This window comes from Calonectris borealis, chromosome 9 (assembly GCF_964195595.1).
Source record: "Calonectris borealis chromosome 9, bCalBor7.hap1.2, whole genome shotgun sequence".
In the NCBI taxonomy this organism is placed as follows: domain Eukaryota; kingdom Metazoa; phylum Chordata; class Aves; order Procellariiformes; family Procellariidae; genus Calonectris; species Calonectris borealis.
Window position 1 is genome coordinate 15860767 of NC_134320.1, and position 70731 is coordinate 15931497.

Sequence of the window (70731 nt, forward strand, 5' to 3'; positions counted from 1 at the left end):
CCAGCGCAGCAAAGCCGGGAGGCAGAGAAAGGCACGTCTTACATAAGCCAGAGATTTAAGGGCTTTACACGTGAGGGTGGATTTTCCTCCCTCTGCTGGGAGCCTAATAAGAAGCGTGTGCCCTGTGAGGCTTTCAAAGGCAGCAGACAGGACCATGGTGAGAGCGGACTTTAACACTGGCCTGAGTTCAAGTCAGTAACTGCGTTCAACGTTGCTTGACCCACCGACAGGGACATCCAGGACTGAAAACAGTGTGGTCAGATGGAGGAAAAGCCTTGGAAGGATCATTGTGTGCTCCTCAACAAGGATGAAGAAAATGAGCTGGTAAGGAGTGGGGGACCGCGCTGGGTTTTGGTTTCCTTGTGCGCCTCTTTTCCCACATGCCCATTTTGGATAGGCCTCTGCTGCTTCTTCACCTTCGCTCCCCATTCGGGCACCGTCTCTTCAACATAGCCTTGGTGAAGGCAAAACCCTGGATCGGTCCTTGCTGACTTTGAGACTGATTTTTGCAAAGTAAGGGCTAAGTGAGGAACATACTACTTCAGTCCAGAAGCACGGAACATGGAGGAGACCTCTTTGCCCGCCAGAAGCCATCTGGCCAGGGAGCAGTGTCCCTTTCCCCACTGTCTGTTCCACTGTCTTTTCCATCTTAATTGTGAGGATCTCTACTAATGGGTACACTTTCCCTTACTGGGTCATCATGTATCAGAAAGCAAGTCATAGGGAAAGTGCTTAGAAATGAGTTTTAACCTGGACAATTTTCTGAAGTAGTGAGTAAATCACTTCTCCTGAAATGCAAGGGTCTTTGCTGCTTAGCATGTCTAGGAAGATTGGGCAGATGACCAGAGCCTGCCGCGGTTCTCATGGCAGGAATCCCTTGTTTCTCAGTCTTTTACAGCAGCTTTTATGGAGCTGCTCTGTCCTTACAAGGGTTTTTTATTAACGTTAATTGAATCCACTTTCTGATTTTGATTGTGATTGATTATTGATTATGTGCAGCAGCCTGGAAGGGTTGCACTAAGTGAGTGCTTTGCAAACACAATGACTTGGAAACTCTTCCTCTACCTGCTAACACGGAGTAATTACACAGAGTCTGGTGAGGGTGGGAGTAAGACTTTCTCCTCCAGCTTTGTGTGCAAGGAACCACTGGAATCCAGATATTTCCAGTGCGCAGAGTGGGCACAGAAGTAGATGCCTCTGCACAGGTGTAAAATATAGTCCTGCGACTCCTGTATTTGCTAGAGATATATATGCACTGCATGCACTGGAAGCACAGCAACATGCTCCCCCAGGACAGGAGTCTCTGTCCTCTGCAAGCAGAGGCTGCTAGCAGGTACTTCCCAGCACCTCCGTGTCACTCTTTGCCCAGCCTTGGGGACTGAGAAAAATGCCTCCGTCATGGGGATGCAGGTGCTTAGGGCATGCACAGGTGGGAAAGATCCCGCCCTGCAGAGCACACCTGCACCTCTGTATCGGGATTGCTTGCAGGGCTACTAATAGCAGTGGGGCTTCAGCTTCTCTGGTTGCCTTCAGTAAATATCTGCTGGGATTTGACTGCTGCTCATGAGAGCTTGTTTTAGGCTAGGGAGCTCAGGCCAGTTGCAGCAGTCTGGATCTAGCTCAAAATGAAAAATCTGCTGTGGGAGACAGGTAAGGAGTCAGCTAGGGATCATCTGTGTCATACTGATTGCTACAGACAGTGTTCTTCAGGGGGTCATTAGCTGGCATGTGGATATGGCCCTCAATGCCTGCCTCTACTCGCATGGGAAGCAATGGGGATGCCAACTCCCTGATGAAGATGGAGGGCCAGAATGGATGGATGGGGGGAGTCAGGCTGTTGTCACAAGCAGCCTTTTAACTGGGAGCCTGTGCACCCTAGATGAGCTGCACCCACTTCCAGGAGACACCTCCCTTGCCCCTCCAGCCTGTGGCCGCAACCCTGCTGGCAGAGAAGCGCCCTGGCTCTGCCCCGGATGCTGCTGACACAGCCTTGTGCAAGGTGTTGGCATCAGGCTCAGCGGTGCTTTTCATAATACATCTTCCTGTGGTCCTGTTTGCTGGAGCAGCCTTGCTTCCAGGTACTGCACTTCTTGGAAAACTCTTCTTACTGCAGCCAGGCTCAGCAAATCAGCCGTGAACGTGGGTTCCCTCAGCTCTGGCCTTCGGTGCTTCCTCCTACGTACTGTGCGAACGCCCGGTGTGAATTCTCTGGGGACAGACTGTGCACTAGCACAGGCTGCCTTGGTACCTCGCCTGTGCAGAACGATCCCGTGGATCGGCCATGTGTTGCAGTGTACGGGGACTGACTGCACCAGCCGAGGCCGTCTCTCTGGCCCGGCAGACTGGGGCTCCCGCCTGGCCCCGTGCTGGCCCAGCGGTGAGGACCTGGCATGACCCAGCTGTGCTGGGGTCCTGCAGCCTGCGGGAAGGGGCACCTCCCCAGCACCCTGGATGTCAAGAGCTCACAGCACCACTCCACTTATTTAAACCAGCCCTTTTAGACATGTACAGTGTACTTCTATTGATTATTTTCCATCATGTCTAATGCATTTTTGGGTTCTGCAGTTGCTGTGCTTAGCATATAGCTGTGCGCTAGAGCCCCACTTTCTGGCAACAGCCCATGTTTGGCTCATGCTAGAAATCCCCAAATGCTCTCACTGGGCGACCCCCGGCCCCGCACTCACCCAGCCCTAACGCCATAGCTCTTCCCCAGCCGCCCCTTTGCCTTTGGCTGCAGATTTGATCCTCTAACATCCCTGTGGGGTGATGGATGAGTTGTGGTCCCACACACCTCCTGTCATTCCAGCCAGCCCCATAACAGGCTCCTTGTTTTCCAGGCCTGCATTTGGAATGTATTTATAAAATTCCTGCTATGAAAAGGCAAGCAAGTGAAAATCTCCTTGAGTTTCCTTAGTTGTGGACACTGGTTTGTCCTCCCACTCTGAAAACACCATTTGTAGTTATTGATTTAAACTTCCGTGGCCTCTGAAGGAATAATATTTTCTATACAGCAGGGCTGCACATCTAAAAGCTATGGAGCTGGTTTGAAATGGATTTTGCTAACCTGGTATAAGGGCTGCATGATTATCTTTATTTCAGTTGAACTGCATTGATTTCAGCTTAGTTTATGTTGATTATGATCAGAGTTCAGATAAATCAAGTTAATTGCTCTCTTAAACCTAAATAGGTGCTTACTCCACTGCCTTTAAATCACTTGAAAATTATATTTGAAGTTGAACCAGTACAATTGTTTGTACAAGCTGTCTCCGAGGAGCTCTGCTTTGTTGCAAACTTTATCCTGTAAAGCACCAGTCATCTTTCTGGCATTTCTCTGGCATATATTTCAGATGTGGGACTTTCTCATTTTTATTCTTTTTTTTTATAATTTAAAACACCATTTCTTCCCCCTCCTCTCAACCCATTGACATAAGCCATGTCAATAGGTTACACTATGCCACCACATTGCGTACTTTAGTTGGCAAGCTATTCTGGAAAAACATTCAGTGTAGTCACAAGAAGACGTACAAAAACCATTTCCTTTTACTTACTACCTCTGCCTACGTCTGCAGGGTCGCTTGATACCTCCTCAGGGGCAGGTGCCTCACGCACCCGCTGCCCGGTGGGTGGGTGGGTAATTATCTGTGGTCTGAGGTTTGAGGTTATCTGTTTTCTGAGGTTAGGTAATCTCACCTTGGTGATGGCACAGGATTGCTCCTGCAGCTCCTTGCACGGGCCTGTCCTGCAGCACCCACAGGCAGCGGGCAGCTGCCAGCATCTGTGCTGGTGCCAGAGCGATGGGCCAGGCACGGGCGGGGCAGCACCGCAGCTGCTCCCCTGCGATGCTGCTGCTTCCTCTGCTTGCTTCTGAGCATGGGTGCTCTCCTGCCCTTGCCATCAGCTCTAGGGTGAAGTTGCAGGGATTGCCTGGAGCTGGGCTTTTTGGACTACGGAAGAAAGCTGGAAAGTGCCCAGGAAGTGCCCTATATAGTGAAACAAATGGATCACTGCAGCAGGAGACACCTGATGGAAAGCAATAGATTTTCTTTTTTTTTTCAGCAGTGCGTGCAACACAACAAATTAAATCTTTTTCTAGGTTTTCATCTCAGCCTTAAACCAAAATTCTGTTCCCAATTAAACTTTTATACAATCTACCATAGCATGGGGTGGCACAAAGCGAGCCCCATCATGGGGGCTGCCTGGGTTCCTGCCGTGGTGCCTGTGGGGGAGCAGAAAGGGACAGACACAAAGCTGCTGAGGGGGTGGATGTAGGGCTGCAGGGCCAGGCTGGCACCTACCAAGGCTGCTGTCTCACTGTGAGAGCTATGACCAGGCTGGATGTGGGTGACGTGTCCAAAGGGCGCTGTGAGCTACCTGCTGTGGATGGAGCATCTCCCCCCTTCCCTCATGCCCTGCAGGGCACTGAGAGGGCTGGGAAAGCACCCAGCTTGTAGAGAAGGATCCAGTTATGCTACAGGCATTAAAGTAATTGTTAGCCCCATGGGCGGGTTTAAAGCAAACCAAAGGGTACAAAAATCCAAAGCTCTTCTCAAGAGGAAAAACTAAAGCTATGGACTTAACAATCTCCTTCACAGACAATGGAGCATCACTGAATAGATGACTATTGGGCTATCAAAATGAAAGGGAAAGTAGGGAAGATTACAGATGCCCTGCGGAATAAGTTGGAGGAAGTGAGTGCACAGAGCAAAAAGAGCCCTTCCATGTTTGTTTTCAAGATAAGGTGTATGTGGTGGAAGATAACACACCAGTAGATATGGTACCTGGTACCTGAGAGGAGTTGCTCAGGGCTTGGCAGTTTTCTTTCCCTGAGGCAGATGCTGTGCCTCTGCTGCAAGGTAGATTTCAGCAGTCAGCACTAAGTTTGCATGGACACATCCTCCTCGGTGGCAGGCAGGGCTGTTTGGTGCTAGCACTGCAGATAGAGAAGTATTACCATGATGGGTCAGCTGCAGTCGTGATGGTAAAAGCTCCAGACTGGAGTTAATTCTTCATTAATCTTGGGAGAGCTGATGTGAGAACGCTCCTCTGCCGGCAGCAGCCCAGCAGTGTCCTCCTTTCAGCAGCTCTGCTGTATTCTTAACTATGTTGTATCAATCAGCAAACTCTCATTTCCAAAAATGACTTCGAGCAGGGAGGGCTTCAGTCACCAGCCTTTCTTTTCAATACGCTTGGGCTTACTGATGAACAAATGCCAAGGTCAAACTTGTTAACAAAGAATGCTTTCTCTTTGCTGTACAGGAGATATTTGGCTACAAAACCCAAGGCTGGCGGAGGGGCTTGTGCACTGCTGGATACATCTTGTCCTGTGGGGCTCTGCTGCTGCTGTTTTACTGGAAGCCCGAGTGGGATGTGTGGGCAAACTGCATCCGCTGCAGCTTGGAAGAAGCAGACATTGTTCTGCTCAGAACAACAGTAGGTGAACCCTCCTAGCTCATTGTTATTTGCAGAACCTATTGTTTCCACAGAGAAGGCAGCCTGTCTCTCTTTGCATGATGTAGCAGGTTAATAACACTTTCCACTTTTGGAAGTGGAGCAGCAGGGATGAGTCAAACTTCAGAGGACCAACCATTTTTATTTGCAGAGTTTGAAATACTGCATAAAAGACCACGTTTATGCTAACAAGAGTGCAGCTACTCTGCCTGAAGGCTGGGCACAGAGCCTACTTCAGGCATTGCTGCTGCCCATCCATGGGCTCCAGCAGCTGCCCTCTGCCAATAACATGTTCTGTAAAAGGGCTCTGCTTCTTCCCTTCCTTTATGTGCATGGGGTGCAGCCAACTGGCTTCAGCAGAGGGATCATCTTCAGAAGTTATGGCTGTTAGTAGCCTTTCTGCTTTAAAGTTATTGGAGAATGCTGAGGAGATGGGTTTTGGAGAGCTAGATTTCAGGTATTGGTTATATTCTAAGACTCCATGACTGTAAATTAAAAACCTAACCCAGTTCTAGTAGAGCAAATGCTTAAGACACTTAACGCTCAACATTGCAATGATATTCCCAAAATAAATGCACTCAAACCTCTAAATGAGTAATCTGTTGCTCATTGTAACTAGTTACATTAGACTTAACTGATTAAAGGACAATTCAATCTGACAAATGCATGTATAGCAATAAAGCTGAGCTGTTTTTTGGTTATGGATGTATAGCAAGTAACACAGCATTATAGGAGTTTTGTAGAGCAAAGAAGCTGGTGCTGAGAACTCAATGTCCACACCAGAAGTATTTCAGAAAGCTTTTACTTCCAACTAGCTCTAGTCTGATCCCATAGTCTGAATATCCATCCAGTAGCTATTGAAGCACATCTTCTGGTTTAATTTCATCTTCTCTGAAATTGCTCTGCAGCATGAATGAAAGCAAATGGAGACGATTGCGAGATTGACTTCGAAGTGCTTTACTGATTGGTACTAAAACACTGATACCAACATCCCTGTTACTATGGACTTATATTTGCTATGATTGCAATGATGCCACAGTACTTTAGTTCTCTGGGAATCTCATATATACTTCCCAGAGTCAGGAAACATTATCACAGGCAACATTTTGGACTTGTCACTGAACTGTGCTCTATTTCTCTAGGATGAGTTTCAGAGATACACCCGGAAGAAGGTGACATGGATTGATTTGTCCACATTGGCACTACCTGTCAGTAGTAATTCAGATGGTCCTCTTGTAGCTGATAAAGACTCTGTCATAAACAGAGCTGTAATGAAGCCACAGTTAAAGGTAAGTCCTCTATTAAATGGAGAAGAAAGATGGCAGGGAGGAGGTGGGTGAAAATAGGAGTCAAGGCACCTGGAGACTCCGAAGGGTGCTCTGTCAGCATCTTCCTGCAAATCCTGTTTACATAAGCTCGAGTTTTCTCCTAAAACGGGAAGCATTTCTGTAACAGTGAGATGGTTTTCCCTTGGATGGCAAAAGGAATTTTTGCTATTTGGTCTTGCAGATGAGATGTATCCAGGTGCAGAAAATCCGTTATATTTGGGACTTCTCTGTAAAAGAATTCAAGAAAGTTGGGTGAGTGTCAACAGCCTGTTACAAAACCCTTTGTGGTAGGGGAGTCCCTTGTCTGAACTTTCTCCTGTTGTCCTAGATCATTAGAAGACAGCAACACATGTCACAGCATACACCACAAGTTTGGAGCTGGCCTCACACGGGAAGAACAGAAGATCAGGTACGGTCTACAATGAGTAGACATATGAGCTAATTGTGACAGCGTGACCTATCAATTCTTCCTTTCAAATTCATGTGAGTTTCTTGCTACTCACCTTAGTAGTAAGGCAGTGCAAACTGCTTGGGTGACACTTGGAGAGGTGCAAAATCATTATTCCTTACACTCTATTGAGCTCGTTATCTTCTCAGTGATGCCAGGATAAGTCTGGGGAAAACTGCACCGGTTCCACGTGGGGTTCAGGGCACAGCAAGGTGTGACTGGCTTCCTTTGCCATCATCTCCTTAAAAGGCCTCTGGAAAGCTCATCACAGGGTTTAGCAGCAAACTGACGATCTTTGCAAGCAAGGAAACAGTAAAATTCTGCCTCTGTATAATTCTGCCTCAGATACAATAGCTTCCTGACAGGTTTATTTGTCCTGCTCAGGCATATGGTACCCCCAGGACTTACTTTTTTTAGGTAAGTGTTAATGTTATTTGGGCGCACAGTTTTCCACATGAAGTCTTACCCTGTGTGACTAAGCTATAACATGAGGAACTCTTCTCTACCTTCCTACAGGCAGCTGGTGTGTGGGCCTAATGCCATTGAAGTTGAAATTCGTCCTATTTGGAAGTTACTTTTTAAAGAGGTCAGTAAATTAGACTAGCGCTTGGTGGGACAGGTTTGAAGTGTTTGGAAGACTTTACCTGGGCACACTGGGATGGGGTAATTTATGCTTCATAGGCATAAGCCACGGAGGACAGTTGGATGAACCTCCGTTATGGCTAGTAGCACGTATTCCTGGCAGAAGGTTACAGGGAAGTATATAAAGCTAAGAGGATGCTTGGTGCTGCATACTTATAACAGCTAAGTGTTTCCCTTACGATGACCGTGTCCCTTCTTGGAGAGCAGTAGTGGAGGGGGCTGATGTCCTCCTTCTCTGCTGTAGGCCCTTATTCCTGACTGAACGTCTCCCACGAGCTGGGACATCTTGCCTCGTGACTGAGCAGTGCCGTGCACCTGGAGTGCTCGTGCTTTCTGCAACTGCTAGGACTGACCATAGCCACATCAGTAACTCTGTCCTTTCATGTAAGCTCTTGATAATGATCTGCACTGAAAATTTTATTGGTACAACTAAGGCATACTTGTTCCTCTTTACTAGCCTTGTTTTAGTAGTCCAAAGGTAGTACAAAGCATCGTACAAGCTTGCTTGTGGCCTCAATAGCTGTGTAAATCGGGAGCATGCTTTAGAATGGGGGAAAACATTTGCAAAATTCCTATTTTATAATTGCCTTGTTCACCTAGTAACTTCCTTTTCTCCTATGACATAGATGCAAGACAATTTTTTTCCTGCATAAATAAGGACACACAGCAAGACTGTTTTTCCTCTACAGAGGACAAAACAAACACATCTTGTAGATAAGGAGAGACATGTATGGATGGCTACTTGCTGAGTTTGCATATAGAAATGCTGGACATATATCTTTGCCGACCTGTAGGCAGAGGCTTTGCATACAGGATATTTTGCATACACAGATGTCATCTGTGTTCACTTAAGTGGATTATGGATGCTACATGAATGTCTTTAAAATGGAAAAGAGCTATGAATGCTGGGACTCCAAGCTAGCATGTGTCTGAACTTTAAGTGGAGTTTGTTTGAAACCCTACAAAATACAAGAAAAGCTCCAGGGCTCCTGAAATTCATTGAATTTGATGTTACCAACCTTTCAGTGCCCCCTGGAGATGGTTTTGAAGAGAACTCCAGTGTAGCACTCTAAAAAGTTTATTTAATTTGAACTTTGCACTTCCATCCAAGGCTGAAGCTTCATGTTTGAAATATTAATGGTTGTGCCTGGAGGCAGACTGGTCCTCATAAGCTTGTGGTATTTCAGTCCAGATACAGCTTCAGTGGCCAAAGACTGGCATCCTGATTTAGTGTCTGTCTCTTTGTCCTACTGAATGTCAAAGAAAGTATTAAATTTTCATTGAGGGACCAAATTTGTCAGATGAATAATTCATTTCAGTTCCAATCTTTATGCAGAAAGCTCTTTCAGTGGCTATTTTAGTTATACCAGGTCTACAGAAAAGTCTGTCACTCCTTCAGACAAGCCAAGCAGTGGGAAAATCTCTGTAAAACTTCATTGAATTCTTTTGTTGTTAGCTAGATACCACAATAGCCAAAATTATATTCCCTGACTTCAGTGGGGCTTCTTGCCTGTTTTAGCATAACACATCAAAGTGAGTGATGACTGGTATTGTAAGACTGACGCAATGTAGAGTAGTCAAAAGTATGGAAGTAGAAGGAAATCAAGCTTTCATTTTAGCTGTAATCTAAGACTACTTACTGATGGCCCCACAGACCCTGAAGTTCTTCTTTACCATTTTTCTTTTTCCAAATAAATATCGTATTCATAGCGACTTTCTTAATTCACAAGTATTAAAGACATTTACTGTAATTTGGTTTTTTTTTTTCACATTTGGGTAGTATCTCCTGTATAGCAATTACTTAATATCAGAAATGTTAAGGCCACCTTGTTAGATGGTTACAGTGGGAAAACAACTGACTTACAGTCCCTTAAGTCTGACTTAGTTGCCAGCATAGATGCTGCTGCATAGTAACTGGTTAGCAACAGGTTTTAATTACAAACACCACAAACTACATGTAAGCTGGTAAGTTTGGAGCTGGAGGCTATTAACACTCTAAAACAGCCATGAAAGAAAGCTGCCTTGGCATGGCAAAACAGCCCTTCAAATTGGTGTTTAAGACTCCTGGACACTGTAATGAAATGTTATCACCTCTTCCCACACTTGATCTCTCCTGACGTGTGTTATTCCCATCCCCTGTTACATTTGTGTTTGCAGATTTTAAACCCCTTCTACGTGTTCCAAGCCTTCACCCTCACGCTGTGGCTGAGCCAAGGCTACACTGAATATTCAGTGGCCATCATAATCCTGTCGATCATTTCTGTTGGCTTAACCGTGTACGACCTCAGACAGGTGAGTCTGCTGCGCAGCTTGCCAGCTCCCCATCCTGCAGTCTGCTAGCAATTTCATCTACCACAGACACAAGTAGCTGTTTATATGCTCTTTCTGGTTATTTTTTACTGCCGTGGATTCTGCTGTATTACTACGGATTTATTTCTATAGAAGAGTTAAAATGGTCATACCTGGGGTCTTGAACTTCCCAAGAATTAAAGAACATTGAAGTCTGATACCTGGTCTTTGTAAGACTTTATGAAAGTGGACTATATCCACGAGTCTGGTTCCCACTGTGATTTCAGGAGGATTCACTTCTCTTAAGGTTTGCTAAATAGCAGATCTTAACAGCAAAAAGAAGCGTGACTTTTTATTTCTCAAATCTGTTCAACACTTCTGTCATGGACACAGTTGCTTGGAAGCATTTTCTAATAGTCTCGGCTCATTCACTTTTTGACCTAAAGCATTCACCTGTGATAAACCTGAAACCTTCAGTCTCTATGGCAAAGGCAAACAGATCAAGCTGAGCCTTACACAACGTTTGCCTGCCACTGAGTATCCTCATGCAGCCAGATGAGCTTCCTGGTGCTTCCTGCTGGGAACGCAGAACACTCTCACTGGGAGTTGGGAGAACATTTCTTTGATTTCTGAGCCCACTTTAAATACACAGGGAAGGCAAAAATCACATGGAGAAGGGGTATAATAGGGGAAAAAAGAGAAACTATGTGAATAAAAGTACAGATGGGAAAGAGCGATAAGAACAGGAGTCTGGCAGGCAATGTTTTAGTCTCTCAGGTCTGGATTTTTAGGTATCACATTCCTCTGCATCGTCAAGACTTAAAAACAAAAACGAAGTGGAGATTCCTGTGTTCTGGTAAACGTCTTGTTAATTTTCAGGAAAAATATAAGAGTTAGAGGACAGCATTGAGAATTGCAGTTCCTGCAGACAGCGTGATGTGATTAGAGGTGGTGGCAGGGTGAAGGACGGCAGCTCTGGGGTGCACTGACCTGACTCTCATGCTCCTATTCTGCTTCAAAGCCAGGCACAGCTCACATTGCCTCCAAATTCACTGCTAAAATCATTGTTCCTGCACTGAAATACTGGCGAAGGGCAAGATCTGGCCCTTAGAAAGGTTCCTGGAGAAGGTGGTATAGCAAACTGCTCTGTGAAGTGCTGCCCAGGAGGAGGCAATAATTTGCCCTTCCAGGAGCTGGCTTTTGTTGGAATCAACTCTGCTTTTCCCTGGGCTGGTAGAGGCACACAGCACGTTCCCTGCATAGTTCCCAGGTCCCCGGGCTCGCGGGGCTTTGGGCAGTTTGTGCTCACCGGTGCGCTGTGCGGACGGGGCGCTCCTGTGCACCCTCCGCCCTGCCAAGGACATGCTTTTATCATGCCTCACGCTGATCTCAGCGAGGGCTTTGTGAATACTGGGCTTTTGCCAGCACAGGTGTGTTGGCTGTGCATCACATTTTTGTCTCTCTGACTAATATCTGGAGGATGACTAGCACGCCCATGTTGAATAAGCACTCGCATCTCTTTGAGCGCACCTTTGTACTTAAAGTGTTGGTGTCGCGTCCTGGTATTGCAGAGCATGACGAACAGATAAAGTCCGTTCAGCTTTCTTTGGCAAGGCCAGTTTTATTGTGTGACTCATAATTTTGGCAGGAAGAATTACAATGTTTGGGGCCTCTGGATATTCTTCAAACTGGCTTGACATCTTCACATGAACAATGCTAATGAAGAAATCCACACTCGGGGATCAGTTTTTTGCAATTGCAACTTTTAAATCAAGATAAGGCATTCTCTCTAATGGCTTTGCAATGACAGCTGACGTCATCATTATCTCAGGATATGTAATTGTCTGAATTAGATTGCAAAAACTGGCAAAGCACAGACACCCAGCTAAATTAGAATTTCTGTTTTTCTTCTTGCAACGTCAGTTTTGTAACGATAGTCTTTACAACCTGGTCGTCCTGTTGATAGCCTCCTAGCAAGGATAAAACTATTCAGCACAAAGAAACCCTCTACGAAGGGACTGCAGATAGCAACGTTGCAGCTAAGGAGACTTACTCTGGCACGAAGCAGGAATAGCCCCTTGAAGGTCGAGGGAGATAGAGCTGCATGAACTGGAAGCAAACAGAAAATTAGGTCCATGTTCCCACAGCAGCTTGTTCTAGGTTAACTCGATGAATTCACATCCTGACTTCTAACAAGCGATGGGAAACCTCCCCGGATAACAGCAGAGTTCAGTTTCTCTGATGTTAGCATGATCACTGAATTGTAACCTACTGCTTCACTTGAGTATTGGTGTTTCAACACTGCAATTGCTTTCTCATCAACAGCAGTCTATTAAGCTGCACGACCTCGTTGAGGAGCATAACAAAGTCCAGGTTACAGTCTGCATGAAGAGTGAAGGTGAGTCATCTGCGTCTTGTTTACCTCACCAGCCTATATAATTAACTAACATGTTGAAATGTTTCAGCCGCAGAAATCAACAGGAGCTGTGCAATTCCAGAGACGTGAAGGGCGAGCTGCAGGGAGAATGGGGCAGGGGGAGGTGAGCCGGGCAGGGCAGTGAGAAGTGTGGGCACAGCCTATGCGGTGCGGTAATGATGCATCTGTATCATTACAGATGCTGCAGATACAGATGGTAATGATACAGGTGAACCTAGTAATTTGTGTTAAGAGTTGAGAATGGCTTGGAAAATTTAATTTCACCAACAAGCAACTAGATAACAACTCTGGCCTTCTGAGACCTGCTTCCCTACACTGCTATAGGCTACTTTCACAATCTTGTCAAGTGGCTGGTGAGTGATTTTCAAGGAGTCTAGATATATGGCTCCCACCAAGGTATACGCTTTCTTTCCTGCGTCTCAGTTCCTTGCCTGTAAAATAGGGGGTATAGCTATTTTTGCCTCCCAAAGATGTTGAGATGGGCAATTGCTAGGGTGATGGGAGATGTAAAGGCCTTGGATAGGTTTTCTTGGGCAGTGTGTTTTATGGACACTAAGCAAATAAAACTGAAGACAACTACTTGGAGGGAGATGTTTAGACAAGGGCCAATCTTTGTGCTGTTTCTTTTCGGTCAGTATTATTTCTAAGAAGCGTTGGCCTTAAATCATGCAGTGTAGAAGTTTAGTGATGATGTGTGTGCCTTGAGACTTTTTTAATTGCCCAGAACTTATGCACAAGTAAAGTTCATTTTTGCATTGTTCTACAGGTTGCAAAGAGCTGGAGTCTTGCTACTTAGTCCCTGGAGACATGTTTCTTTTAGATGGAAAAAAGTTCTCTCTCCCATGTGATGCTGTCCTGATTGATGGAAGCTGCATTGTGAATGAAGGGATGCTCACAGGTGCAGCCTTGGAGTTTGAAATGCTAACACCCTGTGCAGATTGTCTGTCAGGGAGATGTCTCTATCTGTTCTGACAGCAAATTGTTTACTATTTATTAGAATAGTTTGCAGCAGGAGGTGGAAAAACTGTGGCTTGAATAATTCACAGTTGTCTTGGGCATTGGAACACTGCCATTGTGTAATATGCATTTCTTATCCACATTAAAAACAAGTAGGATTAATATACTGTCAGGAGTAGAAAGTGAAAATACTCATACACTGAGTATGTATTTTTTGAGATTTTGGATTCTGATCGTGCAGCAGTTCTGTTCAAGCAGGCAATGTATGAGCACAGGGGTCAGTGTTACACCCAAACATTGAGCCACTACAGGCATGAACCTGGGTCAGGGGCAAAATTTGGCCCAAGCCCATTGAAAGAAATGCTCAGAGAAGCCATCTGATGTACTCTGAAACTAGAACTATAATGGTTGTCACCATAATCCACATGTGTAAGTACATAAGCAACTTAATTAGTCAGGCAAGCTTGAGCACCTAAAGGATGCTGTCACTTTCTAATATGCAGAGTCTGACAGATTTTTAAATCCCCTTTAAGTGAAGCTGCACACTGTTGTTCTTAGGTGAAAGCATTCCAGTTACTAAAACCCCCTTGCCCCTCGCGGAGAGTCTGATGCCCTGGAAAACCCACAGCATGGAAGACTATCGGAGACACGTCCTCTTTTGCGGGACAGAAGTCATACAGACAAAGCCGACGGGCAGAGGGCCAGCGAGAGCCGTCGTGCTGCAAACCGGTATTTCATTTATCGTTTGCTAATCCCAGAGGGAAAGCGGCAGCCCCCGAGGCTGGTAGGAGAGCTGGTTTCATTTTGTGGTTCAAGTCCAGCACAGGTCTGCTGTCCCTGAGAAGTGCTTGTTGTCACCTGATGATTAAGGCTTGTGCAATGTTACCCGTTTTTGAACAGCACCAACGCGGTACACCGCCGCTATGTCACGTACGCAATGTATGGCACATGTCTTCACACAGGGTTCAATACAGCTAAAGGTGACCTGGTGAGATCCATCCTCTACCCCAAGCCAGTGAACGTCAAACTCTACAGAGATGCCTTCAAGTTCATTGTAGGCCTCTCTGTCATCGGCGTGTTCGGACTCATCTACACCGTGTGTGTGTTCGTGTCCCACAAGGTAGGTATGAGGGATGCCTCCGCGCTGCAGGTGCCAGTTCTGAGCCCTCTGTCACTCAAGATCCTTGGAATATTGTTCACTTCTCTAATTCAGTTTTCAGATGCCAGAAATGGGGGGGAGTAGGGGGAGATGGACAGAACAAAGTGGAAAATCTGTCATCCCCAGGGCAGAGCTTGGGGTGCGTTGCTCCTGGGCAGGAGGGTCAGACCCCACCGCTGTTCCTACTCCACCGCCCCCCTCTTGCTCTCACTGTTCGCAGAAGCCACTGGCAGACGTGGTGGCTATGGCCCTCCTCCTCCTCACCGTGGCTGTGCCTCCTGCTATCCCTGCTGCCCTGACAACAGGCACTGTTTATGCCCAAAGGAGGCTGAAAAAAAAGAAGATTTTCTGCATCAGCCCACAGAGGATTAATATCTGTGGGCAGATCAACCTTGTTTGCTTTGACAAAGTAAGGCGCTTCCTGGGGCACTAAAAGATGCTGGGGACTGCTAGGAACATGGGATACTTTTTTTTCCCACCCCATCTGCCCTGATCTAACCCCAGGGAGAAATCCTCTACAGGTGCCCATGCAGCAGGGTCATGCTGCCGGCAGGAGGCTTTCCTTACCCTGCCCGGGAGCCGGGCAAGGATCTCTGGGGACGTGGCAGGAGGATGGGGTGGGCAATAGCAGGGTAACTCAATATTTATTTAAATTTAGACAGGCACGCTGACAGAAGATGGACTGGACCTGTGGGGCGTCATCCCTTCCGAGGGAAGCCGGTAAGGAAGGATTTCATTTAGCAAGAACTAATCTCCAGTCCGAATGTAGTTAGGAGGGAGGCAGTTGCTCAGGGTACGGAGAGACAGCAAATAGCATGCAGCAAGAGATGTTCCGGGTGCATTTGGGGAGGCAGAGTGCAATGGGTGGCCCTGCTCCCTACTCGGCTCCTTCCCTCCGAGGAGGGCATCTGGGCGCTGCTGTGGCAGGCGTAGCCGTAAAGGTCGCTGCTAATTCAAGGCAAACAGAAATCAGCAGCAGCATGAGTGCTTTTAATGACCCTGAGGGGATTTGGAGAATATGCACAGAGCTTTTCAATTATGTCATTCTCAGCACAGTTCAATAAATATTCTTAATCTAGTCAATAAACCTTTCATCATTTAAATGTTAGGATAATGCTCCTTCTGTTGAAATTAAGTGTTGCCAACTTTGGTGCCTGTCAAATCTCACCTACCTTCTGTAAATACCATGAAAAAAAATCCATGAGACCACAGACCTGCAAAGCTCAGGTGTCCTTAGGAACTCCCTCAAATCCATGGCAAGCTCCATCTCAATTCCAAGCCCAAAGACCATTGAAATCCTCAAGAAATAACCACTATGTAAACATTACACTTGACTATACCCAGAATTACACTATTTAATTCATATTATTGTAATACAATAACAGACTTCAGCTCTGCAGTGCATGTTATGCCAAACTCAAAATACTAATCTTTTGCAGTGGCCAGGACAAATCACACACCTCATATCAACTCCCAGGTTTCATTAGCAGTTGTTAATATATCAGATACTTCAACACCACAGAGATAATCATGCCATAATGAATGAAAGGATGAATTCATTGCGAGAGGAGGAAAAATCTCATTCCCAATACTTCTTCAAAGGACAGAGAGAAAATTACGATCCAATCCAAATTAATGAGAAGAGATTAATAAGTGTCAACCAATAAAATACTCTTCCAGTGGGACCAAACCGCAGGCACACAGGACAGTCTCTTCTTGGCCCCCCGCCAGCGCCCCAGGCAGGCTACACTGAATAGGTGCATGTTGAACAGGCTTGGAGCCCACCAAAGGCAGACGGCTCATGGTAGGGCCAGAGTGATTTCCATCAAGGTAGCCTTTGCAGGTAGTGTATGCTCACGTGAGCAGCAGAACAAAACTGGATCTATGTATCGGAATAAATTCACATAATACAAAAAAACAACCTCTGCAAGGTAAAAACATAAGGCTGTCTTCGCAGCCATGTCCCATCTGCACCCAGCTGGGAACCAGTGCTGGTGGCTTGCCAAAATGCAAGGAGGAGCTATTGCGGTCTGCATTGATCTCATTAGCCTATTTGCATAATTGCTCTTTCTTAAATGTTCAGATTTTTAAACATGTTATAAGACTAGCTGTCAGCTAAGCTGAATACTGTGAGGCAATGACAGTAAAGGAATTTCATTCAACTTGCAAAATATCCTATTGTATGTTTAATAAGATATAAATGTTTGCTGGGTTTATGTGGTGTTTAGCAGTTTCACGGTGTCTCTCAAGTATTAATTAATTAATAAGCCAATTATGACCAGGCTGAGAACAAGGTATAATTTGCTGGAAACAGAACAGACTTGGATGGCCCAGAGGGACAACAGGTCCCGGATTCATTGTTCCTTTTAACACAGCTGCGCGCTGTCATGTTGCTCGCTTCCAGATGCATTTCACTGTGCCTGTTAGTAACAGGGGATGCTAGTGGTGATCAAAAGTAAATAAAATCTATTTAAATTTCTCCTTAATGTGCCAGTGTAAATGGTAGCGGGCTGTGTTCTGGTCTGGCAAACACAGCTTGTCAGCCAGCCCATTTCTTAGGGGGAGAAAACAGTAGTCTGAGAAACAACTTCCATGATGAAATTATAGAGCCTTCACCCAGCCCAGCTTCACACATGTTTGGTCAGTACTGCAGGGCCAAGGAGGGAAAAAACCTCAAGGCTTTCCACAGAAAGAAATCAGGGCGTGAATCTTTGACAGCGTGCCTCGGTGTAACTCAATAGGAGTCAACCAACATACCCATTTTTAAAACCAAGGTGTGAGGGACAAGCATTTGGTGCCTGTGGATATGCAGATGTAAAATCTACAGCTGGAAGTGAAGGTCAGGCTCCTCGTGGCTCTCCCACGTAACTCCCGGGGATGCGGAGTGTGGGCTGCTGGTGCTTGTCCACCCCGGTGGGTGCGGAGCACCAGCCCGAGCAGATGCATCCCCCTTCCATACTGCAGCTTCACAAATCTTCTCCTAGAGCACTTTGCCAAACTTCTTTGAGATCCCTGCTGCAAGTTGTTTCCTCTCCGATAGTGTCTTCTCTGCTTTGTCTGATACCAAACAGCAATTGCCAGGCAGGACTCCTGTGCCTGTGGCAGCCTCTCTGAGTGTTTTACTGTCTCAGTTACTTTGTTGCCAATTAATTACTGGGTACTTTTTGGCCTCCTGAATGCATCTGACTTGTTATCAGAAGGATGGGTAGGACAGTGTGTTGCTTGCTGTTATTGGGCTCAGCTCCACTCAGTGCAGCAGAGCAGCCCCTCTATGCACCGGCTGAGGACTTGTGTCTCTGCATCCCTCTTGTAAGCAGTCCCACTAACCCTCTGCTTTTAACCAGGTTTCAGACAATCCATAAGTTCCCATCCAGCACTCCTCTGCCCTGGGGACCTGTGTGCGGAGCCATGGCGAGCTGTCATTCACTGGTTGTTTTGGACAACAAGATTCAAGGAGATCCACTGGACTTGAAAATGTTTGAGGGCACACACTGGGTAATGTGACTTGCATCCTCTACATACATCCAAAGGATGGACACCCCCAACCCAGCCCATGGGGGTATACTCACAAGTCAAGCTCAAATACATGCCTGTAGGGGAAACTCCTTTTCAGTCCTGGTCATAAAGCTGGAATTTGCTCTGTTATTTCTACTAACCGCATGGCAGATTTGCAGCACTGCAGCTGATTCTTGATAGTCCAGCAATCATTTTCCTTGGGGCTGCCTGCATTTGCTCTCTTAATTTGATTTGGAAACACTGGAGTGTAAGGAAGCAGATGGGGAGCCCGGTTGCTGTTTGCTGGAAGCAGGGGATCAGACCACGCTGTTGGCCATGTGGTGCACAGACCACAAGTCAACCAAGGAAACGCGCAGGCAGGTTTTTTCGCTCTTGTGCTGAAGGCTGTTATCTCTGATTAGCAAAGGGACATCCCTATGGAGAAACCAAGGCTGGAGCCTCCAGCTGAGTGAACAGCAAGTCTCAGAGAGACCTGGGGAGGAGGCGAGAAATTGCACCTTGGGGCTCATCTGTGGGGATGAAGAGTTGCTTGGGTGGGAACAGAATGAGAGGAGGCACGAGAAGGAAAAGGGCTGCTCTTCTCCCTGCCACATCCTAGCCTGGAGGGGTTCTGGGTCTCTGCAGTTAACTGCCTCGTCATCTTTTCTCCATCTTGACCTTTTGCTCAAGAGAGATTAATCAATAAGTAAACCAGATGGCAGCTCTTTCAGCAGCACTGCGGGGAGGCATCAGGCTGGTGCTCGCTCCTGTGGAAGAGCAGGCAGCAGCAGAGCCACATGACAGAAGGGGACTATAAGGGTGAATGAGCCTTGGCAGCACATAAAGTAACAGAGCTGGAGAGCTAAAAGCATCCTACACTGAACATTACCACCCTGTGTCTGCATAGAACATCAGTGAGAGTCTTTTAAAAGCAGGAGATTGGAAGATAAAACTAGCTAGATACGGATAATTATTTCTCTTTCCCTTCCTCATTGATATGGCATTAAATTTATGTGGAACTTGAGTTTAGAGAAACCACAAAATTTGACACAGGGTTTTATTCTCATCAAGTCAGAAGACACAGGGCTGTGTAGGCTTCTGCTAAGGCTGTCACTGGCGGTGGATAGGAAGACCTATTAGATCATAACATAGGTGCCAGCAGTAAGGGGGAAACACGATCCCACGTGCTGCTGCCCCTGCTTTAACAGACAGATATGAAGCCAGAAAAAAAAAGTATCAGAAATAACTCTTTTCCTTGTACAGGAGATAGATGACTCCAGCACAGCTCAAGATGGGGCTGGTGCTCTCGACACCTGCGTCGTTAGACCCGGGCCGAAGGCCAGCAGTGTAAGTCCAGTCCTTTCTGAGAATGAATATTCCGTGTTTTCAACCTGCAGCATGTGCAAAGTCCTAGCACATGCACTTTTTATTTACCTGGGCTAGCGGTTGCAAAATGCTTTTCAACCACTCTTGGTACTGTGTTGCATCTTCCCCCAAAAGACCCTGGAAGCATAGGACCAGAAAAGCAAATTCTGATTGAAGTGGAGATGCTGCTCTGAAGTGGCACCTAAAGCACTCCACGTGCCTTAAAAGCCCCTCATTTCCAACTCCACTATTTGTGCTAATAAAAGATACAGACTTCTCTGAGTCCTCACCCTGTAAAGCTGCTGGCAAAATGAAACTACACAATCAGTTTAAGTGGAAACTAATGCAGAGAAACCGTGTAAACAGAATAAATGTCTAAAGCATGAGTTCATCTGCAGGAGGAGGCAATGTGAGTAAGAACAAGGCATTACAGCTAGAAACATGGACGTGGGTCCATGAGTCCTGCTGGTAATGGTCGTGCAACCCCACTAGCAGATTTATCAGCATCACCCCAAAGCACAGTGTTGTTTGCTTCACTCTTCTCTTAAAAGTACACTTAGGAAGCTCCAAGTTTTGACAATTGAAAATTGTTATGTTTCCAGTCCAAATGTTGAACCAGCCAGCATCTTCCCGGTGGAAGGAGTATGATTTCTGCTAGCAATACCGGGAAGACAGTGCTGTGGCAACAAGGAAATCAATCTTGTTTCTAGGATTGCTCTGTTCCCATGGTAATGTCCCTGTAACACATCAAATTTCAGTTCCCAGGACTGTAAATGCAGGAATATTATATTAATATGTGGTTATTAAGAGAAAGAATGGGACAAAGCCTGGAAAACCAGTTAAATATAAAGAAAAACATTGAGGTTCCTGGAAATTACACTGGGAAGACAGAGTTGTTGAAACTGTGGTTCCTAAACTTGTAGTCAGTGACCTGATCCCATAGCCAGAAGGCAGCAAAAGTGAAATAATCTCCTATTAATAATAAATCACCTTAGCAAGAAAGCCTCAAATGAGCTGAAGTTCAGAAAGGATTTGCTTTGTGTAATCAATTACTCAAATAACATCTCACTTTCCTGACCTCTCCAGGCTCCCGTGGAAGGAATAGCAATCCTACACCAATTCCCATTTTCTTCTGGGCTACAGAGGATGTCTGTTGTTTCACAGAAGATTGGAGAGGAACAGTACGACCTGTACATGAAAGGAGCACCAGAAATAGTGTCCAGCTTTTGTAGACAAGAAACTGGTACAGAATTGGGAAAGGACAACTTTACAGTGTTTATTTGGACTTAATCCAAACCAGAGCTTATGTTGAGGCTCTAATTCTAAAAGGTTTTCAGCGCTCACTCTTCCCACTGGCCACACTGCAACTGCGTGTGTATGACTCTTCCCACAAGCCAGCCTTGGGCTTGTTAAATGTCATTAGTTAGTACTACAAAGAAGTTTTTATTGCTTGTTTGTAAGTTAAAGATGCACACAGCCCAACAGCTAGTGAGATGCACAGCCTGAGGTTCAGTCCCTATACATCCCTGAGCTGACTTGCATCAGCTGAAGATATAGCGCATAAACAATGTCGATATGTCAAGATACCCAGAGCAGACGTAAGATCGTGGTAATTGCGTGTGTCACAGCAAGAGTGTTGTGCTGTACAAGTTCTTAAATTTCCTGCTAATTTATTGCCCTGTAAATTCAGCATTGAATTACTGACCCAGCTTGCAAAGTCTTTAAATCTCGGCGATGGGAAACTTGCTGTGGACATGCAAATTACTGTTCTTAAGGATAACTGGTGTTAACACTCAAGCCAAAACTTCTGTCCTCTCTCTGCAAGTAAACATAGGTTTTTCTTTTTTGTATGTGAACAATAGTATAGGCTTATACTCAAATTGGTCTGCAAACCTGAAACTCGGGTCACATTCACTGAATACTTCAAAAGGATGCCAAGCAAACACAGTACCAACGGTCTGTGGCTTTGTGGTTTGTTATTTCAGATGGCACTGACCTGAAAAGAGGTGAAAATGGTTTTGAGGGACAATGGAAAGATTTAGTCTAGAACCACCTAAGATCTAATGACACAAACCTCCAAACAAGTCAACATTAGCAAGAAAAATGTCTTCAAAATTATGTTCCACTTTCTCAGGTTTCTAAATAGCTCCTCTTATCCTGTCTATAATTGTTTCTATACTGATTACAGCTTAATGAATAATTAGATACTGCACTGTAAAGCTGTGATTGCAGTACAAAATACTGCAGAGTTAAAAAGAACTCTTTCCTTTTAGAGTTATGGGAATGATCAGAGAATTGAAAATTTAGATTTGGGGAGAATTCTCACATTAAGGCATAAACATAAAAACAATTTCCTCAGTCACTCAGCATGTATGCAGTAAACCTCAGGACAGAATTACAAAGTCAGTCAATTGTCCTCTGCCCAGTAATTCATCTTATCTACCTGCACCTTAACATGCATTTAAAAGGTATAAAACAGATGCATAGATCACTTATTCAGTCAGTTACACAGCCTTGGTACAAAACAACCGACTTCTATGAGAGGCCACAGTGCTGTAACTAAAGCTATAAAGTGGTTTAAAGGACATGTGTTTAACCCTAGAAAACCAACCAGCAAGGATGGAATTTTCTAACCAAGAAACTTTTTTTCCTGTAAACAGTCCCAGCTAATTTCTTAAAGGAGCTTAAGATGTACACAAGCCAAGGCTTCAGAGTCATTGCCCTGGCCCATAAAGTGCTAAACCTAGGAAAGGATGTAGACGTGAGCAACCTAGAGAGGTAAGGCGTGCTGATGAGCCGCTGGTATCACTGTGGGGTTGCTTTCCTATCTACTTGTAATGACCTGCCCTGACCCAAACCTTCCCCTCCTCTCCTGCCAAGGGAAGCCTATTGGGAAGCTGTACCATATAACACCTTCCTCTCAGCAGATGCTGATTACACTGTTAATTGCCTGCTTTACTACTGTTCTTGCAAGGCTCCCTGAGCTGAATTTCAGAATCTGTTATCAAAGGGTAATGAAAGCTGGTTATTGTGCTTCTATATGGCAATGTATTGGGACTGCAATAGAAATTCTGTATGCCATAATCTGTGGGTTTCAGCCAGCCAGTTCCTGCAGATCCCTGTCCCTCTCTCTGCACATGCATCTCTGCTGCATTGCTCCTTCCTAGAAACAGCAACATAGCAGATCAGCAGCTTGGCTGAAGCTGCAGAAATGTTGGTTCTTGTTGAGCACTGCTTGTCTTGAACTCGTAGCAGTTGTGTTTTCCTGCAGAGCAAGCTTGTTTTTCACCGAGCACAGCTTTCCCGTTGAACAAAAGCGGCAGGGAGAGTCTTGCTCTCTGAGCCGTCCACGGGAAACAGCACGTGTGTTTCTGTCCTTGCTCCAAGAGAGGAGGCAGAGTCTGGGCTGGCGTTCCTGGGCCTCCTGGTGATGGAGAACCGCCTGAAGCAGGAGACGAAGCCCGTGCTAGGAGAGCTGGCTGCCGCCCGCATCAGGAGCGTCATGGTCACAGGTAAATCCCCCCAGGCTCCTCCTGTGGCCGTGCTGGCTGCCGCAGGGCACACAGCAGAGATTCACTCCTCCAGCATCCTCCATTACATGTCCATGGTCTCTACCTGGGCTGTGGCAGATGTGAGGAGACTGCCTCTCCGCTACCCTTGCAGGGGACAACCTGCAGACAGCTGTCACGGTGGCCAGGGACGCGGGTATGATTCACGCGGGCAGCAAAGTCATCCTTGTCGAAGCAAACGAACCGGAGGGCTCCGCTCCAGCTTCCATTGCCTGGCGATTGGCAGAAGACAGCAAAGCAAGCACAGCTGCTCCCTGTGTAAGCACAGCCAGGGATGGTTGCTTTTGGGTGCCAGGGGGAATTAACGAAGCTTTTAATGTCTAATTAATGTCTAATGCCCAGGCTCTTAGGCTGGACTCCTTACTAAGGATTTGGAAGTAGCTCTGAGGAATAGAGGAAACCCGGGGGCTAGTTTGTATCTACCCCAGGGTATATGGAAGTGTGGTATGGACCAGGCACCTATTAGGGAGAAATAATTAATACAGTGGCTCTTTGCTCAGGGCAACATGCAAAATAACTACACGAATAACTGGCAAGGCTCTGCAGATGCAGTGGCCACTTCAATCACACTTGAAGTGTGCAGAATTAATGCAATTATACATACTGGTCTGTGTGATATTTGCTGGACCAAACTTCAGTGCCTAAACTAGCAGCCTGTGGCTAACAGGGATTAGTTATGCATAGAAGCACAGCTAGAAAATCAAGTACTGCCAGGTGTAAAGTTTTACAAAAGGATGCTGCAGAAGGCTGTGTCCCTGGTTGCCTGGTGGGAGGCTGACGAGGTGGAAGTGAAATGGCATGTTATGATATGACCTCAGTCTGAGAATAAATGCTGTCTTATTTCTAGGAGGTATGTGCTAATACTGAGGGAAAGATCACCTTGGAAGGAGAAACCTGCAACTACCATTTTGCAATGAATGGAAAGTCCTATCAGGTTATTATAAAGCACTTCTACAACTTGCTGCCAAAAGTAAGTTCAAAGGAAACAAAGCACTTACTTGCCCTCCCTGTTTTATTAAGTGGCAGCAGTGTTCCAGCTGGAGAAAGGTGTTTTTCTGTTGGTAGCTGTAGCGTTGTCACTTCACACTTTGACAGCTCCTGGCAGCCTCCCCCCATGCCTCAGGTTTACCCCAAACAGCTTGCTTTCAGCATCTTCTAAGACCTCAAATGACAGGGGTGACTACGGTGCTGCGAGCAGCTGCACAGTGGAGTTACTCCATGGTCACCTTCCCAATTTCAGTTTAATTAAAAACGTCAATCCCATTCCCGTGTACCACTACCATAGCTGGCAATGGCCTCTGCTCAGCAGGGGCATCAGGAACACAAAATACCCACATCTAGCAGCAGAAATCTTCAACTCCTGTCACCCAGTCCATAAAATAGCTGGTGCTGGGACAGATTTTTGGATTTTATACTGTCTGGCCAGATTTTCAGGTAGGAGAAATCTCAGGCCGAGCAGTGTTATTGCTGCTGCCATCAGCCATCTGTTCTGCACTTGGGAAACACTTATAACGTCTTGCTTCTCTAAAGGCTGCCGCAGAGCACGTGGTGATCGCTGGCTTCCCAGCACCTCCTGCAGAGCCGGCAAGGCAGAAAACAGAGCAGGATAAATCTCATGTTAGAGGAAACCCGAACCTTAAGGGTAGCAAAACCGTGGTAGGGTTTGGCAGACAGGATTAGAGGATTTTACAAGCGTCAGGCACCCATCAGGGAGGCCTGATCCTGCCTTGGTGGAGCGATGGAGACACAAATGCCTGCCCAAGGCAGCCCGTTTTTCTTTCTTGCAGATACTGGTGAACGCGACTGTTTTTGCTAGGATGTCTCCTGGCCAGAAGTCCAGCCTTGTTGAAGAGTTTCAGAAACTCAAGTAAGGTTCTCTTTTGTTTTCTTCTTGAACCAAACCAATAACATGTTTTCTTGGAATTGTGATCGTCCCAGCTAGTACTGCTCCAGGCCCATCCTTCCGACCCTCCCTTCCTCCACATGTGACTGTTTGCATCCTTTGTGGCCGTCTTCCTCGAGTTCCCCTTCAGGGATCCCTCTGCATCAGGAGTACCTGCACCCCTCGCCCAGACTTAGCCACTGCTTCTCGCTAGTGCAGTACAGAAGGCAGCATTAAATGAGGCTGAGACAAAAATACAGAGGCAGACCCCCACATATACAAATAGCCCCCACCCCCAGCAACTCCCGCGCGGCTGCTGGTGCTGTCCTGGCTGCAGCTTTAGCAAAGCTGAAAACAACCTGATGCAGTTGGGAGTTTGACCCCAAAGATGCTCCTTCAGGTCCCCCAAAGGAATGTTTCCTCCCCGAAACAGGACTCATGCTAACTATGGACATTGCTTGCTAAGTATAAACAAGATGTGATACCTTTCTGAAAAAGAAACAGTTAATTATTGGTTATGAGGTCCTTCCTCTGGGGATGAAGTTCCCTGTTCTCTCAGAGGGACCTCACGTGTGGTGGTTTGGGAGCTGCTGTATTATTTCAGCAATTCCTGTGTCCTTTGGTCTACAAAAAACAGTCGAGGAGAAAATGCCAGTAAAAGCCAAGCTGCAGCTGCAGGAGCTGCTGCAAACGTGCACACCCTGCTCCCTTTCCATGGCCCCTGGTACCAAGGGGAAAACACTGTCTGGAATAAAGTGGCAGCGTTCCCTTTCCCATTACAGCCTCTTAATCCTAATTTTGCTCTGTGCACTCTGCCCCAACCTCTCCCCATATACAACTTGTCCTCTGGAAAGAGCCACTGCCTTCTCCAGGGCCAACACGAGGCCCCTGCTCTGATGTACCCACAAGTGCTAAGCCAGCTGGTGCTCCACCACGGGATCAAACACCTACGTGCAAGGTTTATGTGTTTTCCTTCTTCTTCCTCCATCAGTTACTACGTGGGTATGTGTGGTGACGGCGCCAACGACTGCGGGGTACGTAGGAGCTCACCTCCCGTTCTTGTTAAATTTCATCTCTTTCAACCTAAGGAGTGCTGTGACAAGAGGCTGCCCGACATCACTTGTCACTAGCATTTCCCAAGCTAGCCCATGGGTACACTTGGTCAGTGCGTCACTGTAAAATACTATCTACACACTTCTTTTTTTATACTAACATACATGATAATAGAGGATTACTGTTTTGATCTCCCCCCCCCCCTCCTTGAAATAGGGGCAAGAGACTTTTTCTTACACATTTGTTCAAATTTACAATTGTCAATTTGAGGGTCTTAGCCATAAAAATAATTATTATATTATCTCTTATATTATTATAATAAACGTTATCATAATGTAATTTTATAATAATGCATTAGCTTGCTTTGTAAAAGTTGTCCATAGCCTACACCTGAGCACTAAACCAGAGGTGACAAGACCAGGTGATAGGGAGCTCATAAGACAGCAATAAAAGAAATATGAACAGGAGATTGAAAGGAATAGAAAGCAGATAAAATGGTAATTTAAATATTTTAGGAGACTGTTTAGCAGGAGAGGTATGCACGAACTCCAGTGTGGGAAACAGCATATAGGGTAGTTGAAAGGATTGTAAATGGGTATAATGGGATTAAATCAACAAAAGAAATATTTAAGCTCCAGGGAAGGGAAGATATCTGGAAAATGAGATCAGCTGGGCCACAGCATAGAGGAAGATCAATTACAATGGACACTTGAAGCAAAACTTGTAAAGCACCAGTAAACATGCGCAGGGGGGAGGGGTGGATGGATGTCTCTCCATCTTCTTATTCCTGTGGTTTTCAGGCTTTGAAAATGGCCCATGCAGGGATATCACTGTCAGAGCAGGAGGCATCCGTGGCCTCGCCTTTCACCTCTCAAATCCCCAACATCCAGTGTGTGCCGGAGCTGATCAGGTGAGTTTGCTGGGTGCTGCCCTGGTGCAGTCTCCGGGTGCTGCTGCCTGCTCTGAGCTCAGTGTGTGAGGTCGCGAATGGGTGTGCACTACCCTCAAAGATGGTGCTAAGCCAAACCTAATTCCTCACTAACTGTATAAAATACAGCAGAATTGTTGAATTGTTTTGATCCTCAAATACCAGTGCTGGGAGCTTTTTTGTGGTTTTAAGAGAGCATTGCTCATGGTGGCTGATATTTTTGGACAGGTACAGCAGGAGAGTCACATGAAAGGGCAGGTATAACGGTGACCACAGAATAGATTTACTTGTCATTACTTTAAAATATTGATATTCATATGCTGCACACAGCCATGGTGCAGCCAGTAGTAATGCCATTTAACCAAATGTATGCAAAGACAATTACCTGTTTGTGTAGAAATGTGCTTGATTCCCAGAACTGTTGAGCAAATTAATAATGACAAAGCAACAGCAGCTTAATCCAGGTATTAAAATTGTGGCTGCAGAATGAAAACAAAGAAACAAAGCACTGCAGATGAAGGGTAGTTAAGTGACTCTGCAACATCTCTAGACCAAAATATTTGTATATGGAATTTGAACTGTTTTCTGTTCTTAGAGATGCTAAACAAAAGGAGTTACCCTCCTTAGAAGCAGAAATCATCTGTAGCACTAAAAGCACAGTACTGTAGCTGGAAGTGGGGTTTTTAGCTTTGTTTCGTGTTTTGAGCAGGGAAGGTAGAGCTGCTTTGGTTGCTTCCTTCGCTGTGGTTAAATACCTGACCCTTTATGGCCTGATTCAGTTCGTTGGTACTGCTCTGCTGTTTTGGGTAAGTGTTTCATACCCATCTTTTACCAGTACACTGTCCTCACTGTAGGTTTTTATCTTTAGTGGTATTACTTGGTAGGGAAGAAAAGGCATACAGGGCTTCAAGGAATAACAAAGATGTGAAAAGCTGGATAATTCCTGGCAGGGGGTAGATTGGTTGTAGGGACCTGCAGAATCAGGGAAAAAGCCCAGTGATAAAATTTCATCTCTTCCAAAAGAAGAAAGGGAAATAGAAGGGGGGTGAGTCCTGCCTCAGTCCTGCTGAGGAGCAGGACTTGCTGTAAAACGGGGGCTTTGGGAGCGCAGCTGCCTCTCTCAGCTTGAAAAAAAGCTTTAAAAAGAAGTGAGTGTCTCAGGCAGATGAAGGAGGGTAGTTAAGGAAGAATTATCATTGCGTATCACCAGTATGTGATGAATCCTCTAAAATTTTAATCCATGAAAAGAAAAACAGTGAAGGAAATTCCTGTATGGATTTACTGTGGGCACCTCTCTTGCCTCAGTTCATGCACATCTTCTGTGCACAGTCCCACAGAGGGTGAAGGGCAGAAAGCAAGTGAGCTGCTGCAAATCTGCAAGGTATGGCCGAGGCTTGATGGCAAACAGGGAGCGATGGTGGGTCACCACATGGGGACAGCTTCCCCAGCCACTAGTTTGGGCACGCGAACTTTGTCCACGTCCCCACTACCCAAAGACATTTCAAACCTGGCACAAACTGAAACTCTGGCTGTCATTGCTGTTACTGTGGGGCACTAGTATCTGGTGGGAAAACATTCAAATGCCACTGGGTCGCCCACACGTGCTATGAATTAGCAAGGGGTTCAGTGGGACCCAGCTGACAGCCTTCAAGCTGGGCTTGCTAGTCTTCATGGGGGTGCATCAGGGCCCTGAGGCTGCTGTTGCTGGCGCAACATTGCTCTGAAATAGCATTGGATGCTACAGTTTGTTTCATCAAAGTTGTCATAGGTTCTCAGGTGGTGCTGCCTTTGTTTTTGTTCCAGCAACTGCAAATCTTTGGGAATCACCAGTATTTGATACAAGACATCATCATTACCCTTCTGGTTTGCCTAACGAGTAAGCAGCTCGGGGAAGCCAGCTGTGTCTGTTTGAAAGCCTGAGTGTAAATAGTTGACTTCATTTCCCAATAAAAATTAAAATGAGGAGCCAAGTTCTGCTGTCAGCAACATCATAACCATTGATGCTAGAGCAATTCCCAGGGCCCAGAATGTGGGATTTGGCTCACTCAGCTGCAGAACTCTGTACATAACCAAAGGGGTTTGGATGTGAGACTCGACTGGAAGAGGAGCAGTTGCTCTTCTGACTCTTAGTGGGGCTCGGACAGTGTAAATTCAGCCCCTGCTCTCCTGTGTGTTTCTGGCATGAGACCCAGTACGGCTCTTAGACTCCACTGGAGATCCCCGCCTGCAAGTGGGGATGATACTCCCCATCTTCTCTGTGTGTTCTCCTGAGGGGGGGGATTCAGAGGAGGTTTAGATGGAAAATAGTGGAGATCAAAGCCATTTCTTGCCTGCTTATTAGGGCCAGGCTTTGTAGCATGTACCTGTGATGTGCGGATGGGGGTCTGTGTGCGGTTCTGCTTGCCCAGCAAATGCAGACGGATGCTGGTCGGCTGAGGCTGCCATGGACTGCAAATGTCTCCGGTTTCTCTCCAGTGAGCTTGACTGAAGCCTATCCAAAGCTGGCACCTTATCGCCCTCCCAGCCAGCTCATATCTCCTCCCTTGCTGCTCTCCATCACCCTCAACGTGTGCTTTACCATAATCATGCAAACCTGTGGCTTCCTTCTGGTGAAGCAGCAGCCCTGGTATGTAGTGCTGGCCAGCCAGAGGTAAGTCCCTCTTTTTGTCTCTGATCCCCGGCTTGCAGATCACGTTGCTGCCGTTTGCGGGGCACATTCCAGCCTCGCCGTGGCACACTGCAGGACCCGAATGGAACAATATCCCCCCCCCCCCCAACTGTGTGCGTACTCAGCAGAGCGTTGCCAAGACAAAATTAAGTTGCTGCAGATGCCACACAGAAATCTAGCAGGCCAGCCCGAGAGCTAACACACGCGTGTTTTTCAAACGTCTCCTCTGACGCACGCATGGCGCTGCTTATCTGGAAATGCGGGAGGAGCGGCGGTGCCCGCGCCACCGAGCTGCGCCGTCCTGCGGCGGGCGCCCATCCCCGGCGCGGCCGGGCGGCGCCGCGGCAGCGGCTCGGGGCGCCCACGGGAGCGGCCGGCCTCCCTCCGCTCCCCTGTGCTGCCCTCTCCCGGGGTCCGGCCGCACAGCTCCTCCAGGAAACAGCCCCCGGGACGGGTTTTTCTGGAATCCAACTTGGCTTAAAAACCGGTTGCGAGGTGGGAAGCCGGCTCGTTTCCGTGCTTGTGAAAGGTAAAAAGTCTCTCTCTGTACTCCAGAGCCGAACTGTATTATGTATAATATTATATAATATTATATAATATATATTATAATATATACTAATGACCAGCATATCATCACGCAGAAATGAACCGGTAGGGCAGGAGGCCAGCGAGGTGTTTCAGTGGGGGTGGGATGCTCCCAGATGCCAGGGCTCGGCTGGGGCCGTTTCCCTGCGGCTGCAGGGATGCATCACAGGGCGCGTGTGCCGGAGTGGTGTGCAGTCAGCTAGGGCACGCGTCTTCATAGACATGTCTCTTGAACACTGCTACCACTGCCCTCTTGAGAGCCAAGATTTTGGCACAAACCAGAAAATTAAGCTGAGTTTTTGGGTGGTTTTTGTTTGTGGGTTTTTTTTGTTTGTTTGTTTTAAAACATGGTTTTCACTCCTGTGGGTGATATCCGGTTATAGTAGGCAGGGTCGGAAAGAAAAGGAAATTGCTGTTCACAGCTCACTGTTGCTGGAGAGAGCAGGAACAAAATGCTGGGCATTGCCTTACAGACATTGCTCTCCAGGGAACCAGACCGTGTCCCCCACCAGCCCAGGAGGAAACAGTACCAGCAGCGGTGCCCAGAGCACTGTCCTCAGTTATGAAGACACTACGCTGTGGCCACTATCTTCTATCAACTGCATCATTGTGGCCTTCGTCTTTTCCAAGGGAAAGCCCTTCCGGAAGCCCATCTACACCAACCGTGAGTAGAGCTGGAGTAACGTGCTCCACAGACTCTCATTCCTGCTCCAAAATAATCCTGGCAGGAGAGGGTGCTAGGGAAGGGATGCTGTGGATTTTTCTGTACCCACACCAGTGACTGGCATGTAAAATAATTGTTGGCGTATGTGAGCTCCTACTTCTCCGTTTCCAAAAAAGCTTAGTGAGCACTGCTTATGTTGGCTTCCTCCTGGAGATAAGAAGCAACAGAGCTGAAAAGGGAGACTGCATCTTGTTTTGGAAAATGTGTGCTTTCCAGAAGATGATGGGCTGGATTTAGAGCAGAACTGTGTATTATTGTGAACACAGACAGCATATGAGGATCAGATGTATTAGTTTCGAAATACACACATCAGAAAGAGTTCCTCTGAGATTCACTGAGAGTCTTACCCTGCCTGATTTCCATTCCTAGAGATGAGAGAGAAAAGCCCATGATAATATCACTGTTAAAATCTCACAATAACCTTTCTTTTTCTGTTTGAATTTTGCTGAGATGATTTAGCCCTTCTAGCCATCAGTTGACTGATATCTCCTTTGCAATTGCAGCTGATGGATGAGAGGGCAGGACTTTGCTTAATCTTAGCAGAGTTGATTTTGTTAGGTATTTTGTTAAAAGGCAGGTCCCAAACCCATTTCACAGAGCATTGACCACCTGCAGAAGACAGGTGAGACTAGAAAGAAGCTGCCCTGCAAGCAGCCAGGCTGAGATGGGACAGAGGACTCTGTCAGCTGAGAAATCTGCATGTGCTTCTCTGTGTTTTATCCCTGTTTGGGGACAATCCCTAGGAGGAAGCAAAGGGCGATTCCCATGTTTTTGCCACCCACTCAGCCCTGTCCCCTCTCCTCCCTGGCCATAAGGTTGCCAGGAGGCCATTGGGAGCTGTTGACCCAATTTACCAGCTAGTTTTAAGATGCTCAGCTCCTGGTAATTGCCAGGAATTTGGCCCCTCCAGACGTCTGAGCCATTTGCCATCAATCTGCGGCCTCCAGCTCCTTTGGAAGAGGATGCAAAGCCAGACAAACTCTTCCTGTGGAAGGCACAGGTATAGCCCACCTTTGCACCCTGTCGGTCGCAGAAGCACCCAGCTCTCTCTGGGAGGGCAGCCCACGAGAACAAGCAGCCTCCTCTGCTGCCTGCGGTCCAGGCGTTCGGCTGAGCACGTGGAGGAGCGAGCGCAGGGGAAGGGATGCTGGTGTGGCTCACAGCAGTGCCCTTTTGAGGCAGTTTTCTGTGGTTGTATAAGAATCAGAACATGCCAAATCACTTGTGCAAGAAAAACCAGTGTAGGTGATGAGCTTTGCAACAGGCTGCTGGGGAGTAGCTCCTCTAGTTTCAATTTCACAGCTCTTCTTTTGGGAGGAAAAAAAGAAAGGCATTTTATATCATGGCAGTTTTATAGCATTAGCATTCGGGGCTCCTGTCAGCATATCTGCAGAGTTTGGTCACCAACCCCCGTCCCTCCCAGGGCCACAATTGCTGTTCTTTCCCTAGATGTATTTTCAGTCCTCCTGGCCCTCCAGCTTGCAATCTGCCTCTTCCTCTTGTTCGCCGACATTGATGCTGTGTACAGTGGCATGCAGGTAAGCGCAAACGGAACGTGCATTTCCTTTTCATGCCACATATTTTGCTGGCCCTTTCCCTAAGCGTACAGAGCAGAAGCTACAGCTACGGTCATCTTGGAAATGAATTTGCTGATCTGATGCTGACCGGGCAGCCCCTTCAAGCTTCTCTAACACCCTTCTGACAAGGGCTTGATTAATGAGGTAGTCCTCCTCTCCTCTAAGACTGGGTGGCAACAGGGAGAAGAAAAAGTACTTACAGCTTGCTGAGCTTGTCTTCTTAACAGAAAAGCATAATAGGGTGGATTGTGGTTTTGCACGTTGGAGGAGGCTCGTTGGCCAGAGAAGCGAGTGGGCAGGGATTGCTGCTGCCCCCTGCCCCGGAGCACCATGAGCTCACGTGGGGCCGCGGCTGCCTCGGCCCTCCCGGGCGCTCAGCCAGGGCACAGCGCAGGCGGCTGCCTCCAGCTGTGCTGCCCAGCGTGGGGAATGGCCGAGCCCTGCAGCTTGTCCCTGGCCATCCTGCACGGGATGGATTCGGGTGGAGACCTGGCGTTAGGGCGGGCATACACAGAGGGAGAGGAGCCGCACATTGTGCATTAGCTGTAACTCCCCAGAAGTATTTGGGTGCTGGATCCTGCCCCAGGCACCTCATCTGTGGGTTTCAGCGGTAGCTTAAATAGCCGAGATGAGTTAGGCAGCTCTGTGCCGTGGGGAATCTGGCACCAAACCTCCCAAGATCTCTGTGACAAGGAATTACTGTCACTTCCTACTCCCTTCTCCATGTTTGCCACTAGGAAAATGTTAGTCAGCCTCTCAAATCACTAGGAACAGATGCAAATCTTGGCAAGGCATTTAAACCTAATTGCTGTTCCCGTCTTTTCCAACAGTTTCTTTGCACTCCTGTGATCTGGAGAGTTTACATCTTACTGATGCTCTTGGTCACCTTTTGTGTATCTTTTTTTACGGAGGTGAGTGCATTTATTTACCACCTTTTCCCCGGGGTGAACAGGCACAGTGTCTGGTCAGGTCCTTCTACCCCCATCTGCAGCAACGCTCTCTTCCTGCAGAAGCATAAACCCTCAGGCCTTTTTTTTTTCCTTAAAGCTCATTGTGTGCCAGTCAAATCCATTTTATGCAGCCCCAGAGACGATTTAGACCACATCTCTTCAGCCTTTAGAGAGGGAGCAAGCTGAAGTGCAGCTGCCCGGGAGGAGCCGGCTGCCCTGGCTCACAGGGGAGCAGACCGCAGCACGGGCCAGGCGCTTGGCAGTGATTTTGAAACAACCACTTCCCTCTTGTCCTACAATCGACCAGGCCAGAGACTGTGCTGGCTTGTGCCATTGGATATTGCAGTAATGACTAAGCCCTAAAGTGTTTTGTGGTTCAAGGCTGGCTGCATCCAGCACCGGGTATTGACCCCTGCAAGGAGCAGGAGTGCCTGGTCGTCCCGCAGCCCCAGGAGGAAAATCTTGCCCCTTGATTTTCCCCTTCAGCTAAACAGACTGAGATCAGCGTTGTCCTGATATAACTGAGCAGAGCCTTCCTGTGGATGAGGAAGGTGGCATTTAGCAGCTGTGTTACCGAAGGGGAGTGCACGCAGCTGCCCAGCGCTGTGGGGCTCGGGGGGGTTGCACGTGTAGCAAGAGATGACTTTTGTCCCCGAGCGGTCCTCCCTTCCAGTGAAGGGCAACAGCATTGACCCTGCACCGCATCACTCCACAGGACGTTATCTTGCAGAACAAGCACCTCTGGATGCTGATTAAGGCCTGGTTTGGGTACCAGTCAAGCAGCCAGTACCGAAAATGGCAGAGGATGCTGCAGAGGGATCCCAGCTGGCCTCCCGTAAGCGCAAAAGACTTTGCAGTAAAAAGCACGGATGAGATTTACATTAACCCCACCTACAAATGCAGCGACGAGGACTAGGCGAGACCCTGCAGCTGGGCGCGGGGCTGCGCAGTGCTGGCAGCTTCTCCGGCTTGTGCTGAACAGCCCGTGTTTTCATCCTTTGATGTGCACCAGATTCAGATGTTTGAAATCCCTGCACAAACCCATCTATTCAGGGGCAGGTCTGGCCCGCGCGGGCTGTGGCCCAGAGCACAGGCAAGGGTTATTCTCTCGGCTGCTGGTAAAAAAACAGCCTTGACTCTACTCCATGGCAATAACAGGTCTCAGGCCTTGCCAACATCTCCTACAAAGGTTCAAAAATACTAAATACAGCGAAGCCATGGCTTCTGCTGCTCCATGTCACACTCTCACTCCATGTTTCAGCCACTGCCCCACCAAATCCTGTCAATGCACCCACCGAGCTTGATGGGAAGGCAATCCAAAATAAGTGACCTAATCTTGACCGCACAGAGGAGCATGCATACAATTGCAAAATCCTGCTTTAAATGAAATGCTGCAGCTTCCAAGAGCTACAAGAAAGTTCTCCAGATGAAGTAATTCCCATTTTCTTGCCCCCTGGAGTGAATTATAGATGTGAGAGGGCACATATGCTGTACTCGCCCGGCTCTCCCTTGCCAGTTCTTGTGGACATAATGCTCCAAGTACAAGAAAGGTTAAAGGTCAAGGGTTGCTGTAAGATCAGGCTGGGAAGGCTGGCAAGGATATGCCCCACTTAAGCTTGCAGAGGCAGAGGACAGGACAGCTGCTGCACACAGGACCCCCCCGTTCGTGCTCTGCTGCTGCCAGGTCCTGGCCCAGGTTTGGTGTCACACGGCAGAAAGCAGGGCTAAGCCGTGGCTTCTTGCTTTAACTAGGTCAGGCCAAGAAGCAGGGGTTTTAACGTGCTCTGGTGCACGGCTGCTGGACAGATACAAGAAGCTGAGCCCCTCTGTACTTGCTCTTTCATCTTCAAGTTGTTCAACCACCTAATTAGTTTATCCATGAAAGAACTTTTGATTACATTTGCAGGAAGCAAAAAAGAACTTTCAGCTTCAGTTTTATTATAATATGTTTTCCCATATTAAAAAAGAACAACTTTATTTAAATGTAATAACAGAGGGCACTACAAAATACGACCAGAAGTCTTGGCTTTGTTATTTCAAACATTGAAACAACTGATGTTTAAAAAAAGCTTCCGATCCCGTTATATACACGTTAAGAGCAGACAAAAATAGCACGCCTTTTACAGACAGCTCTTTTGCTCTCATCTCTTCTTACAGTCCAGGCAGTTGCCTGTGGCAAAACCAATATAGGATTTAATCTTAGATGTGGTCTGCAAGAAACATGGTTCCAAACATGCAAGCCAGATACTCCTGGTAAAGAGTAATAAACCACACTTTTCCAAAACAGTTTTCTTCTAAGACAAGCCACATGTCAGCTTTGTGACAAGGAAATAGCAGGGCTCTGTAGATTTGGAGATGGGGCACAGGTGCTGCACAGCTCATTCGACAGGTACGTCACCCACAGCACTGCAGGGACCCTGGCTTTGCCTTCCTGCTGGCTGGAGGAAGATTGATCTTGTGCTGTGGCTACAAACTGCTTAAATTCAACTTCTGGTCACTGAAGAGCCAACGGCCCCAACTGTGGGGGGCAAAGGCTCCTAGCTGCCCTTGCAATCCATGGGGTCTTCCTTTAAACCTCAGTGCTTTCGCAAGGAGTAGAATCATAAAATGATTTTGGTTGGAAGGGACCTTAAAGATCATCTAGTAAGCTCGATCAGGTCCAATACCAACAACCACTGCGCTTACAAGGATGAAGAGGGAAATCTCAGTGGCACAGTGGTCCCAATCTGGAACGAACAGTTGCCAGAGAAAAAGCTAGCTGGGTTTTTGTCAGATTCCCCCCAGACTGGGGGCCTGCTGCTCCCAAAGGGAGTCAGAGGAGCCAGGGAAAAGAATGCTTTGCAGGCAGGAGAAAACTGAGCAAAACACCATCAAGCCAAAACCAGAGCACTCATTTAAAACACTGAGGGATACAGCCAGCAAGACCTGCCCTTCCTTCCTACCTCCCGCCCTCGCAGGAGCGGCTTAGTTTAGGCATTGTAGGCACAGGCTCTGAAACACAGCACGTGCCTTGCCTGCCCTTCCACTGGGGTTTTCCACTTGCACAGGTTCTCAGCTGGAGGACATACAATAAACCCTCAGCAATACTTCTACATTACTTTTCTTTTTTTTAAAAAAAAAAAAAAAGTAAAAATGTTTCTTCAAGCAGGTTAAAATAGGTTAGTCACAGCAAGAGCCCACAAGGATGCAGTTGATAAAAACACGATGTGTAGAAAGCCTGCACCAGCCCTCAGCAGAGCACCGGGGGTGTGAGGATGGAGAATTTGCTTGCAAGCGCTCCCAGATTACCACAAAAATCATCACAGGCAATGAAATAAAAGCAGTTGTGGCAAACAGGCTAGTGCTGCTCTCAGCAAGGGCAACACAGTTGTTAGTAAGTCTCAGTGGCAGCTGTGGCCAGAAACTGTCCCGGGTCCCTCCCAGCCGGCGGCTCCCTGCCCTGCTCCGAGCTCGTCCCGGCAGCCCATCAGTACTGTCTCTCTCTGGATCTGCTCCGGAGCAAGCCCAGCAAGGAGAAGGCACCAGCGGCAGCTGTTACAAACCCAATGGCACCGATTGCTCGGTTGGCCTGCAAAGGGGAAGTAAAACACAGGCTGGAAACATGATGAGCTTTTTTTTTTTTTTTTAACCCCCAGGCATGCTAATAAAGAGCAGGCAGGAATAATCAAGGCAATTAAATGAATGAGAGACACCTGCTCCATAAGCAGAAGGGGTAACACCCAGGCTTTTATCCTTAGGCTGTGGCATTCAGTAAGAGGGCACTATCAGGGTGCAGAGAGACCATAGTGAACCTCCTGGTTCAGGGTCTCCGGTGAGGCCAGAGGCAGTGATGGTTTGGACCCCATGCCTGGGGCTTTGCTGTCCCCATGCAGTTTGCATGCTGTGCCCAGGTCCAGAGGCTCACACAGAGCAGCAAGGAGGTGCCCTGTGAGGCATGCAGGGGCTTACCCCAGGTTACTTACCTGGTCGGAGACCCCCTCACCGTAGCGGAGCAGCGTCACGAAGTGCTCGCAGTTGTTGCCAAGCAGGTCGTAGGACACCTCCTGGTCGATGAGGTACTCAGCGCGCCGGATGATCTCCTCCACCGGGAGGGGAGCGTAGGTGCCGTCGTACTTGTTGTTGATGTGGTAGGTGTCGTTTCCTACCACGTCCTTCAGGAGCTGCATCCTCACCCGGGCCTTTCTGCTGAACACTGACTTGGCGCTGGCGAACGTGGCTGGGGGCCCTTCATCTAGGGAAGGTAGGGACGGGATGAGCCAGGCAGGCCCTGTCTGGCCCCTCCAAGACCTCAGAGGGGTTTCTGGCTGGCTCCTGGAAATGCCATCTACACACACAGGATTCCCCACCGGCCCATGGAGGGAGACAGGGCCCCCGGCTCACCCCGAAGTCCCCTCTGCACCCTGCTGGGCTGCACCAGCCTTACCTACGGGCGTCACGTTGATGATGTATCCGTCCCCCAGGTAGAGGGCCCAGTGCTGGTAAGCTGGCCGGAAGATTTCGATCAGGTCCCCAGGCTGGGGGTCGCCGGGGTGGGTGGCACTGAAACTCTCGATAGCTGCCATCTCAAGAGCGTGAGGTCAGGACATGTCCCTCTTGCTGGGCGGGCTCAGTGCAAGGCACAGTGGAGAAGGCAGGTCTGGGATGTGCACAGGGCATCTGCTGGGGGAATCGCAGGCAGGGAGATCATTAGGGCCTGGCGCTGGCACGCTCATACCGCATGTGGAGCATCATCGGGTGGCACCCGGTCACTGCTGCGGTGGTCCCCCTCTCTGCAGGGCTCTGGCTAGGGGCAGCCGGTCCCGCCTGCTAGCGATGTGCTGGCGTAGGGTAAGAAACGAAGTCGCCGCCCCTGCCGCCAAGCGCTGCGGGCGAAGGGTGAAGCCATTACGGGCCGGCGTCCAGCTCGCAGCGCCCGTCCCCGGCTCACCCCGCCGCGCGGCCCCTCCCCGGGCCAGCGCCCTGAACTGTTACCACCGCAAGACTCCGCCGGTCCCCTCCCGTCCGTGCTCCTTTCGCGGCTCTGCTTGTGCCGGTACCGGGCCAGCTCCGGTGGAGGGTCGCAGCTCCCCGGGGGGGCACCCAGGGTGCCGAGCCCTTCCCCAAGCTCTAGGGCAACCCCCGGAGCTCGGCCAACCCGCGCCCGCCGCCGGCAGCACAGCACCCGGCACCCCGGAGGGGGCCACGTCCTGCTGGCAGACGCCTGCTCCCGTCCCCGGAGCTCCCCCGCATCCCCCCCATAGCACCGCGCTCACCCCCAGCGCCCGTCCCGCTGCTGCCGTGGCCGGGCTGCCGCCCCGGGCGGGGGCAGCGGCGGAAGCTGGGCCGGGGCCTGGCTCCTCCCGGCCGCTACAAATGGCGAGGAGCCGGGCGGGTTGCGGGCAGGCGGGGCTCGCACGGTCTCCGGCGAGCTCCCTGCCTGCCGCTTGCCTAGCAGCCGCTCCGCTCCGCCCCGCTCCGCTCCGCCGGCGGAGGCACCTCTCCGGAGGGTGTTCCCAAAACCGCCTGTTGGGTGGAAAAGCTCGTCCTGCCCCCGGGGAAGACGGGCCACCGCCTCCTCGCCGGGAGCCTCTGCCACGGCTCCCAGGGCCCCGCCAGCCGCGGGGGTGGGCTCCGGTGTGCGGAGCCGGGGCAGCTGCCCTGCCGAGGCGAGGGGTAAGTGAGCATCCCTCGCCAGGAAAGCTTTTCCGAGCGAAAGACGCCGCAGAGCTGCCGGTTCGTTTCTTTGCTGGCGAAGGGAAGCAAAGAAGGTGGAGCTCAGAGTAAATCCCAATGGCCGTTTTAGGGCAAAGAGATTTCTAGGATGGCTTTTCATGTGTCTTTCATGTTGTGGCCCAGGAATTTCTTTCAGGACATCAGAGGAGTCGCCTGATTGTGCCCAGCAAGAGTACTCTGAGCTGAGGGGCGGGCAGTGCAGGCAGCCTGAGCACAGCTGAGCAGGTACGGCTGTCTCCTTGGCTATTGCCAGCGCAGGATGCCGAAAAGGAGGGTTCACTATCAACAAAACTGTCCTCTGGGTGAGTTGAACTAAGCATTCAAGTATTTAAAGCCCAGCATTTCAAAAGTCAGGCGAGCAAGCCAGTTGATTTAAAAGATCAGAGCAGCAGATCATTTATCATCTTTCTGGCTTCTCTTGATATGAAATAGTTAATTCGATGGAGCACCGAATTGCAATTCTGCACTCTGTACCAGCCCTTGTTTCAAATCTGAAGTCTTTGCAAGGTTTTGCAGTGGAAAGCCAAGGCAATTCTTGAGGTATTGAAATAGCAAGGTGTATCCATGGAAACCCAGAAATCTGCTTTACCTGGGTATAGCTGGGCTCTGTTGCTTGGGAGAGGCAGAGCTGGGGTCCTACAGGGTAGGGACTGGGCTGTGCTCCCACCGACTGCAAGGGGAGGCGAGCGGATCAGCACCGCTCAGCGTTCACAGAATCGCACTGTTAGCAAGCGCGAGAGTGCAATAGGAAGCTGCCGCTGAACAGGCAGGAAAAATGCTTTTATAATTGCCGTGAAATTCCAGCATAAGGTTGACAGTTCATTTGCGCACGAGTAGGTCTCTCGCGCTGATTCACTTTCATTATGTAACGAGGCTGAAAACCCCTTTCCATTCACATCCTCTCCAAAATAGCTGTGCTGTGCAGGTATGGACAGCTGGCATGTTCTTGAATGGAACAGAATAAAATGCCTTTTATTCTACCTAACTGTTCATGGAGTTTACAAATATTTTTTTGGCCAACAGCACACATGAGTTTATGGATACAGGTGAAAGGAGAAAGGGTAAGTAAATAATAACCAGCATTATGGCACAAACAATGGGAAACCCACACTGTTTCTCACTGTCATCAGAAGTGAACCTGCACAGAACTGGAAAAGCATCAGAGAAACCTAAACGGTACATTCCTTACGTCTCAAAGCTTCACTCATGGCACAAGAAATTCGTTCAGGGTTTGTACAAGGCCCAGGCAGTGCCTCGGTCCCGTGAGCCTTGTGAGTGGTCTGTTGTGGGGTGGGTGTCTCGCGCACTGCATGTTACTAGGCCTTGCCACAAACACCTTTGATCTTCCTTTGTAGGGGTGTCCTTGGCATGGTCTGGGATGGAGGCAATGCAGATCTCTAGCCACGTTCATCAGAGTGTGGCAGCTTCAGAGTCTGCAAAGACCCCAAGGAGAGTTTATGACAGGATCTCATTCTTCAGAAAGTTTTTGTTAAGTTATGCTCTTGCTTAGCCCCCACAGACCGGGGGCTGATGACAACCCTACTTCTTGTCCACTCCACCCTAACAGCAAGGAGGGAGCTCTCCTTCAAACAATCACTTCTTTCAGTCCAGCACTCCCAAGGGGGATCATCCTTTTTACTACACTTGTCACCAGATGAGCTCAGTGTCTTCTTATATACATCTTTCCCCAGTTGGACGTGCCTTGCCAGAAGGGCAGTAAGAACTGTGTCCAGCTCAGTCAGCTAATCCCCTCCCCATGGAAGGATTTGGGTAAGATGATCTCATGAAGACCTGCCTGGGATGCTATAATTAATTCTGACTGCATCAGTCTACGGTTTGTACATCTATCAGAGGTGTGTATGTGATGGTGTGCTGGCAAATTCCGTCTGGACTTTGTGTTTTCAAACAGCCTCTGAAGACAACACAGTCCCTTATGTGAGTTAGGACGTATTTCAGTTTGGGTCTACAACATGAGATCTGAGAGATATTTTAGATGAACAATTTCAAAGGTTTTCAGGAAATGCAATTTTTTATTTATTATTATTTTTTCTCAAAGTATTAAAAATACTATTAAAATACAAGAGCAGAAAGTAATACAAATTGGGAAAATATTGCTAACTATAGGTATGTATTTTGGGATTCATTTTGATCAAACGCAGTGTTCACAATGCAGCCATAATCTTGCTCATGTACTCTGTCATCCAATACATTCCTGGACTGTTTCAAAGGAGAATCCCTTGATTTCACAGCTATATCCATCTTTCTCTTCCTTCTGTACAATGGAAAAAAAAAAAGAACAACCATTTTTAATTTCTATTCTTAGCTGTAGAGAGAGGTCAAATAACAGTGTGAGCATGAATGAAGTCAGATTTTGGAGAAGCCCAAGTTTTGTGATAGTGATGCATATGCCCTGTGTAAAGCAAATGGCATATGTTCATTTCTGTAGAAAAAGCTAAGTTTTCCCTCACATTCCTCAAATGAGATCCTGAATGCTGTGGTTCGTTTTTGGTCCTGCAGGTATGTGACTAATAGGAGTTTTGAGGTTTACAGGTGCTAAAAGGGGTGTATGTGTCTTGACTCTGCTGAACTAGCAAAACTGGGAAAACCTTACCTGTACAGGTACACTGTAGAGGAGATGAGAATGACGATAACAACTACGCCTGCCACAACTCCAACGACAATGACAATTGTGTGGTCCTCAGGATCTTCTATGGGAGGGTCTTCAGCTGAAGAAGAAATAAGAGCCCGTCAGTGAAAGCTAACCATACTGTGAACAGAAATTTTTTTCTCAACCCTTGCCTGTCTGCTTGGTTTATACTGTGCTCTCTGACGAATGTGGCTTTCTGGAGTGGTGTCAGACCCGGGTCCTATGTGCTCTACAGAGCCCTGCTGTCATGCCTTCTGGCACCTCTCCACTGGGGGATCGGACCTCTTCTTTCTGCTTGGATGACCACAGGCTCTCACCCACTGGGTTACTAATTTACAGCATAGAAATGAAGAGCAAGCTCAGCCTTCTCCCTAATGACACCCATTTTTGAAAGTGGTGCGTGTAATGCAGACAGTGAAATCCAAAATAGTTTTATTACCTATCTTTTCAACCTCACAGCTTGGTCCTGTGTACAGTTCTGAACATTCACAGTAGAAGCGGACAGAAGTACTGTTGGTAGTTTCAGAGCAAACTCCATCATTCTTACAAGGATTTGGCATACATGGTCCACCTGGCAAAAAAAAAGGAGAAACACTTCAGACTCTCAGATAATCCAACCCTCAGAGAACTGTTCTTCCTTAGATTACACTTGCTTAGATTAGACTCCTAATGCGGGACATCCCCTGTATTTTAAGGCACATTACTTGTATTTGACAACAGGACTAAGGGAAAGAAACACTGTTTCTACAATGAAACATCAGAGCAAGATCCCCAGTATGCTTTTCTTCTGTACACACTCTGTAACTATGTCCAACCCAGTGATGTTCTATAAGCAGTAAGTCAAGACTTCTTAGCATCAAAGCCAGTGTGACAGTGGTTGACTCACTCCTGTAGCATCCACGGCTGTAGTTTGAAATGCCACAGATTTCATCAGATCCACACACTATGTTAGAGCAGGAGACAGTGGAGCTTTCTGTGCACTGGCATCTCTGAGAGCAGTCATCAGTGGTGAATATTTCTCCAATCTGGAAGACAGCAGTTGAATGTTAAAAAATATCAAATAAAATCAGCCAGAAAAACCATGAATGGAGCACTGGGGTCCCATGCTACTCTCTCTGATGCCTTTGTTGAATTTTTTTTTTTTTAGTAGTTTGTACAAAAAAGAAAGCAAGGGGCTTACTAATCCAGCTCTTTGAAACTCAAGGATGGCCCAAGAAAGAAGGCAAAAGAAGAGTTTGGGGTATGAGATCCTAGCCCCAGGTGGGGTACATGTGCAACCAACACTATCTAACTGTTGCTGAAGATAAGAGAGAGCGGCAGATGCATCTCATCATGCCTCCAAGGCAATGTGGAAATGCTATGTGCCATTTTTCTGGCAGGTGCCACCAGTTCATAGTAAGTGTCTCCCTCCACCCATAAAACAATTTTTACTGGCTTAGGCCTTTTCTGTACCGAATCTCTAGTGTTAAAACAGAAATCTATGAGATTGTGAAGCTGTTCTATCCTGCAGCGACAATGGAGGATTCTCTGTATTCCTCAGAATCCAGCCTCGCTTGGGGCTCTCTTCATGTCATAGCCAACTCTACAGACTCTCAACCCTGGCTATACCACTCTTCTCTGAGAGGAGAGGGAGCACAGTGACTGACAGAATTTCTCTGTAACTGGTGTGTTGTAAACTTTAGAGCCTATGAGGCTATTAGTTAGTGTAATAAAGGTGAAGAATTAACATGGAGGTCGGAGTGTAATCATATACTTTCTCCAAGTGTCTGCCTTGAGTATTCTGGCAGGCAGAGTTTCAGAGGCAGACCAAGTGATCTACTCTCTCTTCCCTTCCTCCAGAGACCAGAATTTTATTAAACAATTGCTTTTTGTTTCTAATGCAAAATTACATGCTGAAGAGAATGATGAGATTGTCAAAGTAATTAGCAGAAGAAAATATTGTTTGGTGCTGTGGGAGCTGACTGACCCACAGAGAGACTTACCTCATAATATTTGTTAAGGTACGTGCAGCCACATTGTTTGTAAGGCACGCAGTCAAAACCACTAAGAACATAGCCAGGGAGACATTCACAGCCTTCAACACAAGGTGATTCACACTCAGAGGGGCTGGTCAAGTCGTTGCAGGACTCTGGACATGCAGACATGCATGAGTTGTAGTTGCTGTTGGCAGGACATGATATACCTGTAAAAATAAGGAGAATCCAGTTATAGCAAGCTGCTGTGCATTGCTTACTTACACAATGCCCTTTGAGATCCAGAGGACGTTACCATTTTGTAAGAGGCAATATGATAAACACACATATGTAGAGATGTGCATACATATATAATAGTACTGAAGTTGTAAGTAAAGCACTCCAAAGTCAGGAAATGCATTGTCAAAGCTATTTGTATGCTGTGCTCCCATTCCTGGTGTTCACTGACCCCAAATAACTTCTCACACATTCAGGGTAGCCATCCCTGCAAGTACCAGAGCTGTTTCACAACTCTGGGAACTGTGTTTCACCAGGAATACAAAGTCATCTAGACATGGGTGACGCAGGGGAAGTATGGTTTGATGAATCTCCCAACTTGAAAAAAAAAATTAGGAAAAAAAGTTTTGAGATTATTGTAAGTTTTATTTCAGCACTTTTTAGTCTGAAAGATTTGGACTTTTCAGCTGAATTTTTTTTATCTTGAAATTTCACAGGCAAAAAAGAGAATTAATATATTTTGTAGATTTAAAAAAAGATTGAAATGAAATGTTTTTCCTTCAGATTTGTGGCTTGTGATGGTCTCTAAAATTTTAACTTTTTTGCCCAGTTGGGAATGGGAACAATTTTTTCTCTTACCAAACTTCTGACAACAGGGGAGCTGACAGCTCTGCTTTCCTAAGTAGCTTTCTAAGCTGGGGTCTAAATGCGAAAGTCAGCATAGGACACAGAAGAGAGGCCAGAAGAGCAAGTGTGCATGCTAAACTGTGAACAGTGATTGAAGCATGAATCAACATGCTTTTACTCCCTGAGAAGCTTTGATATATGGTGCAGCTAGGAAAAGCCTCAAATCTCAGATTTTGAGGGTCCTTTAGGCAGAAAATGTGCTTTCTGTTTTTTCCTGTGCTTACCACAAACTGTCTGTTGCCTCCAGCTTTCCATACTGACTTCTTGCTGCTGACAAGCCAGCACGTATTCCTCCAGACTGCGACATAAGGTAGCATCCGCATCTCCTTCCACACACATATCAAACAGGCAGCTCCTATGTGCAACATGAGAAAGTGTTCATTCCCCATACCTTTGTTATTGCTTCTCTGCTTGACTCTGAGTTAGTTCCATTTCCCTGTACCCGGCTGACAGGAAAACAGAGGAATAAAAAAGAAAACCCAGCCACATGATTGGGAAGATCAGGTCATTTGTTGTGCAGCTGCTGTTAACATGCAAGGTATTCATATATGAACAAGCAATAAACAGGTACCTGACTGCTTGTCACAGTAAGTTATTCTTTGCTATCTGCTTCTGTTTTGAGCTAGCATGGCTGCATCTTGCTTATAGAGAATTTTTTAGTGCTGCTAAGTCTTATAGCTGGACTACACACTTCTTTCAATACATGGGTGCCCTCCCCATGTCCATATGCCTTGAATATTGACACAGAATTCTATTTTACCCAGTGTTTGTTTGCCAATACTACCCTCTCAGCTTGGTCATCATCTGAATATCCATGGCTTGATTTTCAGAGGCATTGAGATCTGAGATGAATGGGATCTGCAAGTATGCAGCACCTCAGAAAAATCAGGCAACCACTAAGAAGGTAGAACGGGCTGCCCAGCCAAATTCTAGTGAGGAGAAAAGTAGACTTATGTTAAGAATCAGGATATATATATTGAAGCCAGTCATCCAGTTTATTTGGCTTAAGATACCTTCACATTCTTCTCACAGCTAAGAGGGACTTTGAGGTGGGCATTCTCTATCCTTAAACATTAGGTACAACTATATGACAAAACTGGCAGCTACTTGGCAATTTTGTCACTGATGATGGATGAATGATGAATGTGGGGATGAATCAACAGGTTCCATACAGCTCAAAATTAGGTGTGTAGGAATTGTGTATGTAGGAGGCCAGAGCAGCCTTGAAACACAGCAGAGGGAACTTTCTTGAAGATACCAAGTTAGTTACTCTTCACTAATCTGTTTTTTGCAGTTCTCCATGAAAGATTCAAGAAGTGTCCCTGACAGTTTCAGCCTTTGTGGCTATAGCATGAAGGTTAGATTTTATGAAGCTAGAATTGCTAAAAGGAAACCAATAGAGTCAGGTACTAAATTCTTACTGAATGTGGATGAGAACTGTAAGCACACTGGAAATCCCAGCCTACAGGTATAATGCTTAACACTGCTGCTTTATCTGTGTAGGAAAAGAGGAAAGCTACTTTCTAGAGCTAACAGAAAAGTGAAACTCTAAATAGATGGAAAGACACATCGTCACAATTATTTAAAAATAAATAAGGGGATTTAAATATATCAATAATGGAAGCACTGGGCCCAGTTGTCCAAAGACACTTACTATCCTCAGTTCCTATTAATACCCTGGAGACTGAAGATGCAAAGTTCTTGTCAGAAACTAGCACCAAAATGATTTAGCAAATGGGGAGAACAACTGTCTGCAGTAGACACTTACGTGAAATAGAAATCTGGTGACACTTTAGAATGACACTTTACGAAAGGACCATTTGAGTCAAGCAGGATTTGACATCTCGAAGTTCTGTTTTCTTGCCCCAGCTGATTTTCGTTGCAGCCTTGGAAGAGCCCTGGATCTGGTTCCTCCTCAGACACATCTTTTGAGTTGACATCTCGTCTGTAAACGAAGTCATTATGAAACCATCAGTACTCTGTACATCCAGTATTCATGGTACTACTCTCTAAGTAACACCACAAGAGTACTTCTGCCTCGTGGTGTAAGTGTAAGTTTATTTCTCTCTCATGATTTATCCTGAATGGGAAGGAGATAGATAAAGAAAATCAAAGATGTACTAGAACACTTCCTACCATCTCAGAGATTTATGGGTATTTAAATCAAAAGGGATATCTGTAATTATCTCTTTGGAAATTCTGCATGACATAGGCTTCCATCCAATGCCTCCTTCATCTGATCTACTCAATAAAACTTGAACATTAATCAGAATGATGCAGCTGGAATAGGCCACTATTTCTTGCACATATGCTTACTTTCACTGAACAACTGGCTGCATGCCTGAAGTGCCAGAATTCTCCTGTAAGCATAGCCTCCAGAGCCCCATTATACTCAACGCTAGCCTACATACTGCTTTCTACTATTCTGGCAGACAAGTTTTTGCAGCCAAATTATATCCTGACAGCTAATAAAATTCCATTTACTTGCTGAAAAAGTTCTGTGTTCATGGCTAAGCAACCTCCAAAGGTCTTTCAAAGCAAATTGAGAAGGAAGGAAGGAAGGAAGGAAGGAAGGAAGGAAACTTCTTTCCCTACCTGTTTCAATGTTCTGTATGGACTAATTATCACAGAATTTGCCTGACCACAAATATCATGCTCATTTATACTCAAAAGAATGTCTTTACTTTTTGTGTACTGGCAGAAAACACCAGATAGCCATGAAAGTAAGGAAATTAGACTCCTCAAGAACCTCTTCTGGGAGGAATTTGTGAATTCATCTTGATGGATTTCAAAGCTACCTTCATGTTCCAGAGGGAGGGATGACACTGAACCAGGATTTGCCCCTCCTCAGGCCCATCCAGCACAACATGATGTGTTTGTCTTTGCCAGGAACCCTGTGCCCTAGCAGTTGTAATGGCTGCGACTCCAAAGAGAGATACTGAACTGGAGTAATGCAGTAATAGCTCAGGCCTCTTTTGGCTAGATAGAAGGGCACTGATAGTTCACCTTAGTGATGAGCAGGAAAAGTCCCTACACACAGGCCAAGGGAAGAAGAAAGCTCAGAAATAAGACAGTGTAGTTATTCCTGGATATTAACTATGGCTTAATTCACTCACTTCCAGTGGCTGTGCTTGCCATGGATATTAAGTAGAAAATTAAGTACCTGAGACGAGACGTTGTTCTTTTCAGAGGAACTTTCCAGCTCTCGCCAAATACATTCACGTTCTTCACCCAAACACCATCTGGCTTTCTGAAGTCATTTCTGTCTCTCCCATCAAAGTCACCACACAAGCCTTCCACTCTGTTTCTATAGGTGTTGGCCAGCTTTATATCTAGGGAAGTTCAGAAGAAAAAAAAAGCCATTACTCAGAAATTTTTTCCTCTGAGTGTATGGAAGAGGTGGAAAGCAGTGCCAAGTACCACATTTCATGATTCGGCTTGGAGTTGGTAATGTCATACGGGCTTCATACATAGGATATGAACACAGCCCTGAACATACACGTTCATACATATATTCACAGGACTGCTTGAGCTCTGCAACATGGATCATGAAAACAGTAGTTTCTTGCAGCCCATAAGGTATTATATAACATGACGTCACCACCTGAGCGCTTCTAGTGCATACTGCTTACTGCTTTGCAACAAACTGAATGCACCACCCACTTTTTGCCCTTCATTTACAATCCACTTGCTTGTTGAGAAACAGAATTGCTATAAAACAGACCTTTTCTTTCTACAGTTGGAATTTTAGGGTTTGGAATGACGGTCGTGTATAAATGGCTGGCACTTTCACCATACACTCAGAAATAACATGGCTATATTCTGTCATAAATCAGGAGTAACTCTGCTGTGAACAGAGGAGGCAATGTGTGTTCAACTTACATGAGTGAGTTGTGTGTATGTGATATGAGAGTCCTGCTGAGAAACACTAAAGAAAGGGATTCTCTGGAATAGGCTTGAGAGGAAGCACGTAGGTGCACTCACAGCTGTATAGCTTGAGGACCTCAGTCCTATGACTGGGTTAAGCTGGCAAAGAGGCAGATCCAGACTTCACCCCATCATCCTAATCAGCAATTTTAAGTGATTTGTTTTCATTTTTATCACTCAGGCCTTACTTAACATGAAAAAAAGTAGAACAGTCTGACTCCACATCTCATTTCTCCTAAGTTCAGGTGGATCCAGTTAAAGAAATGCCAGTTTTATGGATTTTCTGGTTCCTGGGAAACACTTTTGTTTTAATTTTCTGGAAGTTCATATCACAAAGCGCCATAGGCTTAAAGGGTGAAGGTTTCTAATTTTGCCTTGGATTTAGACTTCCTTTGGAATGAGAACATTTTTTGAGACAGTGCATAAATATTCCTGCACATTGTCTTCGTATCACTTACCTGCATTTTGATTGCCATCAAAGCTCAGGTATAAGCCAAAATCTGTCTCCAGGTAAATTCTTGTTGTCCTCTGATATATATAAATACCTTCATGAGGACGAGCAGGGGGTCTCACCCTCACACCATCCAACTAACAGGGAAAGAATAAGTTAAAAATCGTAATATATAGGCCGAATTAAAATCTGGCTTCAGTACAGGTCAATGCTACAAACGAACACTCCTCTTCTCTGGTTTTATGATAAATATATTAGATAATTTAACCAGGTAAAAACCTCAGTATTCAATTTTTTAAAGTTAACAAAATCATGTATTGAGGAAAGTGATCTGGATACAGTATTTTCATATCATTCTAAGAGATTTCTATTATTGAGATAAAATTGTATATATGAGCTATGTATATTCTTACACACCAATAAAGGGGAAGGAAATGAAGTTTTCCTAGCATAATTCACACTTTTCTTTTCCCTACCACTGATAAAAATTTGTATGGCTCTATTGCAAGTCTTGGGATATTTGGTGTTTTATTCTTAAATCTCTCTTTATTCATATATTTGTTTGAAGTAAAATTATATCCTTCATAGCTATAGAGAAAAAAGGCTCGACACAACTGAAAATCACATTTGTGGTTGCCCCATAGCACTGCTGTAATAATACAGCTAGATTTAATACTTAAATTCTTCAAAACAGACATTTGTTACTCAAAGGTGTCTTACTCCAAGGGAGGGCCTTTCTCTGTGCTCTGCAGTCAGTGAGAGACTTACCACAAGCTCCTTTTTCTGCCTGAATCTCACTGTGTGGTTGTAAACATTGACAAGAACCTCTTTCAGGTAAGTAATGTATCGCCTTCGACGAAGAGGATAGTTCATGCCTTCAATGCTGAACTGCGTCAGAGTATCAGGTAGGTCAGGGATGGTCTGAGCCAGGATGTACGTATATTTCCCTTGAAAGTGGTGCACCAGACCATCAAAGGTCATGTAGTGTGGGTCGCCCATTATCCGGCATTTCCCAAAACCTAAAGGAGAAGAGCTTCATTACTCTCTAGTCTGAATGTGAATGTGCCAGATGCCATGCATGGATCAGTTTAAAATAAGTTAGATAAAAATGATTGCTGCTGGCATGCAGGCCTCTTAAAGTAAAGATGGGTGCTCAGGCATCACCCTAATGAATGGGCACTCAAATGGAGAGATGGCCAGAGAAACTCATTCCTCTGCTGAGCAGTAGTGCGAGCCAATTGAACTGAAGCGGAACATTAGGGTTTATAGGCTTTATAGAGACTAAATTGTGCACAGTGGTCCCCTGCAGAGGAATGACTCCGCCACACAGCATGGCTTGCAGTGGGCTCTTAGAGATGTCGGTTTCATAATCCTCAGCAATGTGTTGCTACAAAATTATTGGAACATGAAAAGTAATGTCTGATTTTGGCTGGCTCACTGCTGTCACACTGATTTCTTCTGAGGTTACTAAATTGATCATTGGGTTCACCAGACCCAACAATCAGATGCAGCAACTATCATCTAAGTATTCTACTTGACCATTGAGCACAAACCATTATCCCAGAAGCAAGGCTCTCCTTAAGACTGCTGGAGTGCCTCTGCTGTGGTATTTTGCCAAAATGGAGCAGGGGGAAGCTGGCTTTGCATTATGCCCTTGTACTAATCATCAATACAGTAGGACCTATGCCATACTATTCTTCAAAATTGAAGTGTAGGGTCACTAGGGAACAAGCTATCTCCTAAACAATCCAATTTACCTGGAGATTATGGGATTAATTTTGCTTAGCCAAAGCAACTATTGAACGAAAAGCACCAAAGTTCTCTGACTGGCCTATTATGTATCTGTTCAGATCTGCTCTGTCCTGCTTTGCCTTTATTTTTTCTGTTCTCAAATCAACATGCAATGGAAAAAACAGGATCATTGCCAAAGGATTCACAGACATATCTGAGTTTTGTTTTTGGCAGATGCAGTGCAAATCTTTTTTCTTTTTTTTTTATCTAAACTAGTCAGACTGAACTGTCAAATTTATAGATGTAAGTAAATTTTCAAACGCTTGTTCCACTTCCCTCTACAAATTCTTTGTCTTCTACTGGAACTTTCTATACTGAGAACTGAGGCCTTTTTGTGTTCAATAATGTGTCGTCGATAGCACTGTCAGAGCTGCCTACTTTCCCTGTGGAAAAGACTGGAAGTGCCGTGGAAGAAAGAATGGACCCACATCCTTCCTCCTTCCCCAGACCTCATGGAGCACCAAGTGAAGACCTGCCTGCACATACCTGTTGGATTGCACTTGTGTTTTCCATTATTGATCACGCAGGTTTCTTTAGAATCACAGCTATAGCTCTTACACTTGATGACACCATTCTTCTGACACTGGCATCTTTTGGTGCAGTGTGGAGTTATCCAGGTCTCCCCATCCTGGACACAAGTTGTGTTAATAATATGTTATCAAGGTGCTCAGTTTTGCAATGCAATAAAAGTTCAATAGCAAAGGGTGTGGGGGCTGGCTCGGTGCAACCTGTCCAGTTGGCGATTCCACAACTGCTCAATCCAGGTGTAGTCTCACCAAGAGCCCGGGAGGGGGGATCCCAGCCCATTTATCTTATTGTCTTTGACATGAGAATTTGAACACAAAAGAGGACTAGGACAGATTGCCTGAATAACTCTGATCAATTGACTAGTTTCAAATATGCCTCAGGTGCGAAGTACCAAGCTCCTGCATCTCCTAATACCTGAGCCTGCAGCTTTTACTAATCAGATGAAAGGTATTTAAGAGGCAGACCCTGAAGATTTCTCTCTCTCTCTCTCTCATTCAAGTGGATGGGAGACCAACTTTCTACAAGTTTTGCAGCCAGAGATTTGCTCCACAGACAAACTACTTACACTGTAGTAATTGTTGTCATCATCCCTGCAGCCACAATTGCTCAGAGGTACACACTTGCCATTACTGAGCACATAATTATTATCACACTCGCAGCCCTCTGTGCACTCTTCTGTCTTCTCACAAAGGGAAGAGGCAAAAATGTCATTGCATGTTGATGGGCAGGTGGAGACACAGTCTGTGTAATGGCTGTGGGGTGGACAGGGCAATGCTGTGTGGGTGAAGAGAATAGAACCAGCGTTATTAAATACATTTAGAAAGTGCACTGCAAACACATGTGCCTGCCTGAAAGCTACAACTTGGCCTATAAAATGGTGGCAGAGAATTGCCTTTTAATAGCTGATTTTGATCATCAGCCAGTTTTGATTTTTTATATTTTATTTAGAAAACCAACAAAAACAAAACAGAGAATCCTCTCTGGAGCTGCTGATTCAGTTCTATTTTTACAGGTATGCCTGAACTGGTGGCATCTGGCGCTGGATCATTCAAATTCAGTATTCCAGTTCAGCTGCAAATGCCTCTTTGGGCACTGCTAGAAATGAGAATCTTTAGGGCAAATTCCTTAGAATGTTCAACCCTCCAGTGATGCAAAACAGGTGTGTATCTAGCTTAACTACAGGCATAAACACATGCAAGAGCAATAGATATGCATTGTCAGACTGAAGATTCATCTAGCTCTATACCCTATTTCTGCCAATTACTAGAGATGCATACGGGGACAGTTCAAGAAACAGGGTAGCAGGACAAAGGGTTTGTTTGTCCAGTATTTTCCTCCACTCGTGGCAAGGAGGCAACTAGGAATTTCTGATGGATCTATTCAACATTCATCTGGCTTGTTTTTTAACCAGTTAATTGTTTTGTCCTCCACAACATTATGTGATAATTAATTCCACAATGTAATACTAAATTGTGAAAAAACAACAAAAAGAAACCCACTGTGTAATCTTTACTCATTTTTACATAATTTGTTTGTAGCTTTGTTGAATTGGTGGAATGGGGCACATACACTGGAAATTAATCCGAGAATGTGGCCCTTAATAAGCAACGGGCCAAATTGCCAGTTTTCATTCAAAACACAACGAATGGCATTGAGCCCGGTGTCCTGACACAGTATCCCACTTTGTTTCAGTCTTCTGGTTATATTGTTTCTCCATTTTAGGCTCATTGCAATATCTCATGGCACTCATTTGGCTACTAAAGCCATTGTAACTCCACATTACTATTCATAACTTGTCTAATCCTGAGTTATCATTGGGTTTAGCTCACCTGAACAAAGTTCAGTGCAACAATGAAGTCATAAAATCATAATAATAGAATTACATAATAATATATAATAATAATAGAATTACATTTTGTGAGAATTTGGGTTTAATTTTCTTTCACATAACTTGTTCACCTAATACTGCTAATTTGTTTTCATGCTATCAGCCATCCAAGTTTCAATTTTTTCACTTGCTTGTGCACTTACGACAGAATGTGCTATTCCTCCACTTAATGGTGATTCCATGATTCCTGCAGGTGTCCACATAGACTTGAACTATGTCGCAGAGAGTGGACTTCATGCCATCATACTGGCACACGTCATAGATGCAGATCTGTATGAAGTCTTCAGGCTTGACTAAATTATGGCATGCTTTGAATTTGTCTGATTTTAGGACATTGCACTGGCTTTCAATGACTGGTTTATTCTCAGCAGTGCAAGGAGGAACATCATCTTCTCTTAAGTCTGATAAACAACTGCATGAAAGCACAGACACAGCTGCATTTAAGTTTCAAAGGCATATATAAGATGGAGACTGAAACTGAAAAGTTTGTTTCTACTGAAAGGTATTAAACAAATAATGCTAGACACTAGAGTCTTCTTTCTGTCTATGAGTGAAAGATTAGGCAGAAGTAGACATGCCTGGCAGTCACCATGCTTGTGTCTGACCCTCGTTACTCTCACTGAACTTGACCCTGACTAGAGGGCTGACTTCTCAGCTTGACCTCGGACCTGTCACATCACTACAAACTCATGGTGATCTGGACTCTTGGCTGACCCTGGCTTCCACCCTTGGGCCTGCCCTGCTTGCCTTGCTCGGGTAGTGTGGGATGGACCCTGGCTGGTGAGGCCACTGTTCTCTCGACTGTGTTATCACACCTGGCTCCCTGTCCTTTAGGGAGCAGCTGACCCTCACTGTTCCCCAACACCATCGTCCTGCTCTAGGTGTTTTCAGTGTAAAATAAACAGAGGCTATGTCCACACTGTGGACTGCCCCAAAGCCTAATTCCCCAAGTATGTACATAGATCAATAGAATGGCTGTGGTTTCCCTCTGGCGTGTGCAGTGGTTTCCTGTGGTGATGGCTTTTTTTTTGAGCTTCAAATTCAAGAAGAGGAAAGTCTCATATACACTACTTATATGTTACAAACTAGCAAACAGTGAAAACAATTGAAAGGAAACTGTTTCCTGAAGGAAGATGGAAGGTATGAAAAGAAGTTACATTTACCCTTCATCACTGTCTTCCTCGACTTTCCAGCTATTTCCAAACTGTGTGACACTGACGAGTGTACCATTGGGCAAGGACAGATCATCTTCACGATTATCATTGAAGTTACCACACATGCCATGTACCTGCAAATGAACAAAAACCACATTCTAAGCACAATCTGTTCTACATCAGCTTCCCCAATAACTTCTTATTCCTTGCCTATGAAATGACGACACCAAATCACCACCAATCTTGTACCAGACATTTCAGACATACTCACTACTGTCTGACTGCACCCATGGAGAAATAAAATAGAAACTGCAGTAAATCCATAGTTCCCTAAGGCTTCAAGGTGTTTAATTCTATAAGCTGGATGTAGTCCCCTAGCCAGGTCATTTTCTTTAACTACACCCTTGGAACACAAGGAAATTTTTGTGAAGAGAAAAAAATAGAAAGGAAAAAAATAACGTGTTACAATACAGCTACAAAGAAAGATGCAAAAGCAAAACACAGGAATAAAAGAAATTAAAAGTAAATGCACAAAGCAGCGATTTTGAAACAGTGCCAGATGTTTACATACTAAATCTTACCTTTGAGAAATAAGACTGTGGGAGGGTAATTTCCAGATGGTGATTGCCATCATATTTCACTATCACACCAAAGTCAGTTTCCACTACTATAAATCTGCCAATGTTTCCAATGGACACGCCTCGCAACCGGTTCTCCACTGGAGTGTAGACTCTCTCATTGTTCAACTGGAGAGACATGTCATTTGTCAGTATGGACATTCTTCCATGAAAGCTTTTCTGCTCACAATCTATATTCCTTGCAGTGCTGAAGATTTTCCTCTATAACACTTTTAGCTCCTTTACACTTCCACCATTGCATATTCCAACTATGGGTTGCAGGAATCAGCCTTTTAGCTGAGGAGAGCTGGGCAGGACTCATAGCCTGTGCCTTTAACAGGGAGCTGGAAAGATCGTTGGTAGTGAGCAAGCTCTTACCCACCCATAGGGTGGATTCCCTGCCTCCGGTACTGCCGTGGATCCCCGTGCTATTCTAGACCAATACAGTATGACTTGCTTTTCCTCTGCTCTTGTTAGCTAGCTATAGGTGATTGGGTTGACAACAGCTGTTGAAGTGGGGAGCCCCATTCTTTAGTTCAGGCAACAATTCTCCAGTCTGGAGGCTCTGGGCTCCATCTCCAAGATACAGCCAAGAGAACAGTAAACCCAAACCAGACACCTTGGGAACTAGTAAGAAATATTTCCCCATGATATCCAGTTAATGGAGGTGCCCACAAGTATTAAGCATACACGTACATATTCCTTAGGAAACATGAAGATCCTTTTTCCTACAGCTACTCTAGTGAGCTAATTTTAAGATACTTCTTGCCAGAATAAAGAGCATCACCACCTACCAGGATTCCTTGGCTTTTCTGAAGGGTGATTCGTACACCATACACATCTATGTAGACCTCTTTCAGGTATGTGGCCCCTCTTAGTCCTCTGTCTTCATTCTTGCCAAGGATGGTTATAGGAATGACACTGTTGGTGCTGACAACTTCAACCAAGGTGTAGGTGCAAGTACCCACAAAAGTGTACATCATTCCATCAAAAGTGAAATAATGGGGATCTCCTGCCACTTGACATGTTGCTTGGCCTGAAGGTGAAAAAATGATCTAAGAACTTTGGCCTGGATTTTACCATGGACTCAGCTGACCAAAAATGTTTGCATTAGTGCAGCAACCTAATCCTGATCATTATTATATGGGCAAACCTTCACAGAGGTATCTCAGATTCATGCCAGTAACATTTATTTGGAAATGAGAAATTTCCAGAAATTGTCTCCTAAATTTAATTCGCAAATTATGTACAAACTGGGAACCTGGCAGCAAATGAACTTCTTTATACTTTTCTATATGCTGTTGTAGCTTTGATTTATGTGTAAATATAAAAGTAAATCAATTTGCATCCATATACATAGATACTTAATGCACTTGCCGTCACCCAGACTTTCAGAAATGCAGTTCTCAATTATTCCCACATTTAGAGTTTGCAGCACTGGTGATGTGGGGCTTGAATTTGTATTATCAAGACAAAAAGGACCCGAGTGACCTTGCAAGCTTTTGCGCAGCATCAGTTTTTGCTGATATCCACTACAACAGAAGGGGATCTGTACTTGCAAGACAGATCATCATGTCTTTTCTTCTCTTAGCACTGGCAGCAGTCAGTTGGGACTTCTTTGCCATCACATATGAAAAGATATTTATAATAAAGCTAGAAGGAGAAGAAGGATCTAATTATGGAATTGGCATTGAGAACCGTTTTCAGGCAGGACTTACCATTGGAATGACAGCCCAGCACACCATCCTGAATACTGCATTCCTCTCGGACTCCACACTCCCAGGATGTGCATACAATGGTGTTATTAGCCTTGCAGGTGCATCGTTCAGCGCAGGGATAACTGGTGAACCAGCTTTCACCCAGCTGAGTGGAAAAAAGAGTGTAGAAATATATACTATAAGGTAAATTGGAAGGTAATACCGTAAGGGATAATCAAATTATTAGTATTTGAATGTGCATGACATATGATCATTTGGGCAATTGTAGCCACACAGCTCACGGATCAAGAAGGCTGGCAAAGTGAGTCTATTTTATTATATTAATGGTGCAAATAATAATTGTGTTCGTGTTATTAACATTTTTTTCTCTCATGGTGATAAAGAATGAGATCTCCTGTTCTTTCTTTTTTTTTTTCTTTAAATGTCTGGGGTAACTTGCCTGGTGATACTGTTTTTTTTCATCAACACAACCACAGTTGCTTTCTGGCACACATTTGTCTCCACTCAAAACATAGCCTTCCTTACAGAAGCAACCTTCCACTGGTAAGGAACTGCAGGAATCAACTGCTGAGATGTTCAAACAGGTAGAGGGACATCTAGTACCACAGCTCTTGTAGATGCTGCCTCCAGGGCAGGGCATTGCTAGAGAGAAAAAGAAAAAATAAGATCACTCAAAAGGGCAAAATCATGATAAAAGTTTTCCTGATGCTTTTGCTGTTTGCTCCTGAAAATATATAAAATTGCTGTTAGAAAGTGTGACACTGGAGAGTGCTGCGTACAAAGGATTTTCTTGCCGTGAGATGGGTGGCTTTTGGTAGAGGTGGGTAAGACAGGTGGGCCACCCTGCACTTCACCTCACAAAGGAAGTCAAACATTGCAGGCTCGCTGTGAGTGTAGGTCTGATGTGATCACACAGGACTAATTGTGCTTGGTTCAGTAAACCTTTTTCTGCAGGTTTAAAGACATAAAGTCACTCCATTAAGGGAATAGAAGCAGTTCTTCACGTACCAGCTGATATGGCCCCATTATTGTAGTTACTATTTGAACACCTGCCATATATTTAAAAATAGAACTAAAAATCAGACTCTGTCTTTCACTGAGACCCCTTGAGGAAAATTTATTATACTGTCACACCCCTCCTGCTTATGGTAGAATTGGGCTTCTATCACTCCAAGCATGCTCCCCCAGGATTTTACACAAATCTTGAAGCATTTGTTAATTTCTGCCATCTAAAAAAACCCTAAAACCAGTTTCTGACTAGATTCTGTGATAAATCACTACATATGACTTTCATTTACTTCCGTCCCTACAGCAGAATCTCTTAGTCCTGGCAGGCAATTACAGTCAACATCTCCAGTCAACTAGGCAGAACACCTGCCCTTTGTCAGGTTCTTAATTGAGTTTTTATTTGAATTACTGATGGAGTACTGATGACACTTGAGAGTCAATCCTCTTAATGTGACTGAGTCTTCTCTATCACTATAATCAAGCCACAGATATCTAGATCTTGGGCTATGGCCTCAGACTATGGAGTCTGGATGCCCATAGCTTTAATCTGATTTGGAGGGATAGAAGCTTGTTTCTTGCTCTGTCTTCTTCTCCTATATGAATTCTCTGTGCTCTGTCCTCCCAGGGCTGACTTACTGGGTGCTTTAAAGCCATTCTAAAGTCACAGCAATTCTTTTTCCAAACTGAGCAGCTCCTAGAATCTCTCAATGTTTTTTATGGTTTGGTTTCAATGCAGAGCTAGTTGTTGATCACAGAAAAAAAGGGAAAAAAAAAAAGGTGCAAATCTGCAGAAGGTAATACAGTGGTATTGTATAATCAAAACTAGTGTAAAAGAAAAAAAATAGAGAAGAATTATAGTTTATTTCAGTGTGGTTGACCTTTAGAGGACTTCTTTTTTTCTCTCCAGGTGTGTACTTTGTGGATATAAAGGTCCTTTAGAAGATGTCTGGCAAGCAGAAAACTGCCCAGTGCTGCATAAAATCGGCACCAGTCCAACCCCTAGAAAGCTTTATTCTAAGAAATATGAGTTAATTATATGAAATTTCCCATAAGGTCATTCTGAAGAGAATACTTGATTTCTTTGCTTTATAGAGAAATACTTGTAAACTTCCTAGAAACAGCTATTTCTCAAGGTCTCTTTTTAAACTAGTTTTTTAACTAAAAGCCATTGATTAGCCTTTGCATATGGAGGACTACCAGGTCTGCTTACATTGAGGATGGTAGATTTTCAATGGAGCAAAGCAACAGTTATTTATGCAGCAGCTCACATAAGATACAGTTCAATGTAATCAAACTTTTTCAAGAAACTAATAGTAAATTATTAAAACTTTAAGGATTAGACCTGCATGTATCCAAATGTTCATGAAACAAATACTGGAATGGCACTGAAACTGAAGCAGGCTCAAGACATGACAAAAGATAAACTATGCTCAAAAAGTTACATAAAATGAAATGACATGCATGAAAAAGGTAGGGGAGAATGTTTGAAGTTTAAGTCCAGTATAAGTCACAACACTCACGGCAAAGAGTAGCATTCCTCCACTCTATGCATATCCCAGCATTGATACACGACTCAGCATAGGCCTGCAGCCCATAGCATAAGGATGTTGCCTGTCCACCAGTGAAACAGATGTCATAAACACAGTTTTCAAAGAAATTCTCTGGAGGCACTTTGGTATGACAATCCTTGAAGATTCCTGTGTAAATCAAGAAAGATATATAGAAGGATAGAAAAAAAAATTGGGAATGATAAGATCACCACCACCATCTATTTTCTGTCACGGCAAATGTATTGTGAGTGCTCCAGGCTAACTTTGTCTAGTAAGTTAAACCAACACTTGAAACAGAGCATGCACAATGAGACTTGGCCGTCTGGATCAGGCTTTCTTCTTTTTGCATGATTGATACAGCATAGCTTACATAAATTAAGAGTTGCTGGCTAGGCAAGCCACTAATTCTAGACAACTGCAGGGGCTGTTCAATGCAGGGAATATGTACACAATTTCAGATAAAATATCTGTAACACATGCAATCTGCCATCTGAACTATTTCTTTTAGCAAGCAGAATGCAAGTTACTATAAAGCAAAGAGCAGCTATGTCTCCCTGCGCACGTTCTCAGATAATCTTCATGGACACACTGGCATCGTCTGAATGGTTGACGTATCTTGACCAAGCACCTATGAGTTTTTTGTTGGCCATTCACACTGGAGGTTTTATATGCTTCCAATGTGAGCTCAGAACAATGGACTATGGAGCGGAGACAACCCAAGCTATAAAGTGCTCCATCACATGGCTCACAGAGAACTACCAACATACTACCTGTTGGGTCTGTGATCATGCCACATGCTGTGATGTTCTTTGCTTCACTCTCCAGCACAGGATCACATTGCTCTTCTGTCCCACTGGAGCATCTGGGGAAAGCAAGCAAAATCAGCTGTGTGTTTCACATCTCTTACTATCAGATTTTCAGTGGAAGATTGACACACAACAACCCTGCACAACAGGGTGTATTTTACTACAGTCACAAGACTTTATCAAGCTTCTTTGAAAAGCTGATGTCAGCCCTGTCACTGAATAGACTCCTTTTCTGAGGCCTTTTGGGCTATTCAAAGGCTTATTCTTAGCTGAAAAAAGATCCAATCAGTTATGGTTTCCAATCAGGGAACTGGACTGAAGTCCCATCCCCCCTCACACTCAACAGACAGTTCCTGCTTTGGAAAGCAAGACTTAAAGGACACAAACCCTATTCTCATTCCCTGTTTAATGTAAAGGGACAGCTCCCTACTTCTAATGGGCAGCTGGAAGATACAAAATGGTACTGGATGACAAAGCCAGTGAATGGATGTATGTTTGATTTCATAGAGTTTGATTAGCAAATGCCATGTGATTAAATTAATATACATACATGGTGTTATTCTCAGGCACAAGCCAGCTTTGTCCAAGATCAGTGGAACCACTTGCAATGTCACCATTGGGCTTTATGTTGTCATCATTTGGATCGCCATTATAATTACCTGTGAGGATAAAAAGAGATTTATGGGACACACAAAGTTGACACGTATAGAACAAACCTAAGTTTCAGGCTGTAAAATAAACTACAATGAACTAGGGAGAGTATATATACAACATCAATGCGTACTGGGCAAAATAAGAAGAGCTCAGTTGTGGTTTAGACTTTGACCACTGACAAAAGCTGCCCTTCAGAGACTTGTGGACTTGAAGCAAGAAGTCTGTAAGTTCTTATGTAGCTAGATCACATTGCATACAAGAAAGAATTGCTTAGTTAAAAAACACCCAAATCATTTCCTTGGATCCTACCTGTAGAATGTTGGACTAAAAATCAAATGGTGTTATTTGCACCATTATATTCTTAGGTAGATTTCCTGAATTGAAAGTGTGAAAAACCCACGCAGAGATAATTGAACTAGGAAATTTCAGATGATCCAAATCAAAGAATAATCAGAAACTCACAGGACAAGCTACTCTTGTAATTTCTACAGTCCTATTTCCATCCTGAAGTACCTTTCGTATAATCACTTGGATTTCAGAATGTTGTTCTAACTAAACCAGCAACATGGCTGATGAAAAATTACTGGTCACTGCTAATTCCAGAGAGCTCCTCTCATTAGCTACATAAGCCACCTGTCACTTATTTACTTTGCTATCCTATTGCAAAAGAATTTCTTACAGAACACAGTAAAATGTGCCCTTTGTGTCTGATCTTCCTCACAGTACTCTAAAAGATCTCTATGTTTTGTATCATATATAGCACTTAATATTTTGTGGTATTTGAATTTTGGAAATGAAGTATGAATTTGTTTTCGTATTCATCAAGTCTGTCAGCTCAGGATTATCCATATTGGATCCTTGTCATTGCTTTGTTTTAATGTAGACACTGCCTATCTTAGCTGGAGTAAAGAGTAGGTAAAAATAAGCCTTAGTAGTCTATTTTTTCTTTTCTTTCTTTTTCTTTTTTTCTTCTTTTTTTTTTTTTCCTTTGATCATATAAACATGATCATTCAGGTTGTATAAATACCTCCTAAAACAGCACAGGAAAAGAGCAGCAGGAAAGCTTGAGGATGTTGACAGTAGGCTGTTCAGAAGATTGCTCTCTGCTGTGGAAACAGCCTCAAGATTTTATGATTCACAAAATGAAATGGTATAGCATTCCTCACACCCAACAAAAGACAAATACATCAGAATGTAAATAACAGAAAAATGTATTTGTAGAATTCTTGAGTAGATGCATGCAAATCATTACTTTTCCTAAATTTAAACTGTAGAACTGAAGTGAGGTTCTTTATTTGGCTAAAAATGTTATTTGTAGTTATATCTCACAACATTGCAAATGGATAGCATGTTACCAGGAATTTTGTAAGTAACAGTTCTTAGAAACTGAAAAGTTCTAGCAAGTTTTCTTCACTGCTGTAAATTCTAGTCCATTTGACAAGCACTAGTTGTGTGTAGAGTAAGTATGACATGCTAAGAAAAAAAGTTTAAGTAAACACCAGCCTCCACAAGTCACTAAGAAGTGACTAAGCCTATGACTTACCACAGAGGCCACAGAGCAGACCACTGTAATTAGAGGGCACAGAGACTTCTGCATAGTGATTTCCATCATATCTCACCCACAGTCCAAAGTCAGTTTCCAAGAGAACATATCCACCACTGCTTTGAATAATGATCTTCTTTTCAATAAATACAGGCAGGTTCATTCTGCTGCCATTCACCTGTACAGCAAGTTGTAAAAGTTAGTGTATGGCTGCTGGGACTCCTACAACTACCAGCAGCTAGGATAGATTAGTGAAAGATATGATCTTGTGCGCAAGGGAACTGGAAAGAATTAAAGAACGCTTCATCTGAGCAAATTTGTTGGACATCTCATTAAAGGAGGTATATTTAACTAATAAAAAGGGAAAGTTTGCTATAAATTCTACAGAGAAAATACTGCATTATTTGCATGTCAGTTTAAAAACATTATACATGTCTTTTAAACAAGTGTTTTCTTACATTCACTTTCTTGTTTTTCAGCAAAGAAATCTGGTTGCCATAGACTTCCACTTGCACTGACTTCACATAAGAGACTTTGGTGTTGGCTCCTCTGTGCTCATTCGTTGTGGACACATCAAAGTATGGAAGCCTCTCAGAGACGTTGCACACTTTGGAGAGGGTGTAAGTGCAATTTCCCATGAAATTGTGAACTCTGTGGTCAAAAGTGTTATAATGTGGATCCCCAGAGGCACTGCAGGAAGCACGGCCTGGGAAGAAAGAAAGACAGAATAATTCCCTTGGAATCTCTAGCAGACTTCTCCAGTTGCTTTGTTCCACTTTGTTTGTTTGTTTTACTTTGTAATTGCTGCTCAGATATAACAGTGATGGCATCAGTCAAGAACTTTCCAAAGCCAACCCGGCCTCCTGTTTTTGGACCCATAAAGAATCTGAGCCTTTGTGTACCAGATAGCTATGCTAGAGGTTGAGGAAGAAATATAAGCAAAAAGCTTTGATATTAAAGAAAGAGCTTTGTTATTAAGACATCATTATATAAAGTGGAGCAGTGAGTTTTTAGTGTTCATGTCTGAAAGGCTATTTCTAACTAAATAGGAAGAATTTACTCAAAAACTTTACAGGGTTGGTGAGCCAAAATATACGGCTGCACTACCAGTTGTCTGGGGTTCTGTATCCCCATCAGTTATAGAACTCCTATTGAACATGGCAAACGCAAGATGTCCTTTACACACTTTTAAAAAATATTGAAGTTAATTAGCCAGTGATAATATGTACAAATGGAGGTACACAGCGTGTGTGCATTTGTGTGTGCGAGCTGGGTAAGGTTTTGAGTGCTAATAAGAAATTCCCATTTTCAAGAAAAAAATCTTCCCATCAAATCTTAGCAGAGTTGAGCTTGCAGGTGCTTTACAGTGTTTATCAACAACAACAAAAAATAATGAAAAAAGGTCTTTATCTCTTCTCTGCTTTTCAATGGCATGTTACAAAAATAGCTACACTTATGGCTGTGTCTACATGTCAAACTTAACTGCTTGCACACAAACTATTAAAACTCCAGGAACTACATACATAACAATTACAAAAAAAATGCAGAAGACTTTCAAATTGACTAGGTGAGCTAGTACTCTCTTGTACTTAACAAGCTGGCACCTGTAGAAGACTTCATGCTTAAAATTGGAGGAAGGAAGCAGTTAAAACCTATCTAAACTGACATTTTAGGGTATTTCCTAAGTATTAAAAAAACAATAACCACAATGACTCAGTCTTTTCCAGGACCATATAATTGGATTACATCCAAAATAAAAGCATCCAAAATTTAGAAGCTAAATTAAATTTCAAAATACTACAAAAAATAACATCTGTATAACAGGTGAAAACTCACCATAGAAAAGGGTAATTTAAATATTTATGGACATAGCCATAAAGGGTATGTGAGATAAGTATCAGGCAGCTGGTCTAGTGTTACCAAAAAACCCAACACCGTGGCAAAAGACACTCAGGGCAGGACTTCCATGGTCCCTACTCAGAAAGAATCCCAGCACTGAAGGACTATCCCATCAGTGTGACTGGGAGAGTAAGGAAAAGGTCTGACCCTCCAGTATAAAAACTCTGTCACTTGGCTGTGGGACCTGGAATAAGAAAATTGAGCAGTTGTGACAGGCAGTAAGACATGGGGATGGGAAGTGACAGTACCTGAGGTCGGTGTGGGTCTTGGTGGTGTTGGCGTGCGTGGAGGCTGCGTTGTAGTGCCTGGCGAGGGGATTGTGGGTTTTGGTGTCGACGGACCTAGCACAAGGGAGAGCTAGAGGAGATCTGCACCAACATGGGAGATCTGTTGCAGCTGGCCCACCCTTCCCAAACTCCCAACGCCGTGACCAGGGAGGCCCAAGGCAGGGATTGCACAGAGACTTCTCAGCAAAAACTGCAGCACTCAAGTGCTCTCCCACCAGCATAGCTGGGAGATAGAAGCTGATGAGCAGCCCCTTCACTACAGACACTCCATCCCATGGTCGTGGGCCTTGGAGAAAGTGAAATGAACACTTTCAACAAGCAGTAGAAGATGGGGAGGGAACATGAGAATACCTGAGGTCGGTGTGGGTCTTGGTGGTGTTGGCGTGCGTGGAGGCTGCGTTGTAGTGCCTGGCGAGGGGATTGTGGGTTTTGGTGTCGACGGACCTAGCACAAGGGAGAGCTAGAGGAGATCTGCACCAACATGGGAGATCTGTTGCAGCTGGCCCACCCTTCCCAAACTCCCAACGCCGTGACCAGGGAGGCCCAAGGCAGGGATTGCACAGAGACTTCTCAGCAAAAACTGCAGCACTCAAGTGCTCTCCCACCAGCATAGCTGGGAGATAGAAGCTGATGAGCAGCCCCTTCACTACAGACACTCCATCCCACGGTCGTGGGCCTTGGAGAAAGTGAAATGAACACTTTCAACAAGCAGTAGAAGATGGGGAGGGAGCATGAGAATACCTGAGGTCGGTGTGGGTCTTGGTGGTGTTGGCGTGCGTGGAGGCTGCGTTGTAGTGCCTGGCGAGGGGATTGTGGGTTTTGGTGTCGACGGACCTAGCACAAGGGAGAGCTAGAGGAGATCTGCACCAACATGGGAGATCTGTTGCAGCTGGCCCACCCTTCCCAAACTCCCAACGCCGTGACCAGGGAGGCCCAAGGCAGGGATTGCACAGAGACTTCTCAGCAAAAACTGCAGCACTCAAGTGCTCTCCCACCAGCATAGCTGGGAGATAGAAGCTGATGAGCAGCCCCTTCACTACAGACACTCCATCCCACGGTCGTGGGCCTTGGAGAAAGTGAAATGAACACTTTCAACAAGCAGTAGAAGATGGGGAGGGAACATGAGAATACCTGAGGTCGGTGTGGGTCTTGGTGGTGTTGGCGTGCGTGGAGGCTGCGTTGTAGTGCCTGGCGAGGGGATTGTGGGTTTTGGTGTCGACGGACCTAGCACAAGGGAGAGCTAGAGGAGATCTGCACCAACATGGGAGATCTGTTGCAGCTGGCCCACCCTTCCCAAACTCCCAACGCCGTGACCAGGGAGGCCCAAGGCAGGGATTGCACAGAGACTTCTCAGCAAAAACTGCAGCACTCAAGTGCTCTCCCACCAGCATAGCTGGGAGATAGAAGCTGATGAGCAGCCCCTTCACTACAGACACTCCATCCCACGGTTGTGGGCCTTGGAGAAAGTGAAATGAACACTTTCAATAAGCAGTAGAAGATGGGGAGGGAGCATGAGAATACCTGAGGTCGGTGTGGGTCTTGGTGGTGTTGGTGTGCGTGGAGGCTGCGTTGTAGTGCCTGGCGAGGGGATTGTGGGTTTTGGTGTCGACGGACCTAGCACAAGGGAGAGCTAGAGGAGATCTGCACCAACGTGGGAGATCTGTTGCAGCTGGCCCACCCTTCCCAAACTCCCAACGCCGTGACCAGGGAGGCCCAAGGCAGGGATTGCACAGAGACTTCTCAGCAAAAACTGCAGCACTCAAGTGCTCTCCCACCAGCATAGCTGGGAGATAGAAGCTGATGAGCAGCCCCTTCACTACAGACACTCCATCCCACGGTCGTGGGCCTTGGAGAAAGTGAAATGAACACTTTCAACAAGCAGTAGAAGATGGGGAGGGAGCATGAGAATACCTGAGGTCGGTGTGGGTCTTGGTGGTGTTGGCGTGCGTGGAGGCTGCGTTGTAGTGCCTGGCGAGGGGATTGTGGGTTTTGGTGTCGACGGACCTAGCACAAGGGAGAGCTAGAGGAGATCTGCACCAACATGGGAGATCTGTTGCAGCTGGCCCACCCTTCCCAAACTCCCAACGCCGTGACCAGGGAGGCCCAAGGCAGGGATTGCACAGAGACTTCTCAGCAAAAACTGCAGCACTCAAGTGCTCTCCCACCAGCATAGCTGGGAGATAGAAGCTGATGAGCAGCCCCTTCACTACAGACACTCCATCCCACGGTCGTGGGCCTTGGAGAAAGTGAAATGAACACTTTCAACAAGCAGTAGAAGATGGGGAGGGAACATGAGAATACCTGAGGTCGGTGTGGGTCTTGGTGGTGTTGGCGTGCGTGGAGGCTGCGTTGTAGTGCCTGGCGAGGGGATTGTGGGTTTTGGTGTCGACGGACCTAGCACAAGGGAGAGCTAGAGGAGATCTGCACCAACATGGGAGATCTGTTGCAGCTGGCCCACCCTTCCCAAACTCCCAACGCCGTGACCAGGGAGGCCCAAGGCAGGGATTGCACAGAGACTTCTCAGCAAAAACTGCAGCACTCAAGTGCTCTCCCACCAGCATAGCTGGGAGATAGAAGCTGATGAGCAGCCCCTTCACTACAGACACTCCATCCCACGGTTGTGGGCCTTGGAGAAAGTGAAATGAACACTTTCAACAAGCAGTAGAAGATGGGGAGGGAACATGAGAATACCTGAGGTCGGTGTGGGTCTTGGTGGTGTTGGCGTGCGTGGAGGCTGCGTTGTAGTGACTGGCGAGGGGATTGTGGGTGTCGATGGACCTAGCACAAGAGAGAGCTAGATGCAGCAACATGGGAGATTTGTTCCAGGCAGCTGGCCCACCCTTGCCAAGACAAGAGAGGCCCAGGGCAGGGATCGCAGAGTGTCATCTCAGAAAGAGCCCTGCCACTCAGGGGCTCTGCCACCAGCATAGCAGGGTGACAAAAGCAGATTAGGCACTTCAGTAGCTATGCTCAATGCCTTGGCTGTGGGCCTTGTAATACATGAACTAAATAGTGACTGCAGGCAGTGCCAGCGCTCCAGTCTCCCAGCGGAAAGCCTGCTTGGGCACAGGCTGCATCACTGGCCTGCAGGGCTCTGCGAAGACAACCTGTGCTCCCGCATCTAGCACAGCCCGCCACCTCAGTCGGTGACATCTCTCAAGCTGCCCTTCCCCAAGCCAAGCCTTGTACCTGCACAGGATCCCTTCTCAATGGACAGATCATCCAATGCTACGTCGCTCCGGACATCTTCGCCCCATTCTCCCTCCAGGACAATCTAGGGGAAGGGACGGTTCCCAGCATTAGCTCTGGCCGCATGTGTGAAGGGCCATTAGAAAGCACGATTCATCTCAGATGGCGGTGAGAGCCTGTGCCCTTACCTGCATGTTTCCTGTGCTGTGCACCGTGACGTCTCCCAAGTTCCACCTGTCCCCGTGGTTCCCAACGCTGCTCCAGACCAGCACGAGGTCTTCCCTCTCAACCACGTACACCCGCAGGGCCATTGTTTTGGCCGCTCCGTACATGTGATACCAGAAGCGGAAGCAGTGCGGTCCTTCCGAACTGCACACCGGACTGACCAGATGAGCCACAAAGCCGGGGAGGGCATTGCTCCCTTGCAGGTAGATGTAGTAGCCGACTGAAACAAAGCGTTAGCCACACTGTCACACGCATATCAAATCTAGACAAAGCAGCCAGGGACAACCCAAGCACAGTCCTGGGAGCACCCCTGCTGCCGTTCAAGGCAGGCAAAAGGAGGGAAGAGCAAACACAGCTCCTTTGCTAGCCACAACCCTCCCCAGCCCTGAGTCCACCTATGAACCGTGCTCTCTGGGCCATGGCAGCTGTATGGCTTGGACTGGGCAATGGCACCACCCCCAAAGCATCGCCACAACCCTCGCATGGCTCTGCAGCTTTGGGGCCCACTCATCATTGGCTTCTGGAGAAGCCAGCGTCTCCTAAAAGAGAGACCCGTTCCTGCTCCCCTGAGACAGCCGGGCCATTGAGCTTTGCATTACTTTCCCCCTTGCACGGCAGGTCCTTGCCTGCCCTGCGGGTACCACAGACTGATTCCCAGGGCTGGAAAGCTTCCTAAAGGAAGGCTCTGGCCAGAAACAACTCTGAATCAAGGCCAGGTAACACGTGGCCTGTATTTGCTCTTGGAAGAGGTTTGTTGCCATCTTCCCAGGGATATCCCTCTGCCTGAAGGACCACTGTGTACTGACTGCTGTTCCTACCTCCCGTCGTGTGGTCAGAGGAGGGGCCGGTATTTTGCGTGGGCGTTGGACCCTTGTTCCTTATCCAGTCAATGCTGCTGTAATCTGCCTGGACCCATTCACAGAAGTCTTTGTCGAATGTGCAGGCGAAATTGCAGTCTGTTGGGGGTGCAGAAAGGAAAGCAGAGTTTCTAGAGTGAGGGTGGGGCCACCTTTTCCCCATATCCCACAGGGCATACCTACATCCCTGGCATGCTCATGGCCAGGTGAGGATGGCCAACCAAGTGGAAGTGCACGAGCTGAGTACCAATAAAAAACATGGATGGGAGACAACAGTACCTGTGCTTGTCCCAGGTGCTGGTGATGTTGTTGTATGTGGAGGCCGCGTTGAGGTGTCTGGCAAAGGGGCTGAGGTTGTAGGAGCTGCTGGATCTACAGTGAAACAGATGTGGAGAAGATGTGTTTCATAATGGGGATTTCTTCCCAAATAGGGATGTTGCACCCTTCCCAAACACCCCCACACCATGGCAAAAGGAGCGCAGGACAGGAATTCCACGGTATCCCTGTCACAAAGAGTCTCTTTGCCCAAGGCCTGGCCCACCAGAGCGGTCAGGTGACGCACGGAGAAACCTCCGCCACAGCTGCCCCGTTCCTTGAATCTGGGCCACAAAGGAGATCAACAGAACACTTACCACAGACAGTGCCAGCACTCCAGTCTCCCAGAGCAGCGCCTGCCTCAGCACAGGCTGCGGCATAGGCCCCCAGGTCATTGCAGAGCTGCTCCGTGCTGCCACCCGTGGCACACTGGTCATAGACACAGCTCTCAAAGTACGTCTTGGGCGGCAGAACCGCGTGGCACGGCTGGAACGGGCCACCGACTTGCGTGAGGATTGCGCACTGCTTGTTAGCTGCCTCCTCCTCTGCGGGGGAGCAGGACACAGGCGGGCTGATGGCTGGGTCACACCTACAAAGCAGACAGCCAGCCCTGAGCTCACAGCAGCCTGCGGACCCCAGCCACACCGTTTCCTGACCTCCTCCCCAGCCAAAACCTCACCCTCTGGAGTCCAGATCTCTCGCTAAGACAAGGCACCCACGGCTGCCACTTGCAAGGGTGGGCAACACGGCCCACAGTCACCATGCCCCTCCGTGGCATCAGGTAGACAGAAACAAATGGCCGAGGCAGTTGCAAGTGCAACAGCTTGGGAAAAGCATCATGCCAAGGCCCCGGCCCACTCTCTCTGGGGTCAGAAACAGTGAGATGCAGTGTGTGGAGTGGGATGGCAGGGCCCTGCACAGAGGTCACTGAGGACGCCAGAGCAGAGCGCTTATGAGAGAGAGCACCGTGCACCCTGACCGCATGGAGGGGCCTGGACACTGCCACAAGCAAGCCAGCCTTGAGGGGAAAGGGGAACAGCCACACGTCCAGCACCCAGTTGCAGACAGGACATCCCACTGGCGGGTGGAGCAGAGAGGTGAGACACAAGGGCGATATGTCTGCTGCTGTGGAGCCTCTAGGTGCTCTCACAGGCATTCCCGCAACTGCCTGCCTCCTCTCCCTTGCCCCATGCCTGCCATTACCAACCCTCCCTCCTTGTGCCCCTCACAGCCCCCCTCTCCCATGCTCCCTTTTGTCTGCCATCTACGCGACAGAACAAGGACTCACAGCCACTCATCATCTGGCACCATCCAGCTGGCTCCAAAGTCATTGAAGTCAGGCACGACAACCCCATCGGGTCGCATGAAGTCGTCCTGCTGGCTCCCAGTGTACGTCCCACACAGCCCACACAGCTTGCCCTTGTGCTTCTCAGACACCTTCACTAGGAGCTCATGGTCCCCGTTGAACTGCAGCTGCAGGCCCAGCTTGGTGGAAACCCGCACGTGGGAGCCACTCAGGGAAATGGTCACACCGGGGGCAGGAGAAGCAGGCAGGGAGGCCAGAGCACCGTTGATCTGAGTAAGG

The 70731-nt window shown here is 46.2% G+C and overlaps 2 protein-coding genes across 5 annotated transcripts; one reads left to right on the plus strand and one right to left on the minus strand.

The window, feature by feature from the left end:
• Positions 1–261: 261 nt before the first annotated feature.
• Positions 262–34420, plus strand: LOC142085631 (putative cation-transporting ATPase 13A5). Its single transcript, XM_075157694.1, has 30 exons — positions 262–324; positions 5257–5430; positions 6591–6737; positions 6958–7028; positions 7105–7185; positions 7741–7810; positions 10024–10158; positions 12481–12553; positions 13359–13490; positions 14108–14278; positions 14512–14669; positions 14929–15117; positions 15367–15428; positions 18053–18203; positions 19467–19550; positions 20655–20811; positions 22229–22346; positions 22956–23080; positions 23232–23395; positions 23985–24107; positions 24925–25004; positions 26011–26053; positions 26873–26982; positions 27710–27806; positions 28804–28876; positions 29476–29650; positions 30727–30917; positions 32427–32515; positions 33385–33465; positions 34220–34420. The coding sequence occupies exons 1-30, from the start codon at positions 262–264 to the stop codon at positions 34418–34420; spliced, it is 3588 nt and encodes a 1195-aa protein (XP_075013795.1).
• Positions 34421–35425: 1005 nt separating this feature from the next.
• On the minus strand, positions 35426–39101 carry PLAAT1 (phospholipase A and acyltransferase 1). 4 transcript variants are annotated; one of them, XM_075158424.1, is made up of 4 exons: positions 38757–39101; positions 37928–38160; positions 37467–37735; positions 35426–37072 (listed from the first exon to the last, which is right to left on the minus strand). In XM_075158424.1, the coding sequence occupies exons 2-4, from the start codon at positions 38064–38066 to the stop codon at positions 36971–36973; spliced, it is 510 nt and encodes a 169-aa protein (XP_075014525.1). In that variant the 5' UTR covers positions 38067–38160; positions 38757–39101; the 3' UTR covers positions 35426–36970. The 4 variants fall into 4 exon arrangements, with proteins under 4 accessions (XP_075014525.1, XP_075014526.1, XP_075014527.1 ...); XM_075158425.1 differs by having other exon boundaries at positions 37928–38366; positions 38757–38960; XM_075158426.1 differs by having other exon boundaries at positions 37928–38163; positions 38757–38952.
• Between the last annotated feature and the right edge of the window lie 31630 nt (positions 39102–70731).

Excerpts from the sequence above, each read along its gene's own strand:
- LOC142085631 (XM_075157694.1), top strand. The coding sequence starts at position 262 with ATGGAGGAAAAGCCTTGGAAGGATCATTGTGTGCTCCTCAACAAGGAT. Across the intron at positions 23,396-23,984 it reads CAAGCACAGCTGCTCCCTGT|GAGGTATGTGCTAATACTGA; the intron begins GTAAGCACAGCC and ends TCTTATTTCTAG. Across the intron at positions 28,877-29,475 it reads CCTTCTGGTTTGCCTAACGA|TGAGCTTGACTGAAGCCTAT; the intron begins GTAAGCAGCTCG and ends GTTTCTCTCCAG.
- PLAAT1 (XM_075158424.1), bottom strand. The coding sequence starts at position 38,066 with ATGGCAGCTATCGAGAGTTTCAGTGCCACCCACCCCGGCGACCCCCAG. Across the intron at positions 37,736-37,927 it reads CATCAACGTGACGCCCGTAG|ATGAAGGGCCCCCAGCCACG; the intron begins GTAAGGCTGGTG and ends TACCTTCCCTAG. Across the intron at positions 37,073-37,466 it reads GTGAGGGGGTCTCCGACCAG|GCCAACCGAGCAATCGGTGC; the intron begins GTAAGTAACCTG and ends TCCCCTTTGCAG.